The 71,911-nt window shown below is 35.0% G+C and overlaps 7 protein-coding genes across 8 annotated transcripts; 3 read left to right on the top strand and 4 right to left on the bottom strand.

The window, feature by feature from the left end:
* Nucleotides 1-14,587: 14,587 nt before the first annotated feature.
* On the bottom strand, nt 14,588-18,466 carry LOC133309726 (LRR receptor-like serine/threonine-protein kinase RPK2). Of its 2 annotated transcripts, XM_061510525.1 has the most exons (3): nt 17,992-18,466; nt 17,727-17,946; nt 14,588-15,992 (listed from the first exon to the last, which is right to left on the bottom strand). In XM_061510525.1, exons 1-3 carry the CDS (start codon nt 18,303-18,305, stop codon nt 14,886-14,888), a joined length of 1,641 nt encoding a protein of 546 aa, XP_061366509.1. In that variant the 5' UTR covers nt 18,306-18,466; the 3' UTR covers nt 14,588-14,885. The 2 variants fall into 2 exon arrangements, with proteins under 2 accessions (XP_061366509.1, XP_061366508.1); XM_061510524.1 differs by having other exon boundaries at nt 14,588-18,466.
* Nucleotides 18,467-21,573: 3,107 nt separating this feature from the next.
* Nucleotides 21,574-23,533, bottom strand: LOC133309723 (uncharacterized). Its single transcript, XM_061510521.1, has 3 exons — nt 22,674-23,533; nt 21,828-21,958; nt 21,574-21,656 (listed from the first exon to the last, which is right to left on the bottom strand). Exons 1-3 carry the CDS (start codon nt 23,531-23,533, stop codon nt 21,574-21,576), a joined length of 1,074 nt encoding a protein of 357 aa, XP_061366505.1.
* Nucleotides 23,534-26,626: 3,093 nt separating this feature from the next.
* On the top strand, nt 26,627-31,129 carry LOC133309729 (protein CHLORORESPIRATORY REDUCTION 7, chloroplastic). Its single transcript, XM_061510530.1, has 4 exons — nt 26,627-26,696; nt 27,035-27,162; nt 27,458-27,708; nt 30,911-31,129. Exons 1-4 carry the CDS (start codon nt 26,642-26,644, stop codon nt 31,002-31,004), a joined length of 528 nt encoding a protein of 175 aa, XP_061366514.1. The 5' UTR covers nt 26,627-26,641; the 3' UTR covers nt 31,005-31,129.
* On the bottom strand, nt 28,309-29,274 carry LOC133309731 (uncharacterized). The gene is made up of 3 exons (XM_061510531.1): nt 28,873-29,274; nt 28,638-28,743; nt 28,309-28,521 (listed from the first exon to the last, which is right to left on the bottom strand). The coding sequence occupies exons 1-3, from the start codon at nt 29,055-29,057 to the stop codon at nt 28,438-28,440; spliced, it is 375 nt and encodes a 124-aa protein (XP_061366515.1). The 5' UTR covers nt 29,058-29,274; the 3' UTR covers nt 28,309-28,437.
* A 3,720-nt stretch (nt 31,130-34,849) lies between the features above and the next one.
* LOC133309732 (exocyst complex component EXO70E2-like) lies at nt 34,850-37,393 on the top strand. Its single transcript, XM_061510532.1, has 2 exons — nt 34,850-34,929; nt 35,027-37,393. Exon 2 carries the CDS (start codon nt 35,188-35,190, stop codon nt 37,153-37,155), a length of 1,968 nt encoding a protein of 655 aa, XP_061366516.1. The 5' UTR covers nt 34,850-34,929; nt 35,027-35,187; the 3' UTR covers nt 37,156-37,393.
* A 9,473-nt stretch (nt 37,394-46,866) lies between these two features.
* LOC133309743 (UDP-glycosyltransferase 83A1-like) lies at nt 46,867-48,602 on the top strand. Its single transcript, XM_061510544.1, has 2 exons — nt 46,867-47,353; nt 47,716-48,602. Exons 1-2 carry the CDS (start codon nt 46,867-46,869, stop codon nt 48,600-48,602), a joined length of 1,374 nt encoding a protein of 457 aa, XP_061366528.1.
* Nucleotides 48,603-68,608: 20,006 nt separating this feature from the next.
* On the bottom strand, nt 68,609-70,516 carry LOC133309724 (uncharacterized). Its single transcript, XM_061510522.1, has 2 exons — nt 69,666-70,516; nt 68,609-69,428 (listed from the first exon to the last, which is right to left on the bottom strand). The coding sequence occupies exons 1-2, from the start codon at nt 70,514-70,516 to the stop codon at nt 68,609-68,611; spliced, it is 1,671 nt and encodes a 556-aa protein (XP_061366506.1).
* Between the last annotated feature and the right edge of the window lie 1,395 nt (nt 70,517-71,911).

The raw sequence follows: 71,911 nt of genomic DNA on the forward strand, positions 1-71,911 counted from the left end.
GGCTTATTCACTTGGTTCTATGGTTTCTCCTAAAAGGCATCATCTTCATCTCTTTATAATTCCAATAGATTACCAGACGCTACACGCACCCGTGGTCTTCAAGGGCAGCTTCAACAACGTTCGAATGTCGACGTACACTCAAGTGGAAGTGTTTTCAAAAACGTTCTTGACATTAGAAAATTTAATGATAAAAGGTGTAGTTTCGTCATTTCTACCCATTTTCCCATTATTATTTTACCTTTAACCAAACAAAGACTCACAAAATTTAACCCAATTTCTTGGGTGAAATTTTGCCCAACCAAACATTTTTTTTTTAACTTTCCTACCAAACTCACTTTTCTATATATTCCTAGTTATTACATTTATCTGGTTAAAAAAAATATCTTCTCTACCAAATGTCCCGATGAGCTCCATAGACTAGGGGTGTTCATCAACCTATCCAAACCGATTCTTCAACCTACCTACTTGGCTTTTTCCCCAATCATAGCCCAAAACTTTCTAAATCCAAGACCCATTAACCCATCAACTAAACCTAAGAAAAAATCTAGTCACATCTCATTAACAAAATTTCATCTATTCTTCATATCTCATTGTAAAAAAAAAACTATATTATCGTTTACTGATGCTTTTGTATTTAAAAAAAAAATACAAAGACAATATATACAAAAGATGTTATTTGCACAATAATTATGAAATAAATTTTAAGATTTTCAAAAAACCAAAAATCGATCTAATCCAAACAGAAAAAAATTAGATTGGATCAGATCAGATTTGAAAAAATCCAAACCGAATGAATGATTACATGATCAAACCGAAGAGATTGGATCAGATGATTTTTGCTTCCAAAATCGATCCAATCCAAACCGCAAACACCCGACTAGGGGTGTAACTAGGCTGCGCTAGGCTAGGCTTTGACTTAAATAGGCTAGGCCTGTGTAAAAAAATATTATGCCTGGCCTGGTCTGATAGCATGTGTAGACCCCAAATTACAAGTCGTTCTTGACCTATATTTGAAAAATAAAAGCCTTGGTCTTGACCTGTTTAAGTCTATTAAACATTCAACAATTAAAAGAATAACTAAAATAATATTATTCTGTTATTCAAAATTATTAAAATGATAATTTTATTTAAAATAAATAATATAATATAGGCCGGCCTCTAGGTTTATTATTAAAGTAATAATTTTATTTATTTTATTTAAAATAAACAATATAATATAGGCCAACCTGCACGGTTATAGGCTCGATATGTACAAAAAAGCTTATAGCATATTTTTTAAATAGATTTTTTTAAAAGTATAAATCTGTTCAATTTTACTATTTATAATAGGTCAACTTCGACTTAATATAAATTAGGTCCTAGATCTCTGTAGACTAACCTAGTCAATTTATATCTCTACACCGCACTATATGTATGCTATATGAGGAAGTAATTACGTGATCCCTTAATGGATGACAAGCTGTATATATTGGGTTGTAAAAGCCAGCTCAAAACAGGTGTTATGGAGAATAAGCAAAATCTTTGATTTTATGTTACTTTATTTATATTATATTAGTTATGGAATATTATTGTTACCATATTTTATTTTAAAGTTTTTAATATTATAAATAAAATAATGTATATTTAATGGTGGAACAGAGATACCTTATTCAATTATTTCCGTACACCTAGAAATTTCTGAGCGAAGGCATGGACGCATTGCTAAAGTAAAACTTGCCGGCTTTGAATGAAACATAAACTAATGTATAAGCTGATATTGACAGAAAGTTAGCCTTTGCTCGGTGACTTTTTAGCTTAATTATTTACAGATAAAGGATTTCTCAAGTTATAGAAGATAAAGTTATTCTCGGTGAATTCAAAATGATGTTATTTTGGGACAGAAATTAAGGTATTTTTGTAATTATAATATATTGCAGAATTAAATTAGTTTTTGTCAGTATAAATTTTTAATCTTATAACTTAAAACGACGTCGTTTTGAGTTCACTGGAGATAACTTTATTTCCGATTTCTCATTATCTATAGCTGTGACGCTAATATTATAATCGAATACACAGGTTTTTAATAAAAAATATAGGAGTTGTTTGGTATGAAATTTTTTCTAGGAATTTTGGAAAGAATGGGGTGGGGCAAAAAAATTTTTTTTCTAATATTGGTACAAAGAAACTGAAAATATTCTCGGGATATTTTTTCTTATCATTTTAGTTTTAATTACAGAATCCCAAACATTTGATATATTGTATTTTTTTTTTCACGTAGCATCAAAAATTTGGATTTACTAAATACCTTTTCGTAACTTATCCGGAAAAAAAATTTCCACCATATTCACGAATTTTTTTTTCTTCATAAAAAAAAAATCTCTTCTACCAAACGTGGGGTACAGTACTAATAGAGGCGTGAAAGGTTCAATAAGTTGAAATATCTATATGTGTTATGTCTATGTGATATATATGTCTAGTCTAGGGCTAGTAGATCTATATTAAATTTTATGCTCTTTTTAAGTATCTATAAATTAGATACTTTGAATGTAATAAATCACCTTACACAACTATGAGACTTTAGCCAAAGGATGATGTGTGTGCACATAATAATAAAAGAAAGAGATTAGGATACCCAAAAAAAAAAAGAAAAAAAAAGAGATTTGTTCATACCTTTACCTCTTATTTATAAAGTTTATTTTAGAGTTTGAATCTATGTAGCACTGATACTGACACAGGACACGGGACACGTGACACGACACGACACTCCGACACGTTAATTCTAAAAAATGTTAGATTTTGACACGTTAGGACAAGTATTGATATTAAATAACATTTTTAATTTATGTAGTGTATATTATATTTAATATTTAATAATTTAACAAAAAAATGAAACTAAACTTATAATATGTATCAAATTTGCAAAGAAATATAAGATATCCCAAATATTTATATTAAACTCAATAAAATGATAATCGTAATCCAACAAATATAATAGTTGGAATTAAAAACTCAACGTAACGCAACCTTTGAACCTTTTTTTAAATTTCTATGACGTGTGTTGGAGTGTCGGAGTGTGTCAAGAAATATCGGACACGACACGTCAGAGTTTTTGAAGTGTCAGTGCTTCATAAGTTTGAACTATCTAAACCCTTTGCATCATGAGTCCAATTATCTTCTTGCATAGCTGTCAAATATCTATATTTTATTTGGGGTGGAGGGGAGAGCAGTTGTCCTATTTGCTACACTGATGAGGAGACCCTTATGCACATACTCAGAGATTGCAAAGCTGCAAAAGTGATATGGGAATCCTGGTTTGAGGGATCAATTCCTATTAATTTCATGTCTTCAAGTGGCTTGGAGTGGTTTAGACTTAATGTGGAAAACTCCTTCTCATCTAAGCTTTGGCTCTCTTGGAAAGAAGTTTTTTGTATCACCTGTTGGTTTTTGTGGCAGTGGAGAAATGCCTCAGTCCATGAGGAGCTCTTCATTTGGCCTCCTGATCCAGTTTTCAAAATTCTCACCTTTCTTTCTGATATGAAAAAATTCAGCAAAGCTGACCCTTTCGATTCATGTCCTTCCCCTCTAGTTGTCCCCTTTGGCACTGATTTTTTTTGATTTGCAGAATGTTACCAGAGCCTATGTTGATGGAGCTGTTAATTCCCATTCAAGTATAGGTGCTTGTGGTGGCTTCCTAGTTTCCTACAAGGGGGAGTGGCTGGGAGGATTTTCTTTGAAAATTGGAGTTTGTTCGCCCCTAGAAGCAAAACTCAAAGGTATTCTGCATGCTTTAAAGCTTGCAAGAGCCAGAAATTGCACGAGAATTTGGTTGTACTGTGACAGCAAAGAAGCACTCCAGTGCGTGGAAGATCAAACTGATTTTGTTTGTTTTGATTCCATTTGTAATGAAATTAGGAATATTGCTAATAGTTTTGTTCAAATCCTGTGGAGTTTTGTTCCTAGGGAAATGAATGATTGTGCAGATAGGTTAGCAAAGTTAGGTTTCAAATAGGAAGGGATTGAGATGTTGCTTTTTTCCTCTCCCCCTGATAGCATTTTACCCTCTTGGAATGTTTTTTGTTCAAACTTTCTGGTGGAGTATGTCTCTTTGAGCATGCAAAAGTTATTAATATAATGTTGCTGGGCTAAGCTTTCCATTTTATAAAATAAATAAATAAATATATATTTTATTGAGCGTTTTAGGCATATAAACCTCTTGTAGATCTATAACAATATGTAAGCTCTAAAACAAATTTTTATGTTTCTTATAAAATATTCCTTTTTAATTCTTCTTTTTTCCAAAAATCTGTAGTAAAAATTAAAGTAAATAATCTTTTCGGTCCTCAATAAATTTTATTTTACGATACCCGTTTTAATCCTTAGTAAATAAAAAGGCTATTATTCATTGGTCCTAAAAAATCCAAAGTGAACTTATTTTAGTTCTTTTAAGGGACTAATATGAAATTTTTTCGAATATACGAGGGATCACGATTTCAATTAAATGAGTCCATTTTAAATTTCTTAAAAATCACAAATAGCTTTTTTATTTATTAGGGACTAAAGTGAATATCATAAAATTTGCTGAGGTTAAAAAAGATATTTACTCTAAAATTTATGAAAAAATAATAATCACATAGTGTCACGTTATCATTACATCATTCGGTGGCTTTCTCATAATTTCTTCTGCTAAAAAGCAAACACCGATATACATCTACCTCGGAAGCGCCGCCTTAACCCAAGATTCGATCTTCCTGTCACGTGTGTCCCCTACTCTCTAATCGTCCACGTGCCGCGCTTTCACATCCAACATATATTTTCTTTTTTTGGTTTGAATCTCTGCAATAACAGTAAATTATGCTGTTCTCACGCAGACACAAAAATATGAAGGAACCACTATATTTATTTTGTTAAAAAAAAAACTAAAATGAAATCTGGGTACAAACGAGATATCAAGCAACAAAAATAAGGAAAATGATTGAAGGGAGGCAGGGCCTTCAAGCCAAATATATTACCTACAATGGAAAAGTGTAGCTGCAATAACCCTTTTTATAGTGAATAAGAAATATATTTTTTTAATAGAGGAGTATTATTTTTATAATATATTTTTTCTTACAACCTATTTTTCACTATTGATTTATGTGAATTTAACCATTAAAATTTATTATTAAAAATTAAAAAATTAACGTTAAAATCTCTTTTTACTTACAATTTTTTACAACCTAGTTTGTTACTATTGTTTCCGTCAATCCAAAGATTATAATTCCTTGGATCATATTTATTAATTAATTATTAATTTTCAATAAATTATAACCATTGAGTTGACGAAAATTAATGGTAAAAAATAAATTGTAAAACTTTTAGGTTGAAAGAATAATGCTCCTATTTTTTAAAAGTGTTATTCTTGTAACTTCTTTTTAGTTACAATTTCTTACGACCTATATTTTCACCGATATTTTCGTCAATCGAACAGTTAGGTAGTGTTTGGTTCAGGAGAAATTTTTTTTTACTAGGGAAATGTAATTGATAGGAAAATGCTTGGAAATTGAGTTTGGTAGGAAAATGTAAAAAAAGTTGTTTGGTTGACCCAAATATTACCAGGGAAATTTATTTAAATATGCAAAATCTATGTTCGGGAGAAACTTTGCACCTTTTTTTCACTTCCCCAGTTATTTCAAAAGACTACATCTCAAGTGGTATTATGTAACAGTGAATTTCATTCAAAAATCAACACAAAAGTCATTTTCCAATCTATCCTATTTGCCTGGTGTTTTTTTGAAAAAACCTGAACCAAACGTGGTATTTTCCAATATCCACTCACACTTTCCCATCAATTCCAAAATAAACCTTCAACCAAACACTGCCATAGCATTTAGTTGGTCACGTTTATTTTCCTTTTGTTTCCATCATCCAACGGTTATTCACCAAGTTTGGCCTAATGGGTTTCGCTCAGTTTGCCAAATCACGCTCCGAAGAAGAATTCCAATGGCACAAAGTGGAGGAAACTGGTGGGCACAGATAAAAGAGGCCCATTTTCTCAACTCCAAGTTGATAACTTGCATGTGAAGCTGATGCAGTAGAAGAGGTTGAGCTAACTCTTGGGCTTTCTTCGAATTGTCGTTCTGGGCTGGACCCAAGTGCGAAGTAATTACAAATTTTAATTTTAATTTTGTGTGTTCACATTTATTAAGATTCTTACTATGTTTCTCTCTCTTTTGGAGATCTAAAAAATATATAATATAAAATTACCAAAACCCCATCACTTATCAACTTAAATTATTGGCTGATATTACATTAATGAATTTATAATATGTCAGGTCGAGCCATTGGCGTCATATATACACAGTTCAATGCAAACTTTTAACATAGTTCTCTCTTTTTCCCTACATTTATCCATTGTTATAATTTAACATTTTTGGTAATTTCTTTGAACTTTCCCTTTTGTTAATTTTCGTATGCTGTTAAATTTTCGTTCTTTACCCTGCTTATTCCTTAAGTTGGTCTTAATAATGATTGAAGGAAAGTAAAGGGCTCGTTTGTATTGTCTTTTCAAAAAAGTCTTTTTTATCACTTCCTTATTTTAAAAGTACTTTTTATAAAAGTTACAGCTATTTAGATTTTTTAAAAAATATTTGTTTTTTGAAAAAAAGATTTGACTTTTGACTTCTGCTTTTTTTAAAAACTGAAATTTTTAGCTTCCGAAAAAAGTAAGTTTTTAACTTTTTTTATGACTTCTGCTTTTTTTAGAAGCAGGCATCCAAACAGACTTTTTTCGAGAAGTGCTTTTTTTTTCTTAAAAAAAATAGCTTTTGAAGAAAAAAAAGCCTATTCAAACGGGCTCTAAGACTTTAATTGAAATAGCTTCTTTATGATTGTCTATATAACTAAGTTTATTGAAGTAGCTACTCAGTTAGTTATTTCTTTTTCTTTTTCTTTTTTTTTTTTATCTCATTTCGTGTCTGGAGTATGTTGTCAGAGTTTATGGAACTTCTAATTTCATGATTTTATTATGAGTGAAAGGACCTCTGTAGTGTGTATGCATGTGAGTGGGGATTCATGTGCTACATAAACTTCAATATCGTAAAGGGTATTTGTTACGATCTGATAGATCGATATGTCCAATCATAGATTGATATGTTAATATAGGATCTGTTTGCCCTCCCTCAGGTACCTATAGGAGAGGTACCCTAGAGATCAGCGGATCACTGTGCACAATAATATATACGAAATAGTCAAGGCGTGGGGTGTGTGCACAGTGACAAGCTAAGAGAGAGGGTTTAGAGAGTGTGTACCTTATTGGTTTAACCCCTTATTTATAGATGGGTTACCTGGCAGGAGTGGACTTTTGGGCCTCTCAGGAGCATTGGGGGTCTAATTGTCGATCTTTTGCTGCCGTAGTAGGATTAGCATAATTAAGGAATGTTTCCTTAATTCCCTCTTAGCTGTTAGCCCTATTTGGGCCTTCTAGAATGTAGGCCTTTGTCAGGTCCATAACAGTTGCCCCCAGCCCGGTAGTTTGGTTGTCTAGGCTGCCGGGGTGAATTGTCTTGCCTTTTGCTTCAAGTTTTCTTCTGAGCTGAGAGCGTTTGAGTTTTTGTAAACTTTTTGCATACATATTCCTTACATCCAGGCTTCTAAACCGGGGTCCTCGTTGCCCCTTATCTCGGCGGGTTGATCATAAACCATGGAAAACATTTCACGTATTTCTATACCGAGTTTGGGATGAGTTTGAGTTGTTGGGATCCAACTGGCGAGTTGCCCCCAAGCATCATTCCATACGCACATGTCCTGAGATTGTAGCTTTCTTCTAGAACCGGGAATGATTTTCCCTTATCAACTATGTGGGCGGGTTATGCATGAACCCGACAAGATACTGCACACGTGTAACCGGGGAACAGAGGACCTTGAGTTGTTGGGAACCAACTGGCGAGTTGCCCCCAAGCCTCATCCATGTAACCCGGCTAAAAGTTGCCCCCCAGTCCGGGAGTTTGGTTGTCCAAGCTGCCGGGATGAAATAGTAGTAATCTCTGCATTTGAATTTCCTTTGCATATTTTATTCAAGTTATCATTTGAATTCTTGCTTTGACTTGGCATCTTTATTTGGCTGAGGTGGTGCTTTGGTGAGGCAGTGTTTGCCTTCTTTTAACATCGAGCTCGTAGTTGTTCCTTCCGAGGTTTTCGCTTTGAGCCTAACTTCTTGCACTATGGCTTTATAGATTCAGATTTAGCTTTTCAGCGTTAACTGAACAAAATGACCTAGCCAATGTCTTTCATGTGGATTCTTCTTTTTGCTTTTAACCCAATTTTCTTAATTAGGTTTTCAAATTTGAGGCATCATGGTGACTTGATCAAGGTCGTACCAATCTGCCCCTTATTTTTCAAGCCTGATTTCGTTTATCACAGCTTGTACACGTGTTGTTTATTTTGACAACATTTAGGATTCGAAAGTGTCCTTCCGTTTTCCTATGCCTCGGCTAGAAGCCACAGTCCGACAGTGTGCTTTTTTTTTAACCCGTTTTCTATCCAGGTTCTTGCACGTTGCTAGATGTAGGTTTCCAATACCTTGGCTTTATAATATTTGATGTAGGTGTCATTTTTTGACTTCGTCTTGTTTCGTCGATTTGACTTGTGAGCCATTTCAGATTGGGGTGTGATCCTTTTTTCCAGGATCACATCTCTCCAAACCCGTCTTCATTTTATCGCGGATTGGGGCGTGATCCTTTTTTCCAGGATCCCATCTCTCCAAATCTGTCTTCATTCCGTTGCGGATTGGGGTGTGATCCTATTTCTAAGATCCCATCTCTCCAAACCTGTCTTCATTTCTTTATCCCATATTTTTATTATGGGTCTTTATCCCGGATTGGGGGGTGATCCTTTTTCGAGGATCACATCTCTTCAAATTCGTCTTCATTTTATCGCGGATTGGGGCGTGATCCTTTTTTCCAGGATCACATCTCTCCAAATCCGTCTTCATCTCGTCGCGGGTTGGGGTGTGATCCTTTTTTTCAGGATCACATCTCTCCAAACCCGTCTTCATTTCGTCGCGGGTTGGGGTGTGATCCTTTTTCCTAGGATCACATCTCTCCAAACCCGTCTTCAATTCGTCGCGGGTTGGGGTATAATCCTTTTTCTAGGATCACATCTCTCCAAACCCGTCTTCATTTCGTCACGGGTTGGGGTGTGATCCTTTTTCCTAGGACCCCTTCTCTCCAAACCCGTATTCATTCTATCGCGGGTTGGGGTGTGATCCTTTTTCTAGGATCACATCTCTCCAAACCTGTCTTCAATTTGTCACGGGTTGGAGCGTGATCCTTTTTCTAGGATCACATCTCTCCAAACCCGTCTTCAATTTGTCGCGGGTTGAGGCGTGATCCTTTTTATAGGATCACATCTCTCCAAACCCGTCTTCAATTTGTCGCGGGTTGGGGTGTGATCCTTTTTCTAGGATCACATCTCTCCAAACTCGTTTTTATTCTTTATCCGAATTTTTATCCTGGGTTGTTTCCCCTCAGTCCGAAAGTCTGGGTGTTCGGGATATAGGATTTCTGCGCATTACTCTTTTATCGCACTTGCGAATATTTTATTCTCTGTGTCTGGAATTCGGCCATGTTCATGGTCCGAGCCTTTGTTTTGTGATGTATGACTTCAACTTTATGTCGAATTCTTTCTTCAGACATCCTTCTTTGCTTTCCTACCCGGTAATTAGGGTGTCCAAAGCGAAGTCTGTTGAACCGTAATCTTGTTGGTCAAACTTTCGTGAACGAGGTCTCTATTGGAAGTAGGAAAGTTTTCCCTTTGACTTCTTTGCCGAAGTTTTATTACTGCTGTCGGGATCGTGGCGGTTCATTGATCCATGTTCAGAATTCATGGATCCTTGTGATCCGTGTTTTGGATTTATTTTTCCTTATTTCGTTCTTTCTTCGGTGTCGGGCCTCATGAGCCGGGAACCGTGTATACTATTTCAACATTCCTCCCTTAACCTTTTTGGCCGAGGTACATAGCTCGGACTAGTTGACCAGTCTTTTTGACTGTCTTACCGAGATCTTGAAGTATAAGGATTGCTGCTTTTAATTTTGGTTGCATTCCTGCACTTGCCCCCCAGTTCGACAGTCGGAAATCTGGGATGTCAGGCTGTAGTACTTTAATTCAAGCATTTTTATGTCGGAATACTGACTTGCCTTAGCAATTTGCCTTTTTTGCTGATCTGAGGATCTTTGAGATCCCTTTTCACTGATGTTGCGGGGTTTTGTTCCCGATTCTTCGCATGTTTCGTTTGCAGAGTTGAATTTAGCCCAGTTTTATATACTGTAGCTTTATTCACTTGAGCTCGGCTTTGCCAGAATCTCGTTGTGATATCGTCTTCTGTTTCAACCCGGCTGTGCATACCGTGTGTTTCACAGATTTTGATATGATCAAAATCATTCACTTTTTAAGTCTGGGTTGTATTGTCGTGACGTTCAGATAGAACGGGGTGAGACTCCCGCTGAATGATTTTGCCTTTATACTCGCATCTTGAGTTAGATATATTTTTCTAAGTATTCGAGGTTCATCAGATTCTAGAGTTGCCTGAAGTATTTGTTGAATACTTCTAAGGACTTAGCATTCTCTTGATTTTGATAAACAAGCTTGTATCCTTGTTATCTAGGTTTGTAACTTAGGAAATTTTCTATGAATATCAAACCTTACTCGAGTTGTTCCTCATCCGAGACGGGTTATTTTTACAACTCGAATAAATTCTTATTTTTGCAACTCGTGCATTTTACGAGTTCCGGTATATTGACATGGCCGAGGTCAAACATTATACGGATTCCGCTTTTTGTCACTCTCCGTGACACATGTTTGTTTTAACTTAACGTTTTGTTAAGTCAGCATTGATGAAGGTGATTATTGTCGCCTTCGATCATGACCTGGGTTTCGTAACCCGGTACTATCCAAGGTAAAGGTAGTATTGTCACATGTCCTACTTGGGTATTTCGACCTTAGTACGAAGCATTTCGACTTGATCAGAGTCAGCGTGACAAATTGTGCTTATATCTCAGATTTATGCTGATGCATCAGAATCACAAGGATCCATATTTACGAAGGTATGTACTTGTTCCCTCATTTTACTTTAACCCGGATTCGTATACCGTGTTTTTATAATATTCAACTCGACCTTTTGCCTGAGTTTCAATTTCAAAGGCGTCATGATGACTTGATTAGTGTCGCTTTAATCTGCCCTTTTGAATTTTAGTTCATTTTGGATTATGGAAGCGTCCTCCCACTTTCCCTGAACCAGGCTTGATGTCGCATGCATGCATTATTCTTACATTTGAACCCGGATTGGATCCGTCTTCCAGTTTATATATTGGATTTATATTTATCCTGGATTGGATATCTCCATATCCGTCGTCATTTTATTTTCGATTTATATCTCGAATCTTTATGTCTATCTTGGATTGGATCTCGCCATATCCGCCTTCAGCTTGGATTGGATTGGATCTCGCCATAACCATCTCCATTTTACCTCCGATTTGCATATCAGATCTTTATCTCTCTCCCGGATTGGATCTCGCCATATCCGCCTTCGACTTGGATTGGATTGGATCTCGCCATATCCATCTCCATTTTACCTCCGATTTGCATCTCGGATCTTTATCTCTGTCTCGGATTGGATCTCGCCATATCCGCCTTCGACTTGGATTGGATTGGATCTCGCCATATCCATCTCCATTTTACCTCCGATTTGCATATCGGATCTTTATCTCTCTCCTGGATTGGATCTCGCCATATTCACCTTCGACTTGGATTGGATTGGATCTCGCCATATCCGCCTTCGACTTGGATTGGATTGGATCTCGCCATATCCATCTCCATTTTACCTCCGATTTGCATATCAGATCTTTATCTCTCTCACCGGATTGGATCTCGCCATATCCGCCTTCGACTTGGATTGGATTGGATCTCGCCATATCCATCTCCATTTTACCTCCGATTTGCATCTCAGATCTTTCGTTTAATTAACCATTTATATCCCGGAGGGCCGGTCTTTATTTAATAAACCATTTATATCCCGGAGGGCCGGTCTTTATCTCGGATTTAAGTGCCATCCTGTTGTAAGGATTGCAATCCGTCTTCATATTTATATTTCAGATTGGGGTGTGATCTTTTTGCCAAGATCCCATCTCTCCAATCCAGTCTTTATTCTTTATCTCGGATCCTGATGCTGTGATCGGAATGCTTCGGCTTCATTTGCCGTGGTCTTTTCATTTTCTCGAGCCCGGCTTCTTGTGCCTCGGCTCTTCTTTCAGTTTGGCTTCTTTAGCCCAAGTCTTGCGTTCATCTAGGTGGATTTCCTTCTTTATTTGAGTGGATTTGGATCTCCTTCCTTTTTTTAGAGGGAATCTCTACACCACCTATTTGATTATTCTTTGCAAAAATGCAACATAGTAAAGCATGAAGTAGGCTATTAGCAATAATTTTGCTTCAATCAATAATTATCTGTGTGTAATCAGATAATAATTGTTATCAACAATTAATAGTTGATCAGCATCAATCAATAATTAATATTAGTTGACCGTATTTCATGTTATCAGATTTGATTGAGCATCTATCATAAAGCCACGTGTATATATATATATATATATATACTAAAGGCTGTATTAAATACATTATGCCAATCAAGACAAATATTTGATTTGTCCACAAATTACTCCCAAAGCATTCAATTTAATAAGGTTTTAATCAAAGGCTGTATTAAATACATTATGCCGATTAAGACAAATCTTTGATTAATTTTATCAGATATCGATATAAAATATTAAAAAGGTGAATCCTTTTATCAGATATCGATATGAAATATTAAAAAGGTGGATCCCCACAGACGGCGCCAATCTTACGATCTGATAGATCGATATGTCCAATCATAGATTGGTATGTTAATATAGGATCTGTTTGCCCTCCCTCAGGTACCTATAGGAGAGGTACCCTAGAGATCAGCGGATCACTGTGCACAATAATATATACGACATAGTCAAGGCGTGGGGTGTGTGCACAGTGACAAGCTAAGAGAGAGAGTTTAGAGAGTGTGTACCTTATTGGTTAACCCCTTATTTATAGATGGGTTACCTGGCAGGAGTGGACTTTTGGGCCTCTCAGGAGCATTGGGGGTCCAATTGTTGATCTTTTGCTGCCGTAGTAGGATTAGCATAATTAAAGAATGTTTCCTTAATTCCCTCTTAGCTGTTAGCCTTATTTGAGCCTTCTAAAATGTAGGCCTTTGTCAGGTCCATAACAGTATTATCCTTTTTTTAATTCTTCTTTCCTGCAAAAACCAACAAAATAAAGAAACTTGTTGAAGCTGGCAAAGATAATTGGAAGGGTGTTACATCAAGTGAACGAGAGTTTTGAACTTTTGATGTTTTTACCACATACCATATCACACCAGGCTTATAAACAATGCTTCGTTCTTATATTTACTTATAGTAAATTCTTGAATCATGGGGAATAGATTCATTATTGATTTCTACTCATTTTAAAGGAAGGTTAGCAGATAATTAGAAAAGTGAAAATGAGCTGGCATGCAAGTAGGTAAATGTCAGAGGACATGCCTTATGTGTCTACCAAAGGGGTGGAAGAAGGATAGAAGGTTTCTTGCACAGATATTGGAAAGCTGAGGAAGTGAGTGTACTGTGTTTTTGTCACAACAGTTTTCTCACTCCAGCTGAGTTTGATAAACATGATGGTGGCAGTGATGAGGTGCACCAACTGAAGTATATTGTTCTCATGTAGTACATTCTATACCCACTTAAATTATAAAAAATAGACTTGGCATATGAAGAAGTTGCCAAGAAAATACGTGTAAATGTCGTTAGGTGAGTCAATGACTCAATGTATTATAATATATTTTTGTTTTTAGATAATGTATTATAATTTAAATGGGTTTAGAATGTACTACACAAGGATAAAAAATTGATCTCCTTTGTTCACTCTTAAAACCCACGGCACTACTAATCTGGGTGTGGAAATCATAGATATTATGGGAGGATTAAAGGTAGGAGAGGACAGTGGCACTTGTTAGAATTATTTTACATTTTCTCTGCACCACTTTGTTGGTGTTTTCTTTAGTTTTGTTGATTTTAGTTCTCATAATTTTGAGTATGTTTTTAGCTCAAAAAAAAATGAGCTGGAATTTTTAAATTAGAACTAAGTTGAATATGAAAGTTTAAAATAAGGAGCACTTAAAATTGGTATATTTAAAGTTATCGACAATATTACCAATTTTTATGGATTATATATATATATATATATATATATATATATATATATATATAATTCAAATATCATAAGTTTATTTCTTTTAATAAAAACTACATGATTCAGTATTATAAAAATGTTTAAATTTAATTTTGGATTTTGTTTGATAGATCTGATTACAAGATAAGTTTTCAACTTTTCATTGACGCCTCGATGGTTGAATCATAGCCACAAGCTCCAGTTTTGAAACTTCCTACTCCACTCATTCTGTTATGCGGTAGACAAGAACGAAATATAAAACACTCGCCTAATCAAGAAACCGATTCTATTCTATAATATTATTGATTGAACAAATAGACATGAAATCAAGAAACCGATTCTATTCTATAATTTTATTGAACAAATAATATGGAACAGAAGAAGTATACGGCATGGAAATCAAATATCTGCATTCTTATGCAGAATCTCAACAAGTCCCCTAGCCTAATCTAGAAAAGAGCGTGGAAAATTGGGGGCACAACTATATTAAAATGTACAAGGCGATTTAAGTACAATTTGGGAACTCAGCCTAATGCAAATACAAAAACATGGACCCAATAATGCTAAATCACAAATTACAAATTACAAGTGGGAATATTTCTAGGATTAATGTCAAAGGATCAAAGCCTCACAAGGGGCTAGCATGATGGGGGTTGAAGTTGCTTAAGCCTTCTTACAACATGTTTCATTGTAGGTCTGGTAGAGAGAGAATCAACAGTACACACAACTGCTAAGCGTAGCACCTCTACCAAATCATCTCCTGGTCCTGCATCCCATAACCCAGCAGTGAAGAACTCCTTTGCCCTGCCTTGTCTCAGTAGCATCCATGCCCATGCAACTATGTTGAAACCATTCCCATAAGAAGAAAATGAAGGGTCCAATGCCTTCTTGTCTGAGAGCAACTCTAGAAGCACCACACCATAGCTATACACATCAGCCTTATCAGAAACACGACAAGTCATGGCATATTCAGGAGCAACATATCCAAATGTTCCTGCCACACCAGTGGTAGCATGGGTCTCCGAAGTTCCCAGAAGTCTAGCCAATCCAAAGTCAGATAGATAAGCATTAAAATCATCATCCAGCAAGATATTGCTGGGCTTGACATCGCGATGAAGAACACGAGGTACACACTGATCATGCAGATAGGCCAGTGCACGGGCTATGTCCAATGCAATCTTGTGAAGAATTCTCCAATCCACAGCCCTTGTGGATCTCTCCTGGATGAACTTCTCCAGATTACCACCTGGCAAATAATTGTATACAAGAAACATCTCTGTCTCAGAAGCATGAAAACCAATCAGAGTGACAAGGTTTGGATGATGAAGCCTTCCAAGGGTCTTAATCTCTGCATTGAATTGTTGAACACCTTGGAAACGTCCTACTGCCAGACGTTTGACTGCCACTAAGTTTCCTGGCGATATCTCTGCCTTATAGGTTGCCCCAAATCCTCCATTCCCAATACAGTTGCTTGCATTGAAATTTCCCGTGGCATGGACAACACTTTCAAATGTTATTTGGACCCCAATATCAGCAAACAATTCAACTTCTTTTCTCGCAGAACCAACAACCCTGGACTTTGGATTCCACTTCCGTGTGTAAAAGAATAGAACAATCAGGGCAATAAGAACAGAAACAATGGCCGAAGCAGAAGTTATAGATGCTATTTCAATAGAACTGAAGCTATTCCCACTCTTTTGGTCAGTAGCTTGTGGTGGTGCAACAATATTAGAACCATCAACAACCTGCCCTGGTTGATTGGCTGTTGGCACAGTTAGAGATAACCCGCGGCAGGAACTTAGATATGGATTCCCAACAGCACTGCTGCATTTAATCAAGTTACTATGTGATGGCAAGGATCCAGATAAGTTATTGAAAGACACATTAAATGCTGAGAGCGTACTGACATTTGCCAAACCAGCAGGAACAGGTCCAGAAAGGAGGTTGTTATTGAGTAAAACATCGGTCAGATTTCTCATGTTCTCAATATCCTTTGGAATCTCACCAGTAAGGAAGTTCGAAGAAAGATCCAAGACTTCTAAAGAGTGCAACTGCCCCAGGCTGGTAGGAATTGAGCCATTTAACTCATTACCAGCCAAAGAAAGAAGCTTCAGATCCTTCATCTGCCCAAGGCTGGTGGGAATCTGACCTTGTAACTGATTCCTACTGAGGTTCAGAGCAACAAGAGAGACCGAATTCCCGAAGGCAAGGGGAATTGGTCCTGCAAACAGATTTCCAGATGCATCCAGAAATTTTAATGATCTGCACATTCCACCAAAATCGGAAGGAATCTGACCAGATAACCTATTATAACTGACATTTAAAAGCAATGCATCTAATCCATCACATTTCTCAAATAGATACGTAGGAAATGGTCCCGTAAGATTGTTTTCTCCAACAAGAAAAGCGTAATCAGTTGCCTTCCCGAGCCTGTCACGTGCTATTGGCAATGACTGAATGCCAGTAAAGTTGTTTTGCCCAAAGTTGTGAAAAGCTGAAAGACCAACTCCCCTCAGTGATGGTAAAAGGGTTCTCTCACGAACCTTTGATGAAAAAAAGGATGCATATGGAGGGGACATGTTGTCAGCATCAAACAAATTTCCATTCCATAAAGTAACAGGGAGACAAACGTTACTATTGGAGAAATCAGGAATTGAACCAGATAAGATGTTCCCACTAACATCAAACAGAGTCATACAGGGAACATGAAGTTCTTCAGAAAGCTCGCCAGTAAGGTTGTTTGAGCTTAAATCAAGAAAATGCAGCTTCTTGCAAATACTCAGCTGGTTTGGAAACTCCCCACTGAAAAAATTTTGAGCCAAATTGATCATCTCCAAGTTATCACAACCACCCCAACTGCCTGGAAAACTGCCTTCCAGGTTTACCATAGGAGCCCACAATATTCTCAGCTTTGGAAGCGCCATAATTTCTGCAGGCATTGCACCTTCAAAATAGTTCAACTCATCATTTACAGAAATCAGTTTCCCCACCGAAGCACCAGCAACATCTCCATCTCCGAGTGGATTGAAAAGATTCGACAGCACAAGAACAGACAACTCCGTACAATTCCCAAGCTCTCGGGGCACAGAACCACTGAGAGTGTTCCTCGAAACATCCAACACCTCAAGGTTCTTAAGATTGCCAAATTCAGCCGGAACAACATCTTCCAACAGATTAGAATACAGCAAAAGCGTCCGCAACCGACTACAATTACCCAAACTCGCCGGAATCCCTTGAACTAATAAATTACCAGATAAATCCAAATGCTCAAGTTTCCCACAATTGTCCCCAATCTCTGGTGGGATAACCCCTCCAAGCTGATTAAACAACAAATACACCCCCCTCAGCTTTCCAACAAAACCAGGAACAGAACCATTCAATTCATTGGCAGCTAAATTCAAAACCTCCAAACTCTCAAGAGATGCAAAAATTGAACTTGGTATCTCCCCAACAATCCTATTGAACCCGAGATTCAGAACCCGCAAATTCCTCAAACCACTAACCCGAAAAGGAAGATACCCGGTTATCAAATTCCCCTCTAGATCAATAACCTCTAAGTTTTCCATACGCCAAATTTCATCAGGAACTTCACCCTCCAACCCATTGAAGGGAAGGGAAAGAACCCTAAGCTCAGAAAGCTCACTGATCAAAGGCGAAACCTTCCCAAACAAAGAACCATTACTACCCTCACAGCTCCTCCTAATTCCAAACCCATAAAGCGGAAACTGAGCAAAATCGGAGCACGGGTGAGAGTTTCGTTTACCTCCGCCGGCAGCGGCGGCGCCGTTTCCGGTGATGTTGAGCGCGACGACGCGCGAGCTCGAGTCGCAGAGGACGCCGAACCAGAAACAGTGGTCGGAATCACCGCCGGCGCCGGCATTCCACGTGGATAGCAGACCGGAGGGGTCGGAGAGTGAGCTTTTCAGGCGAAGGAGCACTGATTTGTCCGAATCGGACGAAACGGCGTCGTTTCGAGATGCGAAGAGGAGAAGGAGTACGCAGAAGAGGAAGTAGAATCGAGTAAAGGAAAAAGGATAAGATGGAGAAGAACGAAACATCTCATACAGAACCAAAACGAATTGAAACACTTCTTCCCCCTTTTTTTTCCACTGAAGTTGAAGAGAGAAAAAGGGTTTTTCTGAAAACCCTAATCCGAAAATTGAGGGGAAAGGTAGACAGAGAGACGAAGAACAAGGAAGAACAACACTCAAGTCTCTGTACTTTTCGCAAAACGCGTTTTTCTTCTTCTTTTTTTTTTTTTTTTGGTTTTTAAATAATAAAAATGATTTTTTTTCAATTTTCTCCGTAAGGTAGAGTTTCGTGTAGTTTGGGAATTGGGATTGGAGGGTGATGGGGTCCACTGACATTACAGGTAGGATGGGTAGGGACCACACGTAGTCAACAAATCAAATGTAAGGCTAGGGTTGATTTGAGATTGATTATTGAATTTTTAGGATTGAACTATAAAATGAGACTTGCTAAGTTAATCCTATAATTGTTGGATAAAAATGAGAAGACAGAATAACTAGAGGATTTAACTCCTGCATATATAGAGCTTGATGCTAGTATCAAAATCAATATCATGAGTTTCTAACTATGCCTTGTTTCTAATCAAGTGGCAACAATCTCATTTCATTGTTTTTGATGTTATTCTCATTTTGGTTAACTTGCAAGTTGCAACTCTTTACAATACAACCATTGGCAAAAACTAGAAAGGAAATTTTGGAGGAGCAAACTATTGAAAATTACTTCAGAAACACTGACTTTTACCTTTTATTTGTCAGTTAAATTTTTCCATAATACAAGATTTTTCTTGACCAACCACATAATTGGCCACTAATATCTATTTCAGGGGTTACTGCTCTTCATAGTGAGATTTTAAAATCTTTTTCACCTATAACTTCAGATATTGAAGAGATATCTTCTACACAATGATATATGTTGTTTCTTTACCAAAATGCTCTCAGAGTCACCGTACCATTAAACACCATTTCCTTTTCTCTTGACTTAGGAATATTTTCGATGACTCTTACCATATTGATCTATATCACTATCTCTTTGAGAACGAAACATACATAATTTCCCCAACACAACAATTCAAACATCTTCCCTTAATTTACATTTTAAAACTTAAATATAGAGCAAGAGTTGAAGATAAGAAAATATGTCTCCAAAAAATTTGATAACTGAAAGTCTTGGCCGATATACTCTATAACTAAGGAAGACAAAAAAAAAATAATAAAAAAAAAATTTCCAATCACTAACATGGCTATGCCTATTCAGTGCTATACATGAAACTCAAATCCCTGCTTTAAGTGATGTTTGAATCACGAGCACTGCTATTTGTATAGAAAAGATTTTATGAAATAAGTTACGTATTACAAACGTCACCATTGCATGTGACCATTTCTCACCTACCCCTGTTTTTCACAAGTGACTAACACACTTTATTCAATTTTAATCTGAGATTTTATTAAAAACTTAAGACAGGTTGCCACCTCATTCAAAAAGATCCTAATAAAATCATTTCTTTGGGTCAAAACATTCTTATCTTATCACAAAATATTACAATCCGTCTCTTTATATCGTTGGAAAGCCATTTAACAAAACGGTGTGTTTAATTATTGGATTTTATAATTCTTATTTAACATGAGATTTTGAATTTTCCTACACATCTTTCGATTTCCGTGCCAACATGGGTCCTACACATAATTTTTTCTATCATACGGGTCCCACATGCTTTTTGTCTCTACAACATGAGAATTCAATTCTCATGTTGAATAAGAAATATAAAACCCTTAATTATTACCGTATATTGACAGAATTACGGACAGAAATATCTCTGACAGAATATTCCGTCAATAAAGCGGTCATTAGTCCTTTTAATCTTGAATTGGTTAGTGTTTCAGTCTATATTTTTGACGGGAGTTTGCCCATCGATAAACTCTGTCGATGATGTTGAGTGTTGACCGTTCTAGGAGTGTTATAACAAATATTGACCTGTTCTCTTACCCGCGCTAAATGCTTCAAATCATGTAGTAATTAACACTTTCCTTAAGATGACTTGGAAAAGTTTGGTAGGATGTTTTAAAAAATTTGCCTATCATTGAAATTTGTATAACAAATTTAGTTTATGTATAAAATTGAAAAAATTTATCATTTCACTTTTCGTCAATATTTTATCTTCAATCAAATATAGATTTAGAAAACAAAATTATATTTCTCGTTTTTAACTTTTTTAGTCTACCAAACAATTTTTTTTTTTTTTTTAACTTTCCTACTAAACTGACTTTCCACCATATTCTTAATAATTGTATTTCCGTGATAAATTTTTTTTTCTTTACCAAACACCTCTTAATTCATTTTACCATCTTCCAAGGATTAAGTTGGAAAAAAAAAGAGTTGGAAAGAAAACCTGCAAACTCAATGCTAGTAGCAATTCAAGTAGGCATGACATGTTTTTGATTCCGAAGAGAACTTTTAATGTTCCAGGAACATATATTCTTTTCATTAAAATGTAACATTTTAATTAATTTCTTTTTCTTTATCTTCTGCACACATCACACTTTCTATCTAGTTTTGATTGACTCGTCCCATTGAGTAAATGATAGTAATAATTTCGCTAAATTCATATCAAAATTATTAACACTCGAAGCAATGAACCGATTAGAATATTTAAAAATAAAATAAAATTATTAACACTAACATGGTCATTTTATTTTACATATTGACATGATATAAATAATCTGCCAAGTTCAAATTACATGAATAAATAACATAAAATTATAAAAAATATGTACACTTGAATAACTTCAAAATTCATAAATAAAAGTAGAGGTAAATATGTAACTATTTGAGTCTAAAATTTCAGGTCATGTTGTTGGATTACACAAACACAAATATCACACACACAAATAATCTACGATTTTTTTCAAATGTCATTTTCATGTCGATATTAATTCGACATGAACATGAATATGAAAATTTCACATTATGTTCGAATTGTGTTGGGGTGAGGTGTAGGAATTTAAAAGTTCACACCAAATAATAAAATCTATGACATAAACTTAGCATCAGAATCCACCAACTAATAATATTGCCAATCTCATCACTAGTACTTTCATTGTGCCTAATCTGGCTCGTATTACACTATCATTATGTCAGATGATTCTCATTATGCAAAACCTTACGAAGTGAAATACAAATCCATCTCTGTCATCTGATAGATATGCATATACACATGAGTAGTATTAAATTAGTAAACTGTTATCACTCGATCTTCACCCTCCATCATCTTAACATTAAAATCATTTACTTCTCAACCATTTACACCAAAGCTGCACCTGGAAGCTTAGTGTTCCAAGCTAGATCTTCCTTTTCCTCTTGCATTTTATGGAAGATACACAACTCTGAAATAATTTCCATGTAACTATGAGGACCCATTGTATGTCCATATTTGATTAGGTTGGCATTCTAAAAGGGGCAAAGTCAAATAATTATTGCCGTTTCAACATCATTTGAAGACCTTTCTCAAAAACATGGTGACCAACAAGGAAAGCAAAAACACCAATTTCTACCACCTTGACTTTTTGCAGTTTCAGTTTCAGGATTAGGAGGTGGCAATGGCTTCTCTGGCTGCTGCTGTTCAATTTTATCTTGCTTTACTGACTCTACTGTTGCAAAACTAGTTCTTCCTCCATCAGCGGTCAATCTGAAAGAAATCAAGAAGGAAATGATGGTTAATAGCAGGATATTAAAAGAATCAAATTATTCAAGGAGTACGAAAATTTTTCTTTTCACGTTAAGTGGATACCAAAATTTAATTTCATGGCTGAGATTTACGATATGTATGATTAGCCATCCAAAGAAAATGCAGCACTATATAATCAACTGCTTAAAAACATTGCCTGAAACTAAACATTGAGAAGCTAGGCATAACATGAAGTAACAAATAAGTAGTCTTGCACATCTGATTTCTGTTAAATATTATGCCACCTAAATTAGTGATGGTAAATTTTTATAGTAAGATATTATTAAACTTTAAGTTATCATAGTTTGAGTTATTTGCAAACAAAGTACATTTCATACCTCCTAAATTGTAACATTAATGCATTGGTCATCTATATTGGGTTGTACGTGTTATTAGCAAACTTTTAAGAGGTTAGAAGAACTAGTCTGCAAATGATACTACTTTTGCTTAACTCAGATTCCACCAAAGAAGAATATCTAATTGATTTCAATCATATTTCAGAACAGCTTTTGAGACATAGCTATGCTACTTATTGGTGAGGTTTGTGTGTGTGAAAAAACATATTCTCAGTCTTGTTGGTTTGCATTCAATATATCTAGACTCTAGAGTCTCCTTAGAGAAGTTATGGCATAATGATAAAACAATCATATATAAGCAAAGATATGATGGAACTCACATAGGAAATTGAAATGAACGGGTGCTTATATCACTCTCAATTGAACGGTATGAGACGCTGGCATAATTCTTGGATTCCTCTCTAGGGACATTTATTGTTTCTTTACTATGATCATCATCTGGAGTTTTGTCCAACACAGTTGTCTCAACTGCTGTTGATGTTTCTGTTTTTCTTTGGTCATCCTTCTCAACTAAATCTTCAGTTTCATTTGATGTTTTTTCACAATCATCCTGCACAGCTAAATCTTCAGTTTCATGATTACGGTCATCCTTCACAACTAAACCATCTGCAGTTTCATCTGATGTCTTTTTATGGTCATCCTCCTCAACCAAGTCTGAAGCTTTATCTGATGAATCTGATGACACAGAGTGTCTCTCCTTGTACACTTTTTTGTCATTAGTTGTTACCTCTTGAGCAGGTGGCAGTGCTGGAGGCATGGGCAATAATTCCCCAGATCTGAACATAAAAGCATGATCCATTGAGAAACTGCTGTTTCCCAAGTGTAGGCTAAATAGTGATTCGTTTGAGGTAAGACTCCATTCCATAGGACTTGCAGGTCTAGAAAACACAGAAGAGGGTATTCTATTTGGGTCATACCCATTAGGACTCATATACTGAATTGGAGGAGATTGTGTAACGGACCCACTTTGAAAACTCCACACTGGAGAGCCTAATCCAGCATCCTTAGTTTCAAAATTATCTATGCTATCATCATCTGATGAATCTGAAGAATCTGATGAAATAGAAGAACTTGAGTGTTTTTGATTAGCAATAGGATCATCATCGTCTTCAGGAAGATCAAAATGCACTTTCAATTTCTTACCACTGTCTCTCCTATTCTCATAACTCAAGAAAGCCATTAATTTTGAAGCTCTACAAAAAAAGCAAGACAAGTAGAAGCACTTTTAGACCACAATTGTTACAAAATAGCTATTAGATTATAGCAATAGCATACAATTTTGATAATAGAGTTAACAAGTTTATCTATTGATGATGTTTTGGGCACTAAAAGAAAAGTTTCCATGTGTTAATATATGCCATGTAACACCCACAACATATTACGCTCATCCTTATACAATAAGAGATCATTTGCATCATTAGCATACAACATATAATCTTCATGATTTAAAAAAAAAAAAAAGGGTAACCAAAAACCCTTGTTTTTTATTTTATTTAAATCATTAAATAAAATATTGGGGAAAACTTATAAAACTTACTCAAATTTGCAGAATTATAATTCAGGAAACCCAGTAGCTTCAATTTGATTATAACGATCCTTCAATAAAAAAATTGGTGTTTTGCACCAGAAATCAGGAGATGGAAAATGACAAAGAAAATTACGATGAAATTTTGAGGAAAAGAGGGAGAAATTGGAAACGGGGTTAGGAAAAATTAAGGAGATGAAATCTGGGTTTTGGGGTATATGGGTTTGTCTATGGAGAAACACAGAAAGGGTTGACATTGTTAAAGGAAGGTAAGGAGAGGATAACGGGAATCAGAAGGTTCATGTAACAGAGTGATTAATCATTATGTATCAGAATTGAACCAATTCTGGTAGCCGTTAGAACCTTATACGGTTAGAGCCTAATTAAAACATTTTAGGTAACTGTGACAGTTAGATATTAAAAGAAAAATATTATTTTCATTAAACCATATGTAAATCACATAAAACAATATATATATATATATATATATATATATATATATATATATATATATATATATATATATATATATATGGGGCAAGATCATCTTACACCGGTGTAAAAATAATAAGTCTTACACCAAATCTTAACCATTGATTTTTTGCATCTAACGGTTAAGATTTATTAGGTCTCACTCATTAATTAATTTTTAATTCCCAATAAATCTCAACCGTTAGATGCACGGAAATCAACGGTTAAGATTTGGTGTAAGATTTATTATTCTTACACTGGTGTAAGTTGATCCTATCCTATATATATATATATATATATATATATATATATATATATATATATATATATGGGGTAAGATATTCTTACACTGGTGTAAGAGTTAAAAGTCTTACACTCAATCTTGACCATTGATCCACTTGTATCTAATGGCTCACATTACTAAAAATTTAGAGCCCTTAGATATAAGTGGGGTCAACGGAAAAGATTGAGAGTGTAACTTACACTGGTGTAAAATGATCCTGACCCTATAAATAAATATATATATATATGGTAATACTTTTCTTATGTTGTATAAGAGAAGTACTATCTCCTACTCAAACAATAAGTAAGAGAGAAAAAAAAGTTGGAGGTGAGAGAAAAAAATTCTTGTGGGACCCATTTGAAAAATGTGAGTATAGGAGATAATATTTTTCTTATGTAACATAATGAAAATATTTCCAATATATATATATATATGGGATAAATATTTCTACAACCACTTTAGATAAGGTTATCTACAGCCACCCTAAAAACTACGTCATTTTGATTAATGAAGATTGTTTCTGTAATTTTAGATGAATTAATGAAGGGTGTTTCCGTAATTTTGTTTATTTTTTTTATCATATGCATTTTACTGAAACACCCTTAATTAATTCACCTAAAATTACAAAAACACATTTCATTAATCAAAACGACGTAGTTTTTGGGATAGCTGTATATAATCTTATCTAAAGTGGCTGTAGAAATATTTTTTCCTATATTTATATAAGCTTTAATGTTTCTAAAGTGAATGTAGATAAGTTATCTACATTCGCTCCCAAAACGACGTCGTTTTAGGTTAAAAAATTAAAAAATTATGATAAAAAAGACTATTATAATCCAATAAATTATAATTACAAAAATACCTTGATTTCTGCCTCAAAACGACGTCATTTTGGGCTCAATGTAGATAAGTTATCTACATTGACTGTAGAAAAAACGAACTCATTTATATATACAGGGGGTTTGAGAAATGTTATATTTAGCAACTTACAACATTTTACAATCAAATCTTAACCGTTGATTTTCGTTAATCTAATAGTTATAATTTATTAGATCATAATTATTATTTAATATAAGTTTTTGAATTTTAAAAAAGTTAGTACAGTTGATCATGTAATCCTTATATATATAGATTAATTATTTGTCATGTCACTTGACCGTGCTGTTACCCAAAACTACGTCGTTTTGGATATTTATTTTCATTATTTAATCGATCGAAAATAGATGTTATATTTCTTTATCTTCTTTTATTATTATTGATTCACCTTTGTATGTTTATAAATTATGATTCCCGACTAGACAAATTCTTATGTCAAGTGACTTGACATCCGATTATCCCTATATATACATATATATGAGTTTAGTATTTCTCATTTTAAATGACACAATTTTGTGTCATTTTTAATAAAACTACGTCGTTTTGGTGTGTTTTGTTATTTTCTCTAATTTATAAAATTAAAAATAAAAAAAATGGAGGAGAGAAAATGTAAAACTTACAAAAATGACATAACTTTGTGTTATTTAAAATGACAAATATTTTTTCATATATATATATATATATATGAAGGTTATATTTACAACATCTTTTCGCCTACAACCAAATTTTAACAGTTGATTTTCGTCAATATAAAGGTTATAATTTATTTAGTCATAATTATTAATTAACGTAGGTTTTTGAATTTTTAAAAAAGTTAATACAGTTGATCATGTAATCCTTAAAATAAACGTCATTTTTGTTCTAGAAACATGACCAAAAAGCCAAAAATAGAGAGTAGCCAAAATGGGAAAAAAAAAGAGGGAAAAGGAAAAGGAAGAGGGGGGGGGGGGGGGGGGGGGGGGGGGTTCTCATGTACAGAAGGGCAATGCTGAAAATATAATAACAATTGAGGGTAATTAGAGAACTAAGAATAAAAGAAGTTATCCAGAGTTTGTGATTGTAATTGATACAGGCTATTTGGATGATAATTTTGGTCTCATATTTGTCCAAAACCATAGCATAAAATAATTGCTATGGTAGGAGTTTTGCAGCCTCTACCCTGCAATGTTGGAGTTCGGTCCCTCCACTGTAAGCCATGTAGTTAGCTTTTCTGCTTTTGAGCTTTGTTCACAACATAGCAAATTCATTACTTTTTTTTTTTGCAACCCAGAACATGAATTAAGTGTATCCTATTTATATGTACATGCATCGGCTCTTATGACAGGAATTGTCCATTGACATGTTTGCAACTGAAACAGAACAATTGTTGCCCTGCTGCTAATGATTGTTTAAAAAAGTTGAAGTTTTGAGAGCATTTTTATGATTCATCATCCATAACCATTAGTATATATGAACAGCCGCAAATATAAATTTCACTGCTCTTAAGTACTCTAATTATAGATAAATAACCTTCTTATCATTTACAGCTACAGGAAGTTACCATATTCAGAGTCCACTAATCCATATAACATCACCAGGTCCAATTAAATATTTTAGTTCTTCAATCCATCTGAGACTGCTTCAAGTTACAGGTGATTGCAGAGGTAAAACCAAGGTATATATGTATCTATCTATGCAATCTTTTCTAAAATAATAGTATTACTGTGATTAATTTGATTATTTTCTACCCTAGTCCTGAAAACAAAAATTTATTAATATATTTTAGCATTAATATTTATTAATATGATTAATAAATATGTTGAACATTTGGTCAAAACAAAAATTATCAGTTCAAAGCTACTAAGAAATGTTATATTGGTATGTGGCCTGCTCACATATGTTAACATGCAGAATATGCAAGTACATTAATTGTTTTTGTTCTAACAATTATCATGCACTTTTCCTATTAGGTTTTTGCATTGAGGAGGAGAAGGGCAAATGAGAGGACTGAAACTTATGTGCTATTAGAACCAGGGCAGGATGAGAAGTTTGTTTCTGAGGAAGAATTGAAGGCCACGTTAAAAGGGTGGCTGAAAAATTGGCCTGGTGAGGCTCTTCCTCCTGATCTTGCAAGATATGAGACCATTGATGATGCTGTTTCTTTTCTAGTGAGGTCTGTTTGTGAACTTGAAATTGATGGAGATGCTGGCTCTGTACAATGGTATGAGGTCCGTTTGGAGTGAATAGATATATATATATATATATATATATATATATATATATATATATATATATATATATATATATATGTAGTCATTCCATCAGCCATTTCATTCGTGCCTTGCCAACAACCATTTCATTAGTGTTATAACATTCCATTCTCTTGTAATGAACACAAGCATGTTAATTTATTAATAGACCTTAAAAATTTGTACAGTTGTATTGAACTAAAGGGTTACCTTACAAATTTGAATAGTTGTATTGACTAAAGCGACGGGGAGAAAAAAGAAATAAAATAATTTTTTCATATTATAACTATGTCTTACCATAAGACATAGTGTTAAACACTCATAAAGACACAAAGTTGTATCCTTTAAAAGGACAAACTTTTTTTCCTTAAATAAAATAAATTATCTAGGAAATTTGTGTAAAAGTTGAGAAGAAACCAGAATCAACAAATTCTACAAGAGAAGGGTAAAATAAAATGATCCAATTGGAATCCTTACCATAAGTTACTCCAAGGTTTAAAAGAATCTGGAAGTACAAAACTTTTTAACACAACAACAGATTTCAGCTACAAAAGCCTATTTATTTGGGGGGGTGGGGGGTACAACAAGAGCTTCACAAACTTCAAAGGCCTAATAAGCTTAAAAAAGGAAATAATTACACAACAGACAGTTCTTTAACATAGGAAACAAAGAGATAACTGAACAAAGATTCATTGAATTCGTCAAGTTGTGTTGATCTTCTCATCAACCAGCATTGGAAGCTTGTTCTGAAAAGGACCCACATCCTGCAAGGACATGTCTGGGATCTGCAGTAGTTGACATAAACTAGCACTGTTACATCACACTGAAAATTAAAGGGCACCCAAAACAAACTCTAATGAATACACAATAAGGTCATAGCAGAAACAGTTTTCATGGGTACCTTTGGTTGGTTTTTACCAGGTGGTAATAGTGCACCACCCTTTTTACTTCTGGCAAGAAGCCCTTTGGTTACTGGGGAGATCAACAAATCAGTTGGACTGGTATACCTAAGAAAAACACAAGAAAACAACACATGTTCATGTCACTAACCACATGATGAAGTCATTTGCATGTTCTCCTCATAAAACTTTCAGGAAATGATTACATGTATATGGTGATATATAACACATATATACCTTTCAGGGTATTTGAATGCCTTGGGAACTCTAAGACGATCTGGGGTTACAGATTTGCGCAATTCATTAGAAGAATTTTGATCATTCAGGACTTTTTGTTGAACTGGAGTTGGTGTTTTGCATTCAGGGTCAGGTGTTTGTGATTGAACTGGGACTTTTGGTGGCGTTTTGAGCATGTTTTCCATGAGATTCTACTTGGGTTTTTCTTGTGTAGTTTCCAAAAAACCCCTTATATGGAACAAGGAAAAATGTTGAAATGGGAAATGCAAGAGGTTAGGAACAAGGTGTGAGGAGCAAGTATAAGAAAAATGGTGGAAGATAATATGACCGTTTGAGCAAAAGGGATTGCAACGGTCGAATTGCGTGAACTGTGAAGCAATGCTTAGATTTGGGATTTAAATATGTCATTCGTTGACGATGAATAAAAAATATTTAATTTGTTGATAATTCAAATAATTTTACCTTTTATTTATTAATATGAGGTGATCCAACAAAATAATATATTAGAACCAACACATGTACCATGAGGGAAATTTAAGAGTTAAAATGTATTTTTTCTTATTGATTTTTTTTTATTGTCTTTAAAATCCTGACAATGAATACGAGATTCATAAATTTGTATAAGATTATATGTCTTACTAATATGTTAAAAATTATAATTGATAAAAAGGTTTTTTCCCGCATAATTTATTCAATTGCAACAGGTATTAATTTAAGATATAATACTTAATATTAAATCCTATGAATCAAAATGCCTAGTCCATGAAGAGGTTGACCAAATAAAATCAATTATAACTCAATAAGCGTCTTCACAATGGCATTAATCAAACATATTTTAGCCATGAAAGAAATATAATACAACATACAAGGCCAATTGCATCTTGCAATATAATATAAGCTTTGTCATGATATGTAAAATTTATCTTTTTCCTCTTCATTTTTCCAATTAAGTGGATTTTTTTAGTGATAGTGTTTTATGAAAATGAAAATAGGTAAAATGAGAATTCACTTTTGTTTTGATCCACATAACGAATAACGAATAACGAGTCGTACAGTCTGTAAAAGTTTAAGGATTAAGTTAATCCTAATTCGATTGCAAATAAAGTTTTAGTCCTACCCCAAACCATACAAACACTCTCTATAAATAAAGAGTTAAATCCCATAGGTACACACTTATGAAATCTTAGTCTGTGCTATTGTTATTGTGCATATGTACCATCCATCCCCTTTGATTTCTAGTGTCTTTTTTTTGTACATTAATCTATCACCCCTTGCAGCTATCTCCTTTGTAGATGTCGTTGGTCCTCAAACCCAACATTAATAATGATCCCTCTTGGATTGAACATGGACGTCGTTTGTAGGAGTCGATAAACTTCGACTCCAATCCAATTATAGTGAGCATACACAATGCAAAATAGAGCCACAAGTATTGCCAATAACCGCAACCAAACTCTAATGCGTTAGACTGAACAACCTAAGCAATAGTGGAGAACAAGACTCTGTAACCCTGTTTGTCCCAACAGCCCAGCGCCCACTCCCTAGGTTGCAGCACATTCACCTGATCTTGTCCAAGCAATGATATCCCTCGATCATTTCTTGGACCGTGGATAATTGACTCTAGTGCTTCTAATAATCTCCCTAGTAATAAGAACTTTCTCACATCTCTCACTTATTCAGACAATTTACCACAAGTTACCCTTGTTGATGGTACCAAGACAATTGTCTGTGGCATTAGACAAGTCCTCGTTTACTTTTAACCTCGATTCTTTATGTTCCTAGCTTCTCTTTTAATTTAATATCTACCAGTCAATTGTTTGTGACATTGGACAAGCGTAGTCGTGTCCTCGTTTACTTTTACCCTTGTTAATGGTACAAGACAATTGTTTGCGGAATTGGACAAGCATAGTCGTGTCCTCGTTTACTTTTAATCTCGATTCTTTATATTCCTATCTTCTCTTTTAATTTAATATCTACCAGCCAACTCATTATTTCTCTTCATTTTTCTGTTACCTTTTATGTAAAAAATGTTCTTGTGTAGGATCTGGGTAAGGGGAGGACGATTGGAGTTGATAGTGAGTCACACGGCCTTTACCATCTTGTGGTGCTTAATTCTCCAGTGGCATGTACCATAATAGATACTCCAGACCTAATTCACAATCGTCTTAGACATTCGAGACTATCTACAATCCAGAAGATGCTCCCTTATCTATTTCGTTTACAATCTTTGAATTGTGAGTTTTATCAACAAAAGAAACACACATGTTCCTCCTTTGCTAGTTGTGACATTAAAAGGGTAAAGACTCCCTTCTCTCTTGTAATCTTGTTTATTCAGATACTTAAGGCCCAAGTCGAGTTAGGTCCTGTTTGAAATTCTTATATTTTGTGATCTTTATTAATGATTAATTAATCTCATTACATCTAAGTTTTCTTGATAAAGAATCACTTGAAATTGTTGTCATGACCCAAATTTTGAATCATGTTTGGCACATGGACTAAGATAACCATAACATCCCTTAGCCAGGGTAAGGCTAAGGTAACCACCACATTTGTAAATATTGGTCGTGTAATTCCTTATTATAAATATAATACCTTTTGTAGTTTGATAAGACACAAAATTCTCAAATTCAAATAAATTGTTTTAAAAAGTTTAGTTTTGTATAACAATCTACCAAAAGTCCCAACAACAAAGAGAAAGGAAAAAATTAATACCTAATTTTTTTTTAAAATATAATTATGATGATATATTAAATAATTATTTTAAATAAGTATGCAAATATCTTTTATAATTATTTGACAAAAATACTTACATATAATGTCAAAGAACACTCTTTTCATAAACTATTTGTCAAAGCATTTAAATTAGGGCATAACTTTCCTTTTTTCACAAGACACAACTCATTTTTTGTTGTTGACACAATTAGATGTGATGCCACCACAGTTTTTATTTTTAAAAAACAATTGGCTCACATTTCGATCTATCAGTAGGATGGAAAATAGTTTTTCTTGTAATACGACAAATTGTTTCCCTTTAAATTAAGAATATATAGCCTTGTTAAAGAATAATATAAATAATTAAAAAAGTTCTCATTCAACACTTTAAGGTTTTGTGTTAAAATAATTCTTTACATAATATCATAACTTCAGTGATCACAAGGTCACGAGTTCGATCCTCACATCCTTCCATTTCGTAGTGGAATTAAATAAACATAAGATAAACTAAAAAATTGGACATGTGCAATATCTAAGCTTCAAGCCTCTTGCGTGAGTCACAAGGTGTGTTAAAGAATAATATAAACAATTAAAAAGGTCATCGCCTAACAACTTATGATTTTGAGTTGATGTGATTCTTTACCTTTGTTTACGACACATCTTTTGATATTTTCCCTGACAAATTTTTTTTACAAACTCTCATAAATGATATCTCAAATTCACCGTAATTGTTTTAAGAGTTTAATATTTTTTATGTTGTACGATATGATTTTATCTCCTCCACACACATAAAGATTTGTGGGCCCCATATGAGACCATGTGAAGAGAAAAGAGAAAAAAAAGATATATGGATTTCATATACTTTTATATATATGTTTAAGATAAAATTATCTCATGTAACATGAGAAACAATGATCTCTTGTTTTAATCAATAAAAATGATTCTATAGTTATTGAAGTTTGTAAAAAAACTTGAGAGAATAACGGTCTGTTTGATTGTGTTCTGGTTTTTTTGTTCTTAAAACCAGTGTTTTAAAACTCGGACCGGTCATCGAACCGGTCGAGGTACTGGGTCACTGGTTCAACCGGGTAGAATCGGTTTTACTGTTCACATGTTAAAAAAATAAAAATATTACTTATATTAATAAAAATTCACATAAGGAAACTATCTATGAGCTTCAAAAAATAAATTGGTTTTCAATGATAGCAAATATTATATATTTCTAACCCGAGTCAACCGGGTCGTCGGGTTTCGGCCGGGTCAACCGATCCAATCCGGGCTGACTGCATAACCGGTCTAACTACCCGCTCAGACCGGGGAACCCACCGGGTCACCGAGTCCCGGGTCGACCCGGCCGGGTTTTAAAACACTGCTTAAAACTGTTTTGTAAACTAGTTATGGAAACAATTGTTTTCTATATTTTTTTTCTTTTTGAAAGTTAAAAATCAAAACAAAAACACCTTAGACATATTCTCTAAATTTGGTTCTAAAAACAAAAAAACAGTTATAGTTTTCAAAACATTTTTTACAAAGGGGGAGGATCCACTTACCACCAAAAAAATTTACAACTCTTACAACCAATTTAATCACCGTTGATTTTCGTCAATCTAACGGTTTTAAATTAATGAAAATTAATAATTGTGACACAATAAATGTTATTAATTTATAACCGTAGATTGACGGAAATCAACGGTGATTAAATTGGTTGTAAGAGTTGTAAACTTTTTTGGTGGTAAGTGGATCCTCCCTCTTTTACAAAACAGATCTTACCAAACGAGTTTTTTTTTTTTTTTTTTTTTTGTTCTGAAAACTAAAAAGCTATTTTTAAAAGGGATAAGTTATTCTACCTACTCCCTTCTTGCCTACCTTTTGCCTACCCCTTTCGTCACCGTTGGATTACAATCTAATCCAACGGTCTATAATTACGAAATAAAATAATCTTTTTTTTTTCTTTCTCCTCACTTCTTCTCTCACCCTTTCTCTCTCCTCCCCTTTCTCTCTTACTCTGCAGACACATTCTTATAGGAACAATAATGATGTAGATGAATTTTTTTAAGGACAAAATTGATCATGCCATTCTAGATTTGGCAGCGTTTCTATTCTTTTTTTCCTTTTATTATTTGAATTACATGTATGTACCTTCCTTTAATTTGTTCTATAAGTCGGCAATTCCTAGAGTCAAAAAGAAATTGAGTTTAAACCTAAAATATTATGTTCATATTACTTTCGGTGACACCATTATTGTGCATAAATAGTAAACTTCCTTTCTTTAAAAAATTTCCCCAGACATAAAGCTAACAAATCAAATCCAGTGAATAACTGATGCTAATTTGATGAAGACTGAACAACCTTGGAGAATATAGGCTAAGCAATGACAGAATTGAACCCATCTTACTCTTAGAGCAAACAGAAATAGAAAAGCTGCCAAATCTAGAATGGCATGATCAATTTTGTACTTAAAAAAAGATTCATCTACATCATTATTGTTCTATAAGGATGTGCGGGAATCGCATAGGAAAAGATAAAGGGAAGGAGAGAGAAAGGGTGTGGGAGGAAGTGAGGAGAGAGAAAAGAAAAAAGGGGTTATTTTATTTCGCAATGATGGACCGTTGGATTAAATTGTAATCCAACGGTAATGAAAGGGGTAGACAAAAAGTAGGCAAGAAGGGAGTAGGTAGAATAACCTATCCCTTTTTAAAAACACTAATCAAATAGAGCCTAAATCTTTATATAATATCATTTTCATGTTTTTTTTCACATAGTTACCAATGATTAATTTTTTTTTAATTTTGCACAAAATTCATTCATGTTTTTTCTCCAAAAAATTAAAAGATTCGAATGTTGCTTAAAAAAAAGGGATTTGAAGAAGTCGAAAGCACGAGTTTGATTTTTCAAACTTGAAATTTCTAACCTAGGAAAATGGCAAATGTTCCAATTGAACCGCGTTCCAAAGCAGATATAATTAAAAAACATAAAGGTCACAAAAATCAACAACAATGTTGTTGACAATTTGCAGGGACATAGAAATTACAGCTATGAACAATAACATAATTTATATTTAAAAAAAAATTTATTATTAAGTTTCACACGAGAATCAAGAAAATAAATTACTTTCTCTTCTCCCTTGTCTTGTTCTCCATAACAAGGTTTGATTTTTCTGTCCTTACTAGTTAAAAGTCAACATACAGTGCATTAGTCAACACCATTTTTATTGCTAGTGTTGATTATGGACATATTTAGATCTTATAATTCTTATCTTCATTCATGAAATTCAATCCATGTTCTGCTTTTTGATCATTATTAGGCACTTCAATAACAAGTTCAAAGACTGACACCAAGGATGCAAAGGTAGGCTGATACTATTCATCTTCTTGTTTCAATCATGGTTTCTGCTCATAGTTTTTGTTCTGCATCTTTAACAACAATAGTCTTTTGGTTTATGCAGGCACTAAAAAAGGTTTTTTTTTTTTTTACCCATATTAACACTGGGTTTTGAATTTGGTTGGTGATGTTCTAGTGTGAAAGAGAGAAGTGGAAGATTCTATAGAGACAAGTAAGATCTGGGTTCAGTCTTAATTGTTCTTTTTTGGAGTGTGTTTCTCTAGTATGGCCTTTGAGGAGTCTGAGTTTGTGATTCCTGAGCTTGAAAGAGAGGAAAACTTGATTGCTGCAGCAAGACACATTGTGAGGGCATTAGAGTCAAAGAAGAGTCTCACTAGTGATGCCAAGAAAATTTTGGCAGAACTTGGCACCCAATTGTCTTCTATCTCCAAAATCAATGAGAAGGAGGAGGGGGGGATTAGTGCTTTTGAAGATAGGCTTGATGCCATTCAGGAGATAATAATGAGATGGGAGGAACATCAGTGTATGATTTGGGATTGTGGACCAGATGAAGTATCTGGGTATCTGAATGCAGCTGAAGAAGTTCATGGATTGATAGAGAAGTTGGAGAGCTTGCATTTGAGCAAAGAGGACCAAGAGTACAAGTTTTTGAATAGGGCTTATAGTGTTCTTCAAACAGCTATGGCAAGGCTTGAAGAAGAGTTCAGGAACTTGCTTATCCAGAATAGGCAACCTTTTGAGCCTGAATACGTGTCTTTCAGATCAAATGAAGAGGATATTGCTGATGAGAGCTCTGTGGTATCTTTAGGTGATGACTCAGTTGAGGAATCATTCAGAAGAGACAGTGTTAGCAAAGCCTCAGAGGAGCATATCCTTGATTTAGTTCATCCAAATGTGATCCCACATCTCAGGTGTATCTCAAACTTAATGTTTGCTTGTAATTATGACCAGGAATGTTCCCATGCTTATACCATTGCCAGAAGGGATGCCTTAGATGAGTGTTTCTTCATTCTTGAAATGGAAAGGGTGAGTATTGAAAATGTCATGAGAATGGAGTGGGGTACTTTAAATTCCAAAATCAAAAGGTGGATTTGGGCTGTGAAAATCTTTGTCACAGTGTATCTTGCTAGTGAGAGGTGGCTCAGTGACCAGATTTTTGGGGAAGGGGAACATGTTAGTCTAGTTTGTTTTGTTGATGCATCAAAGGCTTCAATATTGCAGCTTCTGAATTTTGGTGAAGCCATGTCCATTGGTCCTCACCAACCTGAAAAATTGTTTAAAATTCTTGACATGTATGAGGTTCTGGCAAGCCTTATGCCAGACATTGATGCTTTGTATTCAGGTGAGGTCGGTTCTTCTGTTAGGCTCGAATGTCATGAGATTCTAAAGAGATTAGGCGAATGTGTGAGAGCAACATTTCTTGAATTTGAAAATGCCATTGCATCAAATGCATCATCAACCCCTTTTATAGGTGGTGGGATTCATCCTTTGACCAGGTATGTCATGAACTATGTTACAACTCTCACTGATTATAGCCAAACACTTAATTTGCTTCTGAAGGATCAAGAAGAACATGATGCTATTTTGGTGTCACCTGACATGAGCCCTGGTACAGAAGAAGACAACAAAAGCCAGGGATCTCTAGGTAGAGTTTCCTCAATGACCCTCCACTTCAGATCAGTGGCTTCAATCTTGGAGTGCAACCTTGAAGACAAGTCCAAGTTGTACAAAGAAGCATCATTGCAACACTTGTTCTTAATGAATAATTTATGTTACATGGCTCAAAAGGTTAAAGGGTGTGAACTTAGGTTGATATATGGAGATGAATGGATTAGAAAGTGCAAATGGAAGTTTAGGCAGCATGCAATCAATTATGAAAGAACTAGTTTGAGTTCCATTCTGTCCTTGCTCAAGGATGAGGGAATTCAAATTCCAGGTACAAATTCTGTCTCAAAAAGTCTTCTTAAGGAGAGGTTAAAAAGCTTCTACCTTGCCTTTGAGGATCTTTATAGGATCCAAACATCTTGGTTTGTCCCAGATGTTCAGCTTCGTGAAGAATTGAGGATTTCTCTATCCCTGAAAGTAATCCAAGCTTATAGGACATTTGTTGGTAGGCATAATAGTTATATAAGTGACAAACACATCAAATACAATTCTGATGATTTAGAAAATTATCTTATGGATTTCTTTGTAGGAACTCCAAAATCATTGCAAAATAGCCATAGGGGGTGATAGTAGATATATAGGCCAAGTAATCATGTTCCCTAGGAGAGGCTTGTACTCTCACATACTAGTTAGGGTCCATACCAAAACCTTTCTAGTCCCACTTTGTGCATATTGTGTATTCGTTGAATGGAAAAAGTTTTAGAATTATTGTGCTTTGCATGGTCTTCTACCATGAGCATGTTGATATGTTACTGTGTTTGCTAAGTGATATAGTGAGTGCATGTTATGTGGTGAGTAGATTATCATGATGTACCTTTTCTGTTGAATAAAGAAGACAATTTGATAGAAGTTTGTCAATTATTTTGTAGCTTCATTGGCATAGGCATGTACTCAATATTAAGGCTCAATAACATAATGATATGGGTGGGTGCTCCTGCATCTGTATTGTTTTATGGGCCATTGATCTCAATGAATGTGATTAAAGTGGATCCAAACAAATTTTACATTTAGAAAAAAAAAAGGACTTATGCACAGCATAATTAGGTTATTCTTAGTCCATTCATACCATTGGTTGACGAAAAAAAGACATTTATAATATGGGTTTTATAAGAGTTATGTTGTAGGGAAAGTGACTCTGTAATGTTATAGAAATTCGTTTTGCGTACCGTAATTTCTTTTTTTTTTTCTTTTTTCTTCAAAAAGTGTGAGCCCCACAAAATGTTGTGTGTGTAGGAAAGTTTATTGTGTCATGTTAAATGACAAATGCAAATCCCTTATAATATTTTTTTATAATCAATTTATAAAATTTAATTAAAATATAATCTGTATGTTTTCTAATATTAGGAGTTATAATTTATTGTTTTCATAATTAATGATTGTAAATATTAAATAAATAGAATAAAGCTGTTTAGCAATATTTCGAGCTGTTCACAAATTCTTATCATTAATATTTTACAAACTAATTTCACTTTCTTGTGACTTTATTAAATATCACATATCTTAACAATTTGCAAATATGTAAAATAATATCGGTAAAATCTACATAAATCGAATGGAAACTTACGTGGCACCGATATCGTTACGACACGATATTTCGACACGTTAATTCTAAAAAAATTAAATTTTGACACGTTAAGACATATTTTGATATTGAATAATATTTTTAATTTATGTTGCGTATATTATATTTAATATTCAATAATTTAACAAAAAAATAAAGCTAAACTTATAATACACATTAACTTTACAAAGAAACAAAAGATATCACAAATATTTATATTAAATTTCATAGAATGGTAATAGTAATCTATCGAACCTAATAGTTAGAACTAAAAACGCAACATAACGCAATCTTTGAATCTTTTTTTGAGTTTCTACAATGCGGGTTGAAGTGTCGAAGAATGTCGGACATGACACGTCGAGATTTTTGAAATATCGGTGCTTTGTACACTATCTATCAATTCAATATCACACATTTTCCATTATAGATTAGAAGTAACAAACTGCAAAAATAAGGGCTGAATACAATCTATGAAATGAACGTCACATATTGACTTGATCACTGAAAGAGAAAGAACACAATTAGTGGACCATGACCGTACATCCAGCATAAGAGAAAAGTTACTACAATGAAATGCACAAATCCAGTCATATATATTTTCTGTCAAAATTGTAATAAAAAATAATGCATTATAATTATTTCATATAAAAAAATTTATTATTCATTGAGAGATAATAATCATAATTTATGATTGCTGACAAACTAATTAACAAATTTATGATTTCCCCTCGATCGCTAAACTCTGACCAATCAGTCAATTGAAGTATAATATTCTTATTTAATTGTTAAATTATAACAATTATCTTTATAGGAACTTTCACTAATTCTACATTACACTTTTTAATGGAAGAATGACATAACAAGATGAAAATCCTCCATTTATCTCTAATTTAACTCAATTATATTAATTTGTTTTTTATTTTTATTTTATACTTGTTATTTTATCATACATAAAAAATACCCTGAATTAGCTAGATTTCACTGGAAGCCTTATTTGGTTTTTTTATTAATTGTATATATTTTTGTATTTTTAAATAATTATTTAGATAAAAATGAAAATAAAATACAATATAATATAAGAATTAGAACATATATAGCAGCTGCATGCATGTTTGTCCCAAAGTAATGTAAATATCATAACTCTCACAATCTTGACAATTTAAGAAAAATAAATTGAATGGTTTATTGTGATAATTGTTATAATTTAAGGATTAAATGTAAAAAATATAATTCAAGTGACTTGGGGCGTAGAATGGCAATTTGACACTTTTAAGTATATAAATGTGAAAAAAATTTTACATGATTTTGTCACTTTAGAAAGCAATTTATTAGTAGGGGTGTTCGCGGTCTGGATTGGATCGGTTTTGAAGCAAAAAACCATCTGATCCAATTCCTTCGGTTTGGTCATTACATCATCCGATCGGTTTGAATTTTTTTTCAAATCCGATCCAATCCGATCCAATTTTTTTCGGTTTGGATTGGATCTGTTTTCGATTTTTTGAAAAGCCAAAAAAACAAAACTTAAAAGAATTATTTTTAAAAAAGTGACGATGTTTCAAAACATTTCAAAATTCAAACAGTTATCAGAATTGGTTCACATGTCTTGTACATCAAAGATTATGTCACAGCCACACAAAATCAAAGATTATGTGAAACGGTTATCAGAATTGGTTCACATGGATTAGAAGCAGAAGAACTGCAGAGAACGCGAGAGATCTTAAAAACGTTATGTCACAGCCACACAAAATAAAAGGCGATTGTTTGAAACCAACGAAAAATGAAGGAAAATATTATTGCTTCATCACACGAATAACGGGAAGAAATTTAGAAATCTGCTTTGCTATACCTTTATCATGCCCTTGATGCAAATAAAATCAAGTGTTATAGTACCTTTGTTATATGTTTATTTGGTTGTTTAACGGAAGAGACAAACGTTGATTTTTGAGAAGAAAGAGATATGCTACGGGTGCCAGAGCGTGAGTGACTGAGAAGAGTGAGAGACTAAGAGGACGGCAAGAGTGAGTTTGGATGGATTAGGTTTAGAACTTTGGGTGGGTTTAAAACTGATGGGCTAACGCACGGGTGGGTTTAAAACTTTGGGCCGGCTATTATTTGGGATAGGTAATAGGTATAATTTGGTAAAAAAAAGTTTGGATCGGTTTGGATTGGATCGGTTTTCAACATCAAAACCGAAAACCGATCCAATCCAGTAATTTTTTTCGATTTTTTCGGTTTTCGGTTTTTCGATTTTCGATTATTTCGGTTTTCAGTTTTTCAGTTCGGTTTTTGCGGTTTAAATCGGTTTATGAACACCCCTATTTATTAGTACTCTATTACGATTTACGAGCATTGTTCATACTACGGTAATTCAGAAAGTAAAATTTATTAGTGCATTTGCTTTTAATTTTATATTCAATAAAGTCATAAGAATCCAGCACGAAAATTAATTAAATTAATTTATAAATTACTAATAAAAGTTAACGACATTCTGGGTATCTAATATCTACAATCATTAATTATAATAATAAAAAACCGCAGTCATTGAAAATATATAAATCAAATACAAATCTAATTTTAGTTAATTACAAGTCAGGAAATATAAATTTCAGTGCGACCATCCAATTAAGTGCTCAATCACATTCCCCTTGAATAGTCATAAACCATTTTGGCAGCCATAGTCTATGCTTAAAGGGCTCTAACATCAGAAGAAGTAAGAGTTCATTTGGCAGAATTTGGGTGACTTCTATGGGTAAATTTACTATTCTAAAGGATTGCCATGAGTAACACGAGTGCATTTTTTTAGTACAAAATCAGCAATTTTGTCTGATTGTTCAATTTTTTTATGCAATTATTGTATTGTTCTCTCGAATGGCCTAATTATTAAAAGCATAAAGGTTTAAATAGGGTAGAAATTTTTTTCAATACTAAAACATCTCATTTTGGGTATAAATTATGGGTTCGTTTTTTCTGCAGTTACTGCAGATAAGTTATCTGCAGTAAGCCCAATACGATATCATTTTGGGACGGAAATCATGGTATTTTTATAATTTTAATTTATTTCAGGGTTATTATAGTCTTTATAATTATAATTTTTTAATCTTTCTATTCCAAAACGACGTCGTTTTGAGAATAAATGCAGATAACTTATCTGCAGTAACTGCAGAAATATTTTTCTGATAAATTAATGGGTTGATGAGACAAAGTTTGGTCTAAATAAACCAGGAACATTAATAAAATATTTTGAATCTAGTTTGGTCCGGGCATATTAGTTTATTTAAACCAATGAAATATTCAATACCTATAAAAATTAGAAAAAATTAAATAATATAATATTATTTCATTAATTATAATAATTATTTTTAATTAAAATAAATAATGTGATATAAGTTGACCTGTAAACTTGAAGGCCAGACTTTGTAAAAATAGGTCCATGACGTATTTCGTAATAAGCTTGTTTAAGATCTTACTCTACTTTACTGAATATATTAACACATTCTTAATAGGTCATCTAACCCATTTATATTATTACCCATCAGCCACAAGGGTCACAACGGAGGAGGATATCAAAATGAATTAGAGGTGTCACTTTTTAACATAATTTAAATACGACATGAATTTTTAATGTTTGTATCAACCTGTTTTCGTCTTCATGTAAACGAAAAAGTGACCCAAAAAACGCGTATCGTGTTCGTATCAGAGGTATTCGTATTTGTGTGAATCCATTTATATTAAGTAATTATATATTTATCAAATTCACCCCATTTGTATTTATTATTTTGAGATTAGAATTTTAAAAGATTTTTTTGAGTTAAAAAATCTTTTAAATTTTAAAAGATTATTTAGAATTGGAGAGACTTTAAAGACTTTTTTAAAAGACTTTTTTTACAATCAAGATTTCATAAGATTGGATTTTAAAGAATTTTAATAGAATTTATAAGATTTGAAAGGACAATATGAATTTATAAGATTTTAAAAAACTATATGAATTTTTAACAAACATTCAAAATTGCAAGAGTCAATACAAAAGAGAAAGGTTATACTTACAACCTATTTTTGTTTACAACATTTTACAACTATATCTTAACCGTTGATTTTCGTCAATCAGCAGTTATCATTCATTGTAAATTAAATATTAATTAATGAGTTTGATTTGCGAAAATAATAACCATTGATTGACGGAAATCAACGGTTAAGATATGGTTGTAAAAGTTTGTAAACAAAAATAGGTTGTAAGTATAATCTTTCCCATAAAAAAAATAACAAAGAAATGCAATGAAATTAATAAAAAAAATAAAACCTAATATAATTTTCTCAATCAGTAAAACATAATATAATTTTTAACAAACATTCAAAATTACTAAACAATAGCTTTTCACATATCTAATGGGTTGAAAATTATCTTCTTCATTTGGTATCAAAGCTATGCGTATATGATTATAAGATACAATTTTTTTTAATTATAAAAATAATTCTAAATTTGCATATAGAACTTAATGTTCATGATAAATTTTCGTTTGTAATTTTTTGCAATTGATCTTGAAAACCTTAGGTTTTTGTTTTACATGATGAGAGTTTTCTTACCATATATCATATGCATATTTTCATTAAATATTCTAAGAAAATTTGGAATCTGAAATTTTGGGTTTAATTACATTAAAGTTTAGAAAAAATTTCAATTTTTTTCAATCGATACATTGAACCCTTAAATTGCTTTGGGGTTTTTGAGAAACAAGCTTTTAGTTATCTATTGACACAAAAATTGTTTGAAATCGTTTCCTATAGTAAATGAATTTCGTTCATGAATGTATTGTTACGAAATATAGGGTTCATATTATGAAAGTTTCAATATTTCTTTAAATTGATATTGTTTCATTGAAGTAAAATGAAATTTAGTTTGGGTTCCCAGGTTATTTTTTCACTGTTTTATGTTGTTTTTAATACAAAAATCACACGTTTTTGTTGCAAGAAAAACTGCGACCATAGCTTGAAAAATCACTTTTTAAACTTCCAAAATTTCTCAAAAATGGCTCAAAAATGTTATTTTTGAGATAGAATATATTAAAATCTCGTTGGTTTATTGTTTTTGGGTTGTTTTGTGATGAAAATCGCTAAAAAATATGCTCTTTTTTTTTTTACGAAGCTCCCATGGCGGAACTCAATTTCGAGCAGTCAACCTGCAAAAAGAAGAAGAAAATACTGCAATAGAAGAATCTCAAGAAATCCTAGGGGTTAGAGTGAGAATGTGAGAGATGCATCCTATTCATATTTTTCACTAAAAAATCTCACGAGATCCACACCAATAGAAAATCCATTAAAATCGTCGGATTTTTGAATACCACGAGATTGTGATTCAATTGTTTAAAATCCTGATTGAATACCAACAGATTTGGATTCTAAAATAATCCTTTAAAATCCCAATCGAATACCACGTGACTTTTTTTCAATCCATTAAAATCTTAATCGAATACCAACAGATTTTTTTGTCCAAAAACAATCCATTAAAATCAGTTGAAATCTCAATCCAATAGACCCCCTTAATTTCCATTCAAAAAGTAAAATTGACATGCCATATGTTTCATGTCATGTTATGTACCAAACGGATCGTGTTAATATTAAATTTTTTGATGCAAATACCTATTCATGCTATATTTCTATGGGAAATACATTTTTCCTCTTACCTGGAGAAGTATATTTCTCATGTTATGTCAGTTCGATTTTTGTGTTTACATTTTTTTTTCAAAAGCTTGTGGTCCACAAAATTCTCTCTACAGGAAAATTCGAACCACTCCTATAACAAGAGAGGTGTTAAGCCCTATTTCTATCTACCCAAACATAACCTGCCAACCCAAACACTCTTATAACTCTATTAATAAATTAATTTCATGCGGATTTGTTTAAATATTTTTATTATTAAAAATCTTATGGTAAAATTATTTTTGCAGCCGCTTTACGTACAACAACGACAAATATATGGTTATGATTTTTCACATTTAATGCTTTCATACTTTGTATGGTTATGATTCTTCGCATTTAATGCTTTCAAGTATATATATGGCAAGTATTTGATTGCTGCACGTACAACAGTTGCAGAAATGTAAACCCGTATATATATATATATGGAGAGAGATCATTTGACTCAAGAGTAAGACTTATAAGTCTTACTCTCCATCCTAACCGTTGATTTTCGTCCATCCAACGGTTATAATTTAGGAAGTTATATTAATTAATTAATTATTAATTATACTATTAATGACAACCGTTGATTTCCGTCCATCAACGGCTGAGATTTGGAGTAAGACTTAAAAGTCTTACTCTGGAGTCAAAAGAACCCTCCCCATATATAGGAGAGAGATCATCTGACTCCAGAGTAAGACTTATAAGTCTTACTCCCCATCCTAGTCGTTGATTTTTGTCCATCCAACGGTTCTAGTTTAGGAAGTTATATTAATTAATTAATTATTAATTACACTATAAATGACAACCGTTGATTTCCGTCCATCCTTGATAAAAGAAAAAGATGCCATATATGAATCACTTACATATTCCTCTGAATTATACATATCCACCGTATTAATTTGGAAAAACAGTAGAGATATCCAAGAACAAACTATTTTTATTGGAAACATTCCTCTAATGAATTCTTGGGGAACTTTTATAGTACATGGAATATACAGAATTGTAATCAATCAAATATTGCAAAGCCCAGATATCTATTACTGGTCAGAATTAGATCATAACGAAATTTTGGTATATACCAGCAATATAATATCTGTTTGGGGAGGGAGATTAGAATTAGCGATTGATAGAAAAGCAAGAATATGGGCTCGTGTGAGTAGGAAACAGAAAATATCTATTCTAGTTCTATCATCAGCTATGGGTTTGAATTTAATCAAAATTCTAGAGAATGTTTGCTACCCTGAAATTTTCTTGTCTTTCCTGAATGATAAGGAGAAAAAAAAAGCGGTTCAAAAGAAAATGCCATTTTGGAGATATATATATATATATATATATATATATATATATATATATATATATATATATATATATATATATATATATATATAAGGCTTAACATTTCTGCAGCTGCCGTAGATAGTGTTATCTACAGCTGACACAAAAGTGGGCCCCACGGCTTTAAAAAAAAAAAAAAAACTCAGGATCCGGTGCCGTATCCTAGGATCCGGACGCGGATCCTTGCTTGTTGTAGGTACAACAGCTGCAGAAATCATTTTTCCATATATATATATATATATATATATATATATGAGGTAGGATCCTTTGACACCAGTGTCAAATTTGAAGTTTGACACCTCATTTGAAAGCCGTTAGATCAAAAAAGATCAATGGTGTCACATGCTTATAAATCAGAGTCGTTGATCTTTTTTGATCTAACGGCTCTCAGATGAGGTATCAATTTGAAATTTGACATTGATGTCAAAGGATCCTACCTCATATATATATATATATATATATATATATATATATATATATATATATATATATATATGGGTCCGTATGGTGTCCAATCACTTGATATAAGGATTTGTCCAGTCAAGTAAATCATAATCATACAAAGGTGGATCAATAATAATAAAGGAAGAGAGAAAAATATAATATCCATTTCTGATCAATTAAATAAGGAAATAAATATTCAAAACGACGTTGGGTGACAGGATGATCCAATGACATAATACACAATAAAGCATATATATATATATATATATATATATATATATATGGTTTATCGTTTCTCCTGTTAGATAATTTTATCTCCAGCAACCCCAAAACTACGTTGTTTGGGGGTTGAGAGAATTAATAAAGAGTGTTTTGAGTTAATCAGATGTCAAGTCACTTGACAAAAGAATTTGTCCAGTCGGGGAATGATAAGCATACAAAGATGAAAGAATTCCAAATATCCTTGTTGAAGCCCCATGAGATCATGCTTTCATCATTTTTGTCCTTCCAAAAATTGCTTCAACTGAATACCCTTGACACAGATTGTAAGGACTAAGGAGTCTGAACCCTTAACTAGAGGTTTCGAGTTTGAGCCATAGGAATGAATCAAAAAGATTTGAGAGAGTTGTCCCTTTAATAGGGTTAGTTAAGTACGAGATGTAGCTCAGAAGATGAATCGGTTGAGAAACTAAAAAAATAAAAATAAAACTGCTTCATCCATAAATTACCCTGTACCAATGTACATATGTACACTTTGTATATAATGGACAAAGCAGGATTGCAATGGCAACGTGCAATTTGAGACCAATGGATTTCACATCAGGGATGACTGAGACGCAGGGTTAGTTGGTAGTTGGTGAGCATCCAATTATATAAACATGGTCACCAATCAATATTCAACCCCATGGAACGAATGTCTCCAATCATGTACTAAAAGGACAAAATCTATAACGACTAGTATAGTGTTATATATTATATAGAAAATTAAAAAAATATTTCTTGAAATTATCACGCTTTAATCTTTTATCATGTGACAGTAAATTAACACTAAAAAATTTACATTAAGATCTGATTAAGATTTTTCATCAATAATTGCTTTATACTTTGCTCCAAAGTGACTTACGTAATATTTTTATAAAACTCTTTCTTTTTTCATCTATCATTGTTCATTATATATCCCACCATCCAAATACAACATGAGTAGAGTTACATTCAGTAGGTTAATATAAAGAGTAGAGTCTCTGAATCAACAGAAATACAACATGAGCATTTCAAGTGTGCTAGTTTTACCATATCCAGCTCAAGGACATGTCAATCCCATGATGAACTTCTCACAAAAGCTGGTTGAGCATGGTCGCAAAGTCTATTTTGTGAACACAGATATCAACCATAAGCGAGTTGTGAGTTCCATGGTTGAGCAACAAAATAGCCTTGATGAATCACTGTTAAAGTTGGTGTCAATCCCAGATGGTTTAAGACCTGAAGATGACAGAACAGATCATGGCAAGTTATGTGATTCAATACTAAGCACCATGCCTTCTATGCTTCAGAAGAAAATAGAAGAAATTCATTTGAATGGTGAGGATAGAATATGCTGTATAGTTGCTGATTTGAATATGGGATGGGCTTTGAATGTTGGGAACAAGTTGGGAATCAAAGGAGCACTCTTCTGGCCTGCGTCAGCAGCTATGTTTGCCTGTCAATGCAATATCCCCACACTTATTGATAATGGGATCATAGATTCTGATGGTAAGTAATAATATCATACTTCACTAACAAGTAACATGTCACTCTGCTCATATTCTGGTTGATATATTAGATTATAATTTGGGTTGATAACTAATATGCTAATAGAACTAATTTTAATCACCATTACCCAACATCACATCATGCATTTGCATATAGTTTTAAATATGTGTATACTGCTTATGTTTCGTTTAGAAAATATTATTTAGTTGGCATTAGTTAGGCAGAATGACAATTAAATTGAGCTAACAAGCTTGTAAACTTTAGAATGAATAAATAGTTTCTATTATTTTATTTTTCGCTAACCACTAAATTTTATTTTTGACAATATTTTACAACTTGTTTTATTTTGTTTCTCACTGCAGGAATACCAATCACTAAAAAGACATTTCGGCTATCACCAACTATGCCTCTTATGGACACAGAGACCCTTTTATGGTCGAAAGTAGCTGACTCAGTAAATCTTAAGAAAATAATTAATTATTTCACGCACTGCGTAGGAACTACAAATTTAACAGAGTGGTGGCTTTGCAACACCACATATGAACTTGAACCTGGTGCATTATCCTTTGTTCCAAAGCTCCTACCAGTTGGTCCATTGCTGAGAAGTTATGACAATAAAAGTGTAAATGGAAGATCTATTGGACAGTTCTGGGAAGAAGATTTGTCCTGCATGGATTGGCTTGATCAGCAACCTCATCATTCTGTCTTGTATGTTGCCTTTGGTAGTTTTTCTCTCTTGGACCAAAACCAATTCAAAGAACTAGCACTTGGACTAGACATTACAAATATACCTTTTCTTTGGGTTGTGCGTCAAGATTCCAATAGCACCAACAAGATGGCATTACCCAATGAATTCTTAGGTAGTAAAGGCAAGATAGTTTCATGGGCTCCACAACAAAAGGTGTTAAGCCACCCTGCCATAGCCTGTTTTGTTAGCCATTGTGGTTGGAATTCAACCATGGAAGGTTTGTCTAATGGGGTGTCCTTCTTGTGCTGGCCTTATTTTGCTGACCAATTTTATAACAAAAAATGCATTTGTGATGAGTTGAAAGTTGGATTGGGATTTGACTCAGATGAAAATGGATTGGTGTCACGTTGGGAGATAAAGACAAAAGTGGACCAACTGCTTTGTGATGAGAACATAAGATCAATGTCTCTGAAATTAAAGGAGAACGTAATGAACAACATAGCAGAAGGAAGTATGTCTTCTGAGAATTTCAGCAAGTTTGTTAAGTGGCTGAAAGATTAAGGAATGGTCCAACCACTAATAAGCTTGTTTGTTTAAACAAATAAATTCAGTTTAATTTGCTTATTGTATCCACTTCCTGATTTGAATGTTTTTATCAGCATGTTGTAATTTTTCGTTTAAAAAAAATTATACACAAATGGTTTCGGAAGTGAATAATATATACTTTTAATTTTTTAACTTTCAGTAACCAGTGTTATTAAGATTGGATCCGAGCTGTCAGATCCAGCGCTATTACATTCGGCTCATCAACTAGGCTAGGATATCGGTTTCAACCATTGAGGCATTGGTTGAACTGATTCACCCAGATAAATATATTCAAATTTTTTATTTTATGCTCAAAATTTCATTGAAATGTTCAAATACTTAAAAATACATACATTGTAATTTAGGGATTTGGGATGTTGGTAATGGTGTAAAATCGTAGCATTTCACTATTTTGTTTTTATTTTTATTTTATTTTTTAAATTGCATGACCCACCAGTGGAGGTGGCAAAGTGGGCGGCGACCCCGCCCTGCCATCAACCGCAAAAAAATTAGTCAGCCCGCCCTATTGCGCTTTTGAGAGTGGGCTGAAAAACTCGGCCCGTCGGCCCAAACATATTTTATACTAACCCACCTCGCCTCACCATCAACCCGCCAAAAAACGAGTCAGCCAGCCACGCCTCACCATCAATTCGCCAAAAAATGAGTTAGCCCGCCCGACTCCGCTTTTGAGAGTTGGTCGTAAAACTAAGCCAAACGGGGCAGGATGTGGCGACCCGGTGGTCTGAGCCCGTTTTGCCGGCCCTACACATTGGTTCAACCGATTTAAAGAAAACCGACCAGACCACCAATTTTTGACAAAAATCGGTCGAGTTGAAATGATTCTCATCGGGTCTATTACAAGGCTTATTCGTTGATTCACTCAAACCGATTGTATCACTGATTCACCAGTTTCCAATTCAACCTGGCTAGTTCTCTCCGAGTTTAATAACATTGGTATGATCGATTCAACCGCATATGTGATCCGATGAAGAATACATGCATTATATATATACATACATACATATATATATATATATATATATACATATATATACGAAAAAATATTTCTCCGGTAACTTGAGATAAGTTTATATCCGGCCACCCTAAAATTATGTCATTTTGTTTATTTATTTCTTTATATTAATTGATTTACCTTTGAATGATTATGATTTCTTTTTTCTTCCTTTATCATCATTGATCCATCTTTGTATAGTTATGATTTAATAGCCGAAAAATTATCTCAAACAGCTTGAGAAACGATAAGCTCATATATATATATATATATATATATATATATATATATATATATAAGGAAGGATCGATTTACAAATTTTTATAAATTACACTGTGTACTATCGGAAGTACATAGTGTAACCTAGTGTACTTAGTTTGTAAATATAATCATCCTATATATATATATATATGGGTCAGGATCATTTTACACCAGTGTAAGTTACACTCTCAATCTTGTCCACTGATCTCACTTATATCTAAGGGCTCAAATTTTTTAGTAATGTGAGCCATTGGATACAAGTGGATCAATGGTCAAGATTGAGTGTAAGACTTCTAACTCTTACACTGGTGTAAGAATATCCTGCCCATATAGCCCATATATATATATATATATATATATATATGCTATCCCAATTTATTCATATCCAAATTAATAACCCTAACAGAAAAAAAGTAAATAAAATAATATTATTTTATTAATTGAAATAATTTTTTTATTTGAAATAATTTTTTTAATTAAAATAATATAATATAAATTTACTTGCGGGCTTTTAAGTCAGGTCTTGTAAAATAGACTTTAAAGACTTATTCTATTTTACTAAAAATATTAAGTCGGGTCATAAGCCTTTTACAGATCGTCTAACCTTTTTAAGCCATTACCTATGAGCCATGAGGGTCAAATGGAGGAGGATATATATCAAAATCAATTAGGGGTGACAATTTTTTAATATAACTCAAACACGATATAAATTTTTTTGGATTCCTATCAACTCGTATTCATATTTATGTCAACCAAAAAGTGATTCCCGAAAATCGCATATCATGCTTGTGTTAAAAATATTTGTTTTTTGTTTTCCAAAATATATATATATATATATATATATATATATATATATATAAAGAAAGGATATACTTACAACAAAATTTTTTTTATCATCTTTACAACAAACTTAATCACCGTTGATTTCCGTCAATCTAACAGTTATAATTTATGAGAATTAATAATTAATTAATAAATGCGATCCACTAATTTCCGATAAATTATAACCGTTAGATTAAATGAATGGTGATTAAGTTAGTTGTAAATGTTGTAAATTTTTTTGGTGGTAAGAATATCTTTCCCCCCAAAAAAAATAATTAAATAAATAAATATATATATATATATATATATATATATATATATATATATATATATATATATTCGTGTTTGCGTTGATCTATTTAAATTAAATAATAAAGGAGTAAACCCCCAAGGGTAGCTCAGTTGGCAGCTGAGCTCCCAAGGGATTGCTTGGTGCAGGGATCAAATCCTGCCTCAAGCAGTTTCTTGGAAAATCTTTGGGGGCTAGAGGATAAGCCAAAAAATCTTTACCAATTAATTTCATCGTTAGATCGAATATTTATTTCCATCTTTGTATGCTTATGATTCCCCATTTTTAATGTGAAAGCATTAAATATGGAAAACCATAACTATACAAAGGTGAAAATAAATATAAAATATTAAATATGGAGAATCATAACCATAGAAAGATGTAAATAAATACAACCGTTGGATCAACATAATCGATCTAACGGAGAAATTAACTGATAGTAACATTGATAGTAATATTAATTGATTGTTATAATATCCTTCCCTTAATATAAGTATATATTTATCAAATATATCCCATTTGCGGTATTTACTCGTTTGGGCCTTGTAATCTGATTGGGCTTAACGTGTGGGCTTGTAGCTGTAGAGTCCGCAACGTAAGTGTTCAGTTGGCCGAATTTGGGCGACATGTATGGGTAGATTTACTTATTATAAAAAATTGCCATCAGATATGAAGCACCGATATTTCAAAAACTCTCACGTCTCACGTGTCATGTGTCATGTTCGACATTTATCGACACTCCGACACCTCAATAATCGTTGTAAAGACTCAAAAAAGGTTCAAAGTTTACATTGCATTGCATTTTGAGTTTCAACTATTAGATTCTTTAGTATTATGCTTACCATTTGAGATATCTTATATTTCTTTGCAAAATTAATAGGTATTATAAGTTTAGCTTCATTTTTTTTTACATTATTAAATATTACATATATTACATAAATTAAAAATATTATATAATATCAAAACGTGTCCTAACGTGTCGAAATTTAATATCTTTTAAAATTAACGTGTCGGTTCGGAGTATCATGTCCTGTTGTATCCCGTGTCCTGTGTCTATGTCGGTGCAACATATGTCACATGAGTAACACCAGTGGTGGTTTTTTTTATTAGTACAAAATAAGCAATTTTGTCTGATTGTTCAAATTTTTACTAGATATCAGTGCAATTATTGTATTGTTCATTGGAGTGGCCTAATTATTAAAAGCATAAAGGTTTAATCATTAAAGAAATAGGGTAGAAAATATTTTCTATACTAAAACATTTCATTTTAGGGTATAAATGAGTTGGTGACACTAAGTTTTGGTGTAAATAAATCAAGAATAGATAAAATATTCTCAATCTAGTTTGGTCTAGTCATATTAGTTTATTTAAATCAATTAAACATCATTAACTATAAAAAATTAGAAAAAAAGTAAATAAAACAATATTATTTTATTAATTAAAATAAGGAAAAAATATTTGTCCTTTTAAAAGACAATGATTTTAGTTAAAATAAGTATTTTTATTTAATATTTAAATTTTTTAAAAATATCTTACTTACTTCCTCCATGATTTTTGTTTCTCTCACCATAAAATGTAGTAGTTTTTTTTAAAAATGACACAACTTTATATCCTTTAAAAAGAGAAACACTAATATCTTAAAACTATTTAATTAACTATTTTGATTATTTTAATTGAAATAAATAATATGATATAGGTTGACCTGTAGACACGAAAGTTAGACATATTATAAAAGTAGGCGGATGACTTATTTTCTAAATGGGTTTTTTAAAGACTTTATTCTACTTTATTGAATATATTAGGTTAAGTTACATGCCCTTGATAGTGTTTAGATATTCAAGTGTGATGTGTCCCACATTGGTTGGTAATGAGCTAAGTGAAAAGTCTATATGTGGAAGGACCCATGAACCCAATGCCTTAAGGTTTTGAGTTGAGATGTGGTGTCGACCCACTTGATGTATTTGGAGTAGCTTAGCCCATTGGTGGTGTCTCCCACCACGGGCTTCCCCTGGACCTGCCTGACAGTGGTATCAGAGTCGGGTTGTGCTCGAGCTAGCCTGGTGATTGGCTAGGTGGCAGGTTGAGGGGGAGCATATCAATGGTGGGTTTCACACTTGAGGGGGAGATTGTTGGAGTATTCAAGTGTGATGAATCTCACATTGGTTGGTAATAGGCTAAGTGAAGAGTATATAAGTGGAAGGACCCATGAACTCAATGCCTTAAGGTTTTGGCTTTAGATGTGGTGTCGGACCCACTTGGTGTAGTTGATCCACTTAACCCATTGATGGTGACCCCCCGCCTCGGACTTTCCCCTGAACCCGCCTGAGAGTCATTATTATCCATGAGTCACAAGGGTCAATGAATAAGGGGTGACAATTTTCAATATGACTCAAACACAACACATATTTTTAATGTTCGTGTCAATTTATTCATGTCAACCAAAAAATGACTTGAAAAACTTGTATCGTATTCATATTAGAGGTATTCGTCTTTTTGTCAATCCACTTAAATTAAATATTTATATTGTTCTGCCTGAAGCAAATATGTCCGATAGAAGGTCGGGTCTTTGATGTTGGATCTAGAACTTTCTCTCTAGATACCTATGAATTAGGTATCTTGGGGACATCTGATCACTACACACTATATGATGGCTTTGGCCAGAAGGGGTGTGTGTGTGCACTGTCGTGTCTCGAATGAAATAGGGTTCGAGAGATCAGTCATACCTGTGACCTTTAGTCCTATTTATAGAGCTTACCTCTGGGCTGACGTTGGTTGGGCTTCATGCTACTGTGGGCCTTTCTCTGGTCCATAACAGTTGCCCCCCAGCCCAGTAGACTGAGTCTTCAGGTTGCCGAGATGTCCAGTCCGACTGCTATGCTTTAGTTCGGAAGTTGGTCACCTGGCTGATTTGTTACTTCGGCTCCCTTGCCTAGCCTTGAGAGGGAAAACTTCCCCTGGAAGCCATTCCTGGTCTCCGTAAGCCTAATAAGCATAAATAACCGAGTTCCTTGTCTAAGGCAGGTCACGATCTTAAACCCTGCATGGGAACCCAGATGCAAATGCAAATGTCGGCAACGCGGAATATGATTGTGCGTAACTGCCATCTGACGATTGCTCTGAAGTGAGAAACAGTTTCCCTTCCTTCTAATGATTATCCCTCCACTTGCCCTCTCCTAATAGGCGCGACGTGTGGCGTGGTGCGTTTCTCGCCGTCTTGGCATTTAATGCCTCTGCCAAAACGTCCCTCAACTGTCTTGTCCATTGCAAAATTACTGCAGTACCCCTGCCTTTTGGCTTTCGTGGGTTTAATCCTTTGATTTCAACATTTCATACCACTTGCCTCATTTATCATTCATTTGTTTCTGTTGTTGTTTCGAATCGTTCCCGAAGCGTTTTTTCTTCACTGTTGAAGGGTTTCTTCCTACCAGAGCCTCCTGCTCCAGTATCTACCAGTTTCTTCAACACCTTCCTTCGTAGGTATTTCTTTTCACTCTGACTTTCTTTTCTGGCATGTTCTTCATTTACTTTCAATAATGACCATGGCTGCTGGTTTTGTAATGTCTTTCTTCATTCCAAGCTTATTTACTTGCGTGCTTCTCTATGTGATTGCACCTTCTGTATTGGTCTTGCACTTTATGTGAGCTTATCTGCACTTAGCTCACTCCTTACGCACCCTGCTTTGAATAGTTCCTGATACGGGTGAACGAAATTATGCTATTCGAGGGAGTCCCACTTGCCCCCGCGTCTTCGGTCGTGGTGATGAAATTGACGTCGAAGAGGAAGAACGACGTGCGCAAGAAGAGGAAAGGTTCATTCAAAGCCTACCACCTGGTTCGAGGTACTGGTTGTATGGCAGACCTCGGACCGAGGAAGAAACGCAGGCTGCTTTGCTAGGCGGTTATCGAGGTGGTGGCCGTAGGGGAGCATTTTCATCTCGCTCCTCGATTCGTGGTCGTAGGAGGGGTCTTCGAGGTAGAAGGGTTTCTGGTTCCTCAACCTGGGGTCAGGACGTTGAGCCCCGTAACTTGGGCAACCCGTTCAGGGCAACTTCTCTTTCATTAGGTTCTACCCCGGTTCACGCTATTACACCTTTTCGTTCACCGAATCAGAGTGTGAGAGTCTCCTCCCGTCCTAGCATTACCAACCCTGAGCCTTGTTTCAATTGTGTATACCTTGGTGCCCAATTTGTGGAGAGAGGGAATAACTTTATGGCCAACCTAGTTTTAGGTTGCTGTTCACACGTTCCGGGTTCACCAACCCCTGCTCCTGTCTCCGCATCTGATGATTCTAGTTCCTCTGATAGTAGTTCGTTTAGCTCAGGTACGTATCCCTTTTGCTACGTGTTATTCTTGCTTTTTAATCATCCATTTTACTATTCTAGGTATTTTGGAGTCCCATTCTACAGAATCAAATGCGAATATCGCTTCTTCTAGCCAGGGTCCAGAGGTCGGGACGAGTACCGCGGAGAAGGGTCCGGCGTCAGTACCCAATATCCCTGGATTACGGAAGAGGTGCTGAGTTTTACCTCCGAGATGACAACCGAAGAAGTGTCCGGGCTTCCCTTAGGCAACTCGGTTGATTTCAACACATTCGTGCCTGCCGATGATGAACCTTTTTGCTCCGGCCGGAACCCTGAGGAGCCACATTCTTTTTTCTTCTACTGGGATCTGGTGACGAAGATTGGGATTCGATTTCCCTTTTCTTCATTCAAGGTGCAACTTCTAAACCACCTGCTGCTCGCACCAACCCAGATCCATCCCAACGGCTGGGCTTATATTGTTGCCTTCGAACAGCTCTGCGACTCGTTGTCCCTTCCTTGTACCGTGCCTTTGTTTTTTCATTTCTTTACTGTTTATACTTCGCACACCGGCTCGGAACCTCCTGAATTGAAGGGGTGGAGTAGCATCCGAGGTCGAGTTAGCAATCCCTCCCGCAAGCTGTTCTCTGTATACAACGAATCTTTTAAGGGCTTCAAGGCCTATTTTTTTAAAGTAGTGGCCGAGGTTGGAAAGAGGCCATGGTTCATTGGCGATGATGGGGAGCCGAAGTTCCCCCTGTACTGGACTCAAGATGATCACCGACGCAAGCCATCCGACTACAAATTGAGACTGACACAAGCTGATAAGACTAATGGCAAGACCTTACTGGACCATGTGGGCTCCCAGGGTCATCTGAGCGTAGCTTCCTTGGTAGCCAAATCTCATTCTTCCCCATAGCTTACTCCAGAACCCGCCAGTATGCTGTGCTTCCCATCTCGATACGTGTATTATTTTCATGTTATTGTTTATAACTTGACTTGTTTTTCTTTGCAGATTCCGAAATGAATTTCGATGAAGAAGATAAGGGGCCCAGTCCGGGCTACATCTTGTCGATAACCGGTCAAACCTCTGCTCCGCAAGCTCCTCCGGCCAAGAGGCCCCGGACAGGCAGCCCGGCGGGGGCCGCTTCTACTTTGCCCGTGAATTCCGATGTCTCCATCTTGAACCTTACTGGGGATGTTGAAGATACCGAGGCTGACAGGATTCCCCACCCTCCAGTCTCGATTAGTGGGGGCAGAACTTATGCTGTCATTACTCTTCCCCGGGGTTCTCCTGCTCCCGCAGTACTCCCAGCCGGATTGAGGAGAGGTGCTTTATGGGATTCAGGGATAACAGCCGAGTTCTGGGGTGTCATCCGTCCCCTGCCCGCATTCTACGGTACCAGGATCATTTCTAGAGCCGAGATGGAGGAGCTCCAGAAGGCAGAGCTGTACACCCTCAAAGCTGCTTCCATGGTAAAGCCATACTCCCTGCTCCTGGAGAAGCATTCCGAGGCCATTGCCGAGCTGGACGAGCTTCGGGTGAGGTATGGAAAAGCTGTGCTCGTCAACGAAGAGCTAACAAACAGCTCTGTTGAACTAAAAGCTGCTGTGGAGACTTCCCAGTTCGAGCTGAAGTCTATTGCTGAAGCTGTTGGTGTTACCCCTGGCAAGGATAATATTTTGAAGTATTTTAAAGATCAATCTGACGTGCTGGCTGAAAGGAGTGTGAGAGTATCTGGGCTTACTGCCGAGGTTGAAAAATTAAAGTCAGATCTCCAAAATTTGCAGCAAGCTTATGATTTTAGCCAGTCTGCTCTGCAAAAAGCCGCTGTGAGTGCTTTCAAGAATGGGGTAAACCAGGAGAGGTATTTTAACCCGGAATGCCCTCTGCGGCTTGATCAGCTTGATTGCTTTGGCTATGTTCGCGGCGGGGTTTACTTTCCTCCTCCTCCATCGATTCCCAGTCTGCCAGAGAGTAGCACAGCTCAAACGGAGATTGCGCAAGGGGCTGGGGAGACCGGAATCGATGCCGTCATGGAGGTTGCTGGTGCCGAGTTTGAGGCGAAGGTGAGGGGGATGATGCGGGTGGATGCTTCGGGGTGAAGAACCGGGATGCCGATTTACTTTTTGTAACGACCCGAAATTTAAATAATTAAAACGATGGAGTCGCCACCAATTTTATTTAATTTGAAAAAAATTAGAAAACCTTTTATTGCAAACTGGTCTTTGAATCAAGGTTCGAGAGTTTGACTATGCACAGGGAAGGGTGGAAACTTAATCCCACTGCAGCCCTGACACATCCGTTTCAAAAACGGTTACCTTAAATTAGTCGTGCAAATTTTTGATAATTTTAGAATATTTGTTTAACCCAAATAAAGCAAGGTGTTAAAATTATTTACGAGAAAAGAAAACAAAATTTGAAAAAAGTTTTATTTTTAACTTGACGGAGAAATTCCGCTCCGACGTATCCTCTACTGCAATGAGGAACTCAAAGTTACATCGTTCTGTAAAATGTCTGTGTTTTAGTTAATTTTAATTTTTTTGGAAAAATCATATATTTTAAAAGATCCATCATTGCGTAAAGCTTAAGATAGCATAACCATACGTAAGCTCTAACGAATTTTATAACACTTGAGGGTGGCGAGCCGCACAACAATGTCATATATCGCTGCTAGGATGTAAAACAAATTTATCGAATAAGATGGAGGAATAATTTAAAATTTAAAATTTTGAGAGAAAATAATTTAATTTGAAAACGATCCCACATTGTGCAAGGTGTAAGATAGCATGGCTATACGTATACCCTTCTGATATTTACAATACTTGAGGATGGAAGACCATACATCAACATTGTACATCGCTGCCATGATATTGGGTAAAATCAATTAAATGAAAGAAAGTTTAATTTGAAAATAAATCCACATTTGCGTAAGGTTTAAGATAGCATAGCCATACGAAAACCTATACGATAAGTATAATAACACTTGAGGATGGAATATCATACATCAACGTTGTACCTCGCTACTAGGATATTTTAGAAAATATTTATTAGCATGTATAGACGAAATTAATTAATTTTTTTGAATCTTAAGAGAGAATATTCTATTTAAAAAAATAAATCCACATTTGAACTGGATATAAGTTAGCATAGCTATATGTGTACCCATATGATAAGTACAACACTTGAGGATGGAAGACCATACATCAACGTTGTAAATCATTACGTGGATTGAAACAAAGATATTATGAAGTTTTTTATATTTTATATTTGGTTTTTTTTTCTTTTGTTTTTTATTAATGTCGCATATAATGTACGTCTAACACAAACAAACAGGTATCAGTAATAAAAGTAACAGAGGATGCGATAACATAACCGCTATATTTTATTTTTTTATAACTTTAAAAATATTTAATCATATTTCACCAACAAATAGATAAATACACACACAATACAAAAAGATAATCATTTGTTTACATGAATATGGAATATAAAGCAACACGGACCATTTGGTTATTTTGTTTTTTTTGTTTGTTTTTTATTATTTGTTTTAATATCAAAAGAAAAGGCTACCTAACCTACTAGAAAGAAGGAAAAAACGAAAACTGAAAGCTGTAGATAATCATAGCATTCCTTCTTTTTGATTGATTTATTTATTTTTTATTCATTAAAAATGTACCTAATCTACTATGGGGAGAAGAAAGCAACTGAATCCTATACCCCAGACTACATGCCTTTGCTTAGCTTAGTTTATTTTTATATTTATTTTTTTTTTAAAAAAAAAAACCTAAATGCTAGAGTTAACAGTGACTATGACAAATAGAAAACAAAAGGGTACTCACAAGCTTATCGTCCTATTTTAGTTGGTTTTCTCTTATATTTTTTTATTTGTTTTACCATAATGACACACACCTAATGTAATAAAAAAAACAAAACCAGAAAGCAAGCTAGCCACTCATGATTTTTTTATATTTTAAAGAAAAAAAAAAAGATAAAAAAGAAACTAACTTAAACATAGCAATTGTTGGCTAGATTTCAACTAACGGCACATATCATGACTAACAAATAAAAGGAGCAAAATAGTATTATAATAGTGCGAAGTAAAAACAGAACAGAAGTGAATAAGGCTTTTGGTGTTTGAACGCAAAAAAAAAAATTCAGGAATCAAGGTCTTCTGGTACCGTTAGGAAGAAATTTGCACCGAGACTTCAAATGATGCACGAGACCAGTGACACAGTGGAGGTAGCACAGCGAACAAATGTTCAGTGGTGCACAACAGTGGTGAACGCGACGATGCCTAGCTCGATGTGCACAGTGACTGGCGGTGGCGATGCTTGCAAACGGTGACCAACGGTGTGGCTTGGTATGAAGCTTGGGTTGAATAGATCTGAGATGATTTTTTTGGTTGTGGTATAAAATGGAGATGGTTTATTACTGGGTTGATGAAGTGGGTCGGACTTGATTTATGAAGTGAGTCAAATCTGTCCTGACACGTTTTTGACTTGGTTTCTTCACAAAATTTCGTCGAGATTTTTACGTTGCAAATGACGAAAATTTTGTCACAAAATTATTTTTTCGTCGAAATACATTTTGTCGAAAAGGGACACAATTTTTTCTCTTAAGAAACTTTTTACAAAAATAAGTTTTCTATCGAAATTTAGTTTCCGTCAAAAGTTTTGACGAAAATAATTTCCTCCATCAAATGTTTTAAACAAAAAAAGAATTTTATTAAAATTTTTGACGAAATGTTTTTCGTTCAAAATTTCGATAGGAATATGTTCTAACGAAAATTTTAATGAAAATTGTTTTAAGGTAAATGTTTCATACGAAACATTTGACGAAATTTAGATTCTCTAAAGAATTTTGACAGAATATTTTTTCTGTCGAAATTTTTTATCGAAATATTTTTTGTAAAAAATTTTTACGAAAATTTTTGACAGAAATGTGTTCCGTTGAAAATTTTGATGGAAATATTTTTTATCAAAAAACTTAACGAAAATAATTAGTCGAAAACTTTCGATGGAAAGGTGTTTCGCAAAAAATTTCGACGAAATTTTTTTTTTGTCAAAAAGTTTAACGAAAATGTTTCCGTCGAAAACTTTCGCCGAAATTTGAATTCTGTAAAGAATTTTGATGAATTTTTTTCCGTCAAAAAATTTCGATGGACATGTGTTTCGTCAAAATTTAACGAAAAAATTTTGACGAAAATATTTAGTCAAAAAATTTCGTTGAAAATGTGTTTTGCTAAAAATTTTGACGAAATTTTTTTTGTCAAAAAGTTTCATGAAAATGTTTCCGTCGAAAACTTTCGCCGAAATTTGAATTCTGTAAAGAATTTTGATGAAATTTTTTCCGTCAAAAAATTTCGAAGAAAATGTGTTTCGTCAAAATCTAACGAAAATATTTAGTTGAAAACTTTCGATGGAAATGTGTTTCGCTAAAAATTTTGACGAAATTTTTTTTTGTCAAAAAGTTTAACGAAAATGTTTCCGTCGAAAACTTTCGCCAAAATTTGAATGCAGTAAAGAATTTTGATGAAATTTTCTCCGTTAAAATTTTTTGATGGAAATGTGTGTCGTCAAAATTTTCGATGAGTATTTTTTATTGTGAAATATTTTGACGAAATTTAGATTCCGTAATAAAAGTTGAAAAAAAAAAAAATTTCGTACAAAATTTTGACTTAATTATTTTACGTTAAAACTTTTCTTTTAATGTACTTGTGATTTTTTTTTCACATAATGGGTATGGGTCAAGTTTTGGGTCAATGGGTGAATACTAAAACAAGTCAGGTCTAAAACTGTCCCAAATAAAAGTGGGTCAGTATTTAAACCAGTTCAAAAAAATAGGTATTTATGGATCAGGTCAAGGTCAGATCAAGGGCAGGGCAAGTGAACCAGTTTTTTTGCACACCTTTAGGTATCTCTATGACCTTCTTCCCTAAAAATTTTTTTGTTTATGTTTCAGGCTTACTGGAACCCTTTTCTTCTTTGCCCTTTTTTTGAAACCTTCCCTCTTCCTTTCGCTGAAGCTCCCCTTCCTTTATATAGTCCCTCTTCAGCATGGTTTTTTTGTTTGCCTAGCGTGATTTCTTGATCCCACTCTACTACATCCCATTGGTGGTCAGGCATGCTGCTATTCCTTTGCTCAGAGGCAAACTGACCGATCCTCTTTCGTGTTTCTTGTTGAAGGTCCTTTATTTAGCTTTCAAATGTTGGCCTCTATTTGGCATAATTTTGCTTTAAACACTTTTGTTTTGGTGTTGCAGCACCTGCATCCACCAGTGCAAGGCTTTGACAGTGGGGAGCAAAGGTCACTTTCAGCGTGCCACAATCTTCCTTGATTGTCCCTTTTTTTTTCTCTACCCTTTGTCTACTTCCTTTGAATATTTCCCTCTGTCTACATGTCTACTTTGCATGCGTTTTGTTTTTTTTCTGTGCGGAATTGGTGTTTTGTTACTTTTGTTTTGTTTTGTTTTTTTTTAAATAGCAGCTAATTACAAATTATAAAAAGAAAAATTTTCTCTTTTAATTTTCCTTCTTTTTTTTAACCTTTTTTTTTAAGAAAATAAAAGTTTAAAGTTTAGAATTTTTTTTGTCATTTTTTAAATATTTAGGACAAAATTGGGTGTTCACAGTTGCCCCTCTTTATTTGTTTCTTACTAAATAACATGACAAATCACAGTTGGCATATTATTGTTGTAAAAAACAATAAAGACATGAATCCTAATTTTGTCCAAGAACAACATAAAACATATATGGGTGATGTGCAATCTAAAAATTAAATACAGTGAGCCTCTGAGCTCGAAAATAGACATGAAACCGGAAGATTAAACACTTGAATTCATCCTGGTATGAAAAAGGAAATGTGGAACCAACTGTATAAGGATTCACTACTTGAAAAGAAAAGTTTTGCAACCAACTTGATATTGGTTGACAAATTAAGATGAAGAGACTTCTGCAACCAACTGGATATGGGTTGACAAAAGGAAAATAAAAAGACTTCTGCAACCTATTGGATATGGGTTGACAAGAAGAAAATAAAGAGACTTATACAACCGACTGGATATAGGTTGACAGAAGAAAAATAGAGAGACTTTTACAACCAACTGAATATGGGTTGACAATAGAAAAATAAAGAGACTTTTGCAACCTACTGGATATGGGTTGACAAAAGAAAAGTGAAGGTTTGTAACCAACTGGATATGGGTTGACAAGAAGAAAATAAAAGACTTACGCAACCAACTGGATATGGGCTGACAAGAGAAAAATAAAAAGACTTCTGCAACCAACTGGATATGGGTTGACAAGAGAGAAATAAAGAGACCTTTGCAACCTACTGGATATGGGTTGACAAAAGAAAAGTAAAGGTTTGTAACCAACTGGATATGAGTTCACAAACGGACAGAAAAATTAAATGTTTGCAACCAACTGAATATGGGCATACAACGAACATAAAATGTAAATTGTGTGGCGCTTGGGGCAAAAAACTAAATTGTGATGAGCCTTTGAGCTTTAAAATATATGACCGAAGTTTAAAATGCAAAGCTTTTGAGTTTGAGTATTAAACTGCAATGAGCCGTTGAGCTAAAAAAATGACATGAATTTAAAATGCAAGGCCTCTGAGCCCGGGAATTTAAAAAGTTGCAGCAAAAAAAAAAAAAAACACAACGATCAAGAAATTATGAGGGGGAAATTTAGAGACCTTCCATTTTTGAAGATCGAAATCGACGACCACTTGAAAAAGTTGGAACCAATGAAACCCCGCATTCACCAGATTTTCATTAAACATGGTAACTTGCATATGAATACGTCTTTACTTCTTTACTTCCTTGTCTAGACCATGGCGGTTCATTCCCAATGTCATGATCATGCCATCCTATCGTGATCCTTGTTCAAGACTATCGAGTCCTATGGTCGAACCCAATACTTGACGAATTGTATGAGCATTGTTTAGCCGCATTGTTAAACTGAAATTATGTTGCTTGAGACATGAATTTAATAAATAGATATGCATTCGTAGATAAAAGGTAAAAATAAAAATAAAAATTATTTAGACAAGCAGAGTCAATCCATTGATATCACAATTGATTGTACATGAAACCTTTGTGAGAAGTGATATTAAAGCTAAGAAAGAGAGGAAAGAAACAATGGAACTTAGAGATCTCATGAAAAATTTTCCCCAGTTTCAGTTCCTTGTCGTTCATTCAATTGATTCTCTTTGACTTTTCTGATAACATCACCTGTGTCATCATGGCCTTTTCCACAATATGATCCTCTTATGCATCCTTGTATCTTTCGCCACAAAAGCTTTGCTCCAAATTTCTTAGATCTCCCTTTCGGGTTTTCGATCTAACAGGATTCTTCCCTTTTTTCTTTTTTTTCTTTTTTATTTTGCCCTAATTTTTTCTTAGACTGCCCTTTCGGGTTTTCAATCTAACAGGCTTTTTTTTTTATATATATATATTAGGCATAGAATCTTTTGACAGCATCAGAATTTATTGGTCTTCGTAACTCCTGCCCTTCCATATCTTGTAGGATTAACGCTCCCCCAGAAAATGCATGTTTGACCACATAAGGGCCTTCATAATTTGGAGCCCATTTTCCTCTAGCATCTTCTTGATTGGGCAAGATTTTCTTTAAGACCAAATCAACTGACTGGAATTCCCTTGGCCGAACTCTCTTGTTAAAAGCTTTAGCCATTCTACTCTGATACAGCTGCCCGTGACAAAGAGCTATCAATCTTTTCTCTTCAATCATATTCAATTGTTCATATCGTGCCTTCACCCACTCGGACTCTTCTAATTCTGCCTCCATCAAAACCCTCAATGAAGGAATTTCAACTTCTATCGGAGAGACAACCTCCATTCCATATACCAAGGAGAAAGGTGTTGCCCCAGTACTCGTACGTATGTTGGTACGATACGCATGTAAAGCATAGGGTAACATCTCATGCCAATCTTTATAACTTACAACCATCTTGGCAATGATCTTTTTGATATTCTTATTGGCTGCTTCAACTGCACCATTCATCTAAGGTCTATAAGGAGCTGAGTTGTGATGCTTGATCTTGAAATGCTCGCATAGCTTTCGTACTTCTGCGCTATTAAGATTAGGAGCGTTATCTGTAATTATTCTTTTTGGGATCCCGTATCTGCAGATAATATCCCTCTTAAGAAACTTGACAAACACCTTTTGCGAAATGTTGGCATACGATGAGGCTTCTATCCACTTGGTAAAATAATCTATTGCTACCAGGATAAAGCGATGCCCATTCGAGGTCTTTGGATTGATCAATCCAATAACATCTATTCGCCACATCGATAATGGCCAAGGAGACACTATATTGTGTAATGGAAAAGGCGGTGAATTGATACGGTCTGCATACATTTGACACTTTTGGCACTTCTGAACATATTCTACGCAATCTGCCTCCATGGTAGACTAATAATATCCACTTCTCATAATCTTACGCGTCATCATATGTCCATTGGCATGAGTGCCGCAAACTCCCTCATGGACTTCAATCATGATTGAATGAGCTTCACGAGCATCTACGCATCTTAAAAGGGTGCCATCGTGACTTCTCTTGTACAAAACTTCTCTGTTCAAGAAAAAGGCCATCGATAACCAGTGAACGGTCTTCCTATTGGCTTCGTTTGCCCCGGTTGGGTATTCTCTGTGCTGAATATACTGTTTGATATCAAAATACCAAGGTTTACCATCCGGCCCGTCCTCCACATTAGCACAGTAAGTTGGTTCATTTCTCATCTCAACTTGGATGGGTTGGACATCACTATGGATATCCAGCTTGGTCATTGCAGCCAACGTGGCTAGGGCATCTGCAAATCGATTCTTGTCTCTAGTTAAATGCGAGAATTCTATTTCTTCAAATTCTGCAATCAACCGAGTCAAGTACCTTTGGTAGGGCACCAACTTCGCATCTTTAGTCTGCCACTCGCCATTCACTTGGTAAATGATAAGTGCTACATCCCCAAATACGTCCAACTGTTTCACTCCTAAATCGATTGCAAGTCGCAAACCGCTTGCACAAGCCTCATTTTCTGCAATGTTATTGGTGCATTCAAAGTCCAACTTGATGGCCACCGGGTATTGCTTGCCGGTTGGTGAAATGACTACTGCTCTTACACCACTGCCGTGCATATTAACCGCCCCATCAAAATACATTTTCCATGCATTCTCCTCAATCTTGTCTTCTTCCACTGCCAATATTTCCCCGCCTGGGATTTCAAACGGCATTGACTGGTCATCTTCGAGGGGATTCTCAGCTAGGTGATCTGCAATTGCGCTTCCCTTGATTGACTTTCGGGTCACATATTGAATGTCAAATTCTGACAATATCATTTGCCATTTTGAGACTCTTAAAGAAATATGAGGGCTTTCAAATATATACTTCAAGGGATCTATTCGAGATATCAACCAAGTGGTGTAATATAACATGTACTGTCGTAGTCGTTTTGAGCTCCACACTAGAGCACAACATGTCTTTTCAATTGCCATGTAACGGACCTCACATTCGTTGAACTTCTTGCTAATGTAGTACACAGCTTGCTCATTCTTACCTGACTCATTATGTTGCCCCAGCATTGTTCCCATGGAGGCAGGCAGTACAGTCAAATACTAAATCAAAGGGCGGCCTGGTGTTGGTGGTACCAAGATAGGGGGTTCAACAAGTAAGCCTTTATTCTGTCGAACACCTTCTGACAATCTTCATCCCACTTCCCGTGTTGGTTCTTCCTCAATAGCTTAAAGATAGGCTCACAAGTGCTAGTTAAGTTTGCAATGAATCTAGCAATGTAATTGAGTCGTCCCAAGAAGCTTCTCACATCTCGCTTTGATTTAGGAGCAGGCATATCTCGTATCGCTTTTGCTTTTTCCGGATCCACCCGTATTCCTTCTCTACTAACAATGAAACCGAGCAATTTTCCTGAGGATGCGCCAAAAACACATTTGCTAGGGTTCAATCTCAACTTGTATTTCCGGAGTCTTTCAAACAACTTTTGCAGGACTGTCACATGACTTTCCCCTTCTTTTGACTTAGCAACTATATCATCCACATACACTTCAATCTCCTTGTGCATCATGTCGTGGAATAATGCAACCATAGCACGCTGATAAGTAGCCCCTGCATTCTTTAATCCAAACGACATCACCTTGTAACAAAATGTCCCCCAAGGAGTAATAAAAGCAGTTTTTTCTTTATCATCGACATCCATGAAGATTTGATTATACCCCGAATATCCATCCATGAATGAGAATGTGTGATACTTGGCCGTATTATCAACAAGCACATCGATATGAGGAAGTGGGAAATCATCCTTCGGACAAGCTTTATTTAAATCCCTGTAGTCTACACACACCCGAATTTTTCCATCCTTCTTAGGCACGGGCACTACGTTGGCTACCCAATCTGGGTATACTGAGACTTCTATAAATTCTGCCTCCAATAGCTTTCTCACCTCTTCTTTAATTTTCAGGGATATATCTGGACGCATCCTTCTTAACTTCTACTTTTTTGGTTCAGCATCTGGGTACAAGGGAATTTTATGTGATGCAATCCTTAGATCTACTCCAGGCATATCTCGGTAAGTCCATGCGAAGACATCTAGATACTTCTTGAATAATTGAATCATCTCTTCCCGCTCGGGGTTATCAACAATTTTCAATTCTTTCTTCTCTTCCTCAGTGCCCATATTAATCAACTCAAACGCCTCATCATTCAAGTCAAATTCCTTTTCTGAGCCTTCCAACAACTTTGAAAGTTCTTCAACTATTTGCTCCTCATCAAACTCTGGATCCTCTTCATAGATAGCCACCACAGAATCAATCGGTGAGTTTTCAAGGTCCCCTTCGTTAGGCAAAGTTTTAATGAGATTAAGATTCCTGGAAAGTAATTTATGTGGAGTTGGAATACAACAGATATAATGGCACACGAGGAATAATAAAAAGGTGGACGAGAGAGAAAATAATGCGGGTTAACAATAATAGAGAATAAAAAATGAAGAAAAAGCAAATTGGATGAGAAATATTGAAAATTGCTGAAAATCCATGCAAATTCATTTACTTAATTAATGTCTCAAGCAACATAACATAAGCTTCAAAAAGGCTCAAACAACTGCTAATACAAATTAACTAGACAATTACTTCATAGAAATCACATCAATAACTGGCTCTGACTGCCAATTCCTCAGAGGCTCATCACTAGTGGACGGATGAATCGTGTTGTATCCTTCTAGGTTGTCATCATCTAGTGCATTGATATGGAGGCGGCATGGGAGATGAACGATCTCTTCAGGCATAATAATCTCTGCTGGCACCGGGAATGTTTCTCTTAGATGGGGAATCTGTTGCGCCTTGCCCTTCTTGCCTCTTTTTCCCAAAGACATACTCCCAACTTCTTCCTCAAACGACCCTTCATAACCTAACCCAAATCTATTTGACTTTTCTGGAATCATTACAGGTGACCGGCTACCTTGCAGCTGCGAGCCCAAACCTTTACCCACCTTATATCCGCTCTTGGCCATAATTCGAGCGATTATCTCATTCACACTTTGCCCCAGTGATGCATCTTTTTTGCAACTAGATTCAACAACTTCGAAACTATGCAATCCACTCCCTTCTACCGAGTCTGTTTTTTCAACATACGGCACTGAGACTGGTTTCGAAACCATGATTTCTTCTTCCCCGTGGATGGTGATAACCGACTCATTCTCGATATATTTGACCTTTTGATGCAGAGTAGAAGGCACAACACCTGCTGCATGGATCCAAGGCTTACCTAGAAGCATGGTATAAGCAGGTTCAATATCCATGACTTGGAACAAAGTCTGGAAATTACTTGGGCCTATCTCCAAGGGCAACACTACCTCTCCTAGAATTCCTCTTTCAGTACCATCGAAAGCTCGCACAATCATCTCCTAGAGGGTTAAATCATTCATGTTCATCGATAGCCGAGACAAAGTTGACAGTGGTAGGACATTCAACGCTGACCCTCCGTCAATCAAAACCTTGGCTATAATATACCCTCTACATTTCAATGTTATATGCAGAGCTCTCGAGGTCTTCTCAGATGGACAGACGATTTCATCATTTGAGAACGTGATCATGTTGACATGCTTCACTGGATCTACCATGTTGACCATATTTTCAGGGGTAACATCTGACTTGACATAAGCCTCACTCAACATAGTCATGAGTGCTTTTCGATGAGATTCTGATGAGAGGATAAGTGACAGAAGTGATATCCTAGCTGGAGTTTTCTTCAACTGTTCCATTACAACATATTAACTTTGCTTCATGATCTTAAAGAGTTCATCTTCCTCTCCTTCACCTTCCCTTTCACTGGCGATGATTTCTTCAGCTTCATCCTCCTTGCTGCTTTTTCTCTTTTCTGGTTCTTTCGGGCCATAAAATCTCCAGCTTCTTGTGACCTCCCCGACTCTTATTGCATTCGTTGATTGTTCCTCCAAATGAGGGTTGTTAGTATGGGCTCTCGAAGTATTCCCAATTTCTTCAACGCTTGTCTTGTAATTCCACGGTATTGCGTGAGTGTCATTGTAAGGAAAAGGCGTTGGTTTCTTCACCTTCATTACCATCTTTTCAGGCAAAGGATTTTGGTTAAGGGGTGGCACTCGAAGTACGAAGCGCTCTACCACACTAACCTCTTCAGAAAAAGTATCCTTTCGCCTGTCCTGTATGACACCCAATGTGATCAAGCCTTGGACACGGACTTTGAAATCCCAACAATTTTCAGTATCATGTCCCACGTGCCCGCTGTGATAGGCACAACTTGACTCTATATCATACTTTCCTTCATCCTTCATAGAACATCCTGGTACCGTGATATCATAACCAGCTTTCTTCAATCCTTCCCATATATCTGACATGGGTGTATGCAAACTCAAAACCTTCTTGATCACTGCATCCTCTATTTCCACAACATTCACTTGATTCCTTCCCCCATGATTCGGGACGGGGTTATTGACAATATTAGGCCTGGTCTCTTCTTGGGTGTCGAGCCTACCACAAGTAATCAGTTTCCTTACTGCTGTTTTAAATGCTTCACAATCTTCAATGGAATGTCCAGCAACTCCCATATGATATCTGCAAGTAGAATTTGGATTATACCAAGCCGGGAATGGGGGTTGCATTAGACGTACAGGACTTTATGAGATTAAGTGAGCGTCAAACAGTCGTTGGAACAAATCAGCATTAGAAATGGATAGTTTAGGAAAAGGTGGAAGGCTTTGATTTTGGGAGTTTTGATATGGCTGAGTGTGATTTGGACGATACTGTGGATGTATGGGATGAGGTGCATTGGATGGACGAGTTGGTGCATACCGTGGTGTCATTGGTATGTTGTTGACTTGGAATTGTGGGGTTGGTGCAGTGTTTAAGTTTGGGAAGTTTTGTGTGGGGGTTTGGTAAGAGGTAAATGGAATGGGGTTGTATGATAGTATCTGGTGGCTTGGGTTTGGTGTAGGATGTCGAGGCACAAAAGATTGTTGATGCCTGACATGGTTCACTTCGGATTCTCGTTTCTTAGGTTGTAATCCCTTTTTGGGAGGACTACTCTGTCTATAGTCCATTGGCAACTTCCCAGCTTTGGCTAAAATTTCAATTCTTTCACCTGCAGCTATGAGATCGGCAAAATCCCGATATGCAGCACCGGCCATTGACCCAACATACGGAGCTCCTAACGTCCCTAGGAAATATGAACACATCTCAGATAGTGTCAGCGGAGGTTGGACTTGTGCAACAAGAGTTCTCCATCTTTGGGCATATTGCTTAAAGGTCTCCTTGTTCTCCTTTTGCAAAGCTGCCAATTGTTCTCTAGTTGGGGCAGTATGTAAATTGAATCGATATTGGTTCATGAACGCATCTGCCAAGTCTTTCCAACAACCAATTTTAGAATGATCCATCTGGATGTACCACTCTAATGCAGGACTAGCCAAACTCTCATGGAAGAAACTAACAAGGAAATTCTCATCCTTGAACCATATTGCCATTTTCGTGCAGTATGTCTTCAGGTGGATGATTGGGTTTGTACTTCCATCATACTTAGAAATATCTGGGACCTTGAAATCTTTAGGGATAATCACGTTCATCGTGGAGCACAATTCCTCCACCCCAAGAGATCCGTAAGCACTAGGACCTTGAATAGCTTTGATCTTCTCTTCCATCTTCTCCATCCTTTACCTTGTCCTTCTGATCAGAGACAAGGCCATTCCCAGACTGGGTCCCCGTCTGGGTCCCTGTCGCTTGTCCTGTGGTGAAATATTTTTTATCTTTTAAGTTTTTTATCTCATATTTTTTATTTTTGTATTTATTTTTTTTTCGATTTTTTATTTTTTATTCTTTTATTATTAAAAATATATTTTATTTATTTTGTTTAGTTACTAATTGATTTCTCTCTTTTATGCAAGGTAAAGTTAACCGTGAATCTTTACAGTTTGATCCAGAAATCGAGAAGACTGCAAAGAAGAACCAGAAGCTAACCAAGCTAAGGAAGCAAGAGGAATCCTTGAGTTCAGAGTCAAAAGTGGAATCCGAGATAGCAGCACCGAATCCACCACAGGAGGAAGAATTGATGGAGTCAAGAATCCTATGCATTTTTGTTTCCCACCATCTTTGATTCCATTGAGTAACAAAGAAATTAGGTTTTCAAAGCCCTAAATTAATGCTCATAAATGGTGTTTCTCTTTGGTTTGCAGAGGGAGAGGATTGGTTTGGTGAGGAGAGAGACTGACTTAAGTGACTGTTTTCAAATCCTCGCTCACTTGGTTCCTCACTCCAGTGAGCAACTTCAGCGAGCATTTTACACGCTCGTTGGGCAGCTTCCTCAAGCGAGCTCCCAAACGAGGAGCGGCTGACGGGGCCTTTAAATTATAAGCCCAATCCCCTCACTTAAGCCCAATTATCCTTTCAACCCAAGTATTTTCTTCCTAAATACAACTCCAAATTGATTGAATTAAGTATTACACTTATTTTTTTTCTACAGTGTGCCTGATAAATATTTAATCCAATTCTTTTACTAAGCTTCTCACTTATTTAATCTTCATTATGCATGGTTAAATACTTAATCCTTTGCAATGAGATATTTTACAAACTAGGATTATTATACTACAGGCCGTGGATAAAATCTTTAGGTTTATGAGGTGCCGCGACCTACAGAAGTTATTATATTCTGTGTATATGTTTGAGGGTGAAGCACATGATTGGTGGACAAATACTTTTGAGCCCATGGAGAGGGAAGGCCAGGGAATCACCTGGCCATTATTTGACGGCCTATTATGTTATATTTTGTGTATTATATTTGTTTTACTGCTATTATGCCTAAAATGAACTATGGGATGGAGGAATTCTCCAATAACCCCTAGTTTATTGAGAAGCTTATCTCTCCCCATTTGGGGACCTTATTTTAGGTACAGATACTGATGATATCGGAGTATCATGTGGCACGAGGCCAAGATAGAGGCTATTTGGATGGCATAAGACTATTAAATATTAGTAGCATAGGCCTTCGTTGATGTTTTCAGTTTTTTTTATTGCCTTTGATAGACTTGATGTATTGGAAGATGATGAAG

The sequence above is a fragment of the Gastrolobium bilobum genome, unplaced genomic scaffold (assembly GCF_033153095.1).
Source record: "Gastrolobium bilobum isolate Gb01-03AN ecotype WA unplaced genomic scaffold, APGP_CSIRO_Gbil_v1 utg4635, whole genome shotgun sequence".
In the NCBI taxonomy this organism is placed as follows: domain Eukaryota; kingdom Viridiplantae; phylum Streptophyta; class Magnoliopsida; order Fabales; family Fabaceae; genus Gastrolobium; species Gastrolobium bilobum.

Bases quoted from the DNA above. Each gene is read 5' to 3' on its own strand.
- LOC133309726 (XM_061510524.1), bottom strand. From the start codon at position 18,305: ATGTTTCGTTCTTCTCCATCTTATCCTTTTTCCTTTACTCGATTCTAC.
- LOC133309729 (XM_061510530.1), top strand. From the start codon at position 26,642: ATGGTAGGAGTTTTGCAGCCTCTACCCTGCAATGTTGGAGTTCGGTCC. The intron at 27,163-27,457 runs GTATATATGTAT...TTTTCCTATTAG, and splicing joins ATTGCAGAGGTAAAACCAAG to GTTTTTGCATTGAGGAGGAG. The intron at 27,709-30,910 runs GTATGAGGTCCG...GTTCTTGTGTAG, and splicing joins GATGCTGGCTCTGTACAATG to GATCTGGGTAAGGGGAGGAC.
- LOC133309723 (XM_061510521.1), bottom strand. From the start codon at position 23,533: ATGGCTTTCTTGAGTTATGAGAATAGGAGAGACAGTGGTAAGAAATTG. The intron at 21,959-22,673 runs GTGAGTTCCATC...GATTTCTTTCAG, and splicing joins CGTTCATTTCAATTTCCTAT to ATTGACCGCTGATGGAGGAA. The intron at 21,657-21,827 runs GTGGTAGAAATT...AAATTATTTCAG, and splicing joins TGAAACTGCAAAAAGTCAAG to AGTTGTGTATCTTCCATAAA.
- LOC133309724 (XM_061510522.1), bottom strand. From the start codon at position 70,516: ATGGAGAAGATGGAAGAGAAGATCAAAGCTATTCAAGGTCCTAGTGCT. The intron at 69,429-69,665 runs GTATGCACCAAC...TTCTACTTGCAG, and splicing joins AACATACCAATGACACCACG to ATATCATATGGGAGTTGCTG.
- LOC133309743 (XM_061510544.1), top strand. From the start codon at position 46,867: ATGAGCATTTCAAGTGTGCTAGTTTTACCATATCCAGCTCAAGGACAT. The intron at 47,354-47,715 runs GTAAGTAATAAT...TTCTCACTGCAG, and splicing joins TGGGATCATAGATTCTGATG to GAATACCAATCACTAAAAAG.
- LOC133309731 (XM_061510531.1), bottom strand. From the start codon at position 29,057: ATGGAAAACATGCTCAAAACGCCACCAAAAGTCCCAGTTCAATCACAA. The intron at 28,744-28,872 runs GTATATATGTGT...TGTTTTTCTTAG, and splicing joins GCATTCAAATACCCTGAAAG to GTATACCAGTCCAACTGATT. The intron at 28,522-28,637 runs GTACCCATGAAA...CAACTACTGCAG, and splicing joins CTGGTAAAAACCAACCAAAG to ATCCCAGACATGTCCTTGCA.
- LOC133309732 (XM_061510532.1), top strand. From the start codon at position 35,188: ATGGCCTTTGAGGAGTCTGAGTTTGTGATTCCTGAGCTTGAAAGAGAG.